Consider the following 72089-nt stretch of genomic DNA (forward strand, 5'->3'; position numbering starts at 1 on the left):
GGTAGTAATCTTTTTGGCCAGTTGGGGTCGCCATCCTCACGTGAGGCTTAACTCCATATTGGACCAAAAAAATAACAAAATTCATTTTCTACAATATTAAAAAATCTTCTCTCTTCTTTTTTAACCATAGACTGAACTTTTTACTCACTTCCCTTTTTTATACTAATTTGATCCTAATTCCTCGAAGAAAATACAAACAAGGAACTCTTCTGGACTATAAAGAATCAATTCACGATTCAACTCTGAACTCGTTTTGGCTACTGTCATGATTCCTGATGTGACTCAGCTGTTCTGATTAGCTCCCTGTCACTATTTGAACCCATTCCTGTTGGTCCCCTTTTGTGAGTCCGTCTGCGAACTTCCGTTTATACTAGGCAAGCTTTCTTTGACCCTGACTCCCGCCTGTCCTGTTTTTGCTCCCGTCTGTCTACGACCTGTTTTTGATCCTGACCACGTCCGTTCTCTCGTCTTGGCTTACAATCTCTTTTTTTGTCCCCCGACTACGTCTACTCTCCCGTCCTGGCTTACGACTCGCTCACGTTTTTGCTCTCCTGTCACGGCGACCGACCCGTTTTTTTCCGTCCCTGACACTGCCGTCACTCGCCACGGAAGATCCACTTCTGCGGCTGGAGCACCGTCTGAGTACGAGAGCGACCGGCTTCCCGCGTCCAGCCAACATCGGATCCTTTTTCCTCCAATAAAACTTAACGATAAAACGCCACGCAATTGGGTCCTGTTTCCGTTCTGGTCCTGACAGCTACGCACGCGAAAAAAATCAAAACGTATATGTGTCATCGTCGTTTAAATGGGTCTTATCCATCTATCTATCTATCTAGACATCTATCTGTCTGTCTATCTATCTATCTATGGTATCTATCTATCTATCTATCTAGACATCTACCTACCTACCTACCTACCTACCTACCTACCTATCTATCTATCTATCTATCTATCTATCTATCTATCTATCTATCTATCTATCTATCTATCTATCTATCTATCTATCTATCTATCTATCTATCTATCTATCTATCTATCTATCTATCTATCTATCTATCTAGACATCTATCTATCTATCTATCTATCTATCTATCTATCTATCTATCTATCTATCTATCTATCTATCTATCTATCTATCTATCTATCTATCTATCTATCTATCTATCTATCTAGACATCTAGACATCTAGACATCTAGACATCTAGACATCTAGACATCTAGACATCTATCTAGACATCTATCTAGACATCTATCTAGACATCTATCTATCTACATTTCCGAGCGTAAAGCATCGGTATCCGACCGGTATCCGTCCATACGACCTCCATCGGGCCGATACCGACGTTTCCGGGATCGACCTTTGGGAAGGTGCCTCTACAGCGGGGTCGAGGGCGCGAGGGCGTTCCGCGTTCCACGGGACACCGTTTTTGTGGGTGGCCGTCCACGCGCACGCCTGCAGAGCGTTTCGCAGCTGCGCGAGTTTCGGAAAAAAAAAAGAAAAAAATCCGGGTCTGGAAGTGTCGAAGCGGAAGACGCAAAAGCGGCCGAGGCAATTTGTGCGATTTTCCGCACGGCCGCTCGCACACAACTCTTGACAGGACAGAACAGGGGGCATGATGGGAATTGTAAAGGGGAGCAGAGGGGCCACAACAGCTTTTGTGCTGAAGAAACACTTCCAAATTGTTCACTTTCACACGTCTTCCAAGTCGGATGACCAGCTCCGCATTAAAGAGACAGTGCGTCATATTTCACCTCCGGAGATCGAGTGCCAAAAAAGCACGAGGACGAACACAAACTACGCAGACTCAAAGAGACCGAACTGAATCGTTTTTTCCCCTTTCTGTGTGAAATCGGGAAGAAAAAAAGGATCAACGATGTCAATGAAAGAAAAGAGAAAAGGGTTAAAAGGGATAAAAAAGGGGGGGAAAAAATCATTAAAAAAGGGTTTAAAATAGAAAAAAAAGAAAGGGAAAAAAGAAAGGAAATATAAGTATTGTGTGTTGTGTTTAACATCGAGTGCCAAAAAAGCACAAGGAAAAATTGAAACGCACTCGAAGCGACCAACCCGAATGTTTTTTTGTTCTGGCTGTGTAAAAAAACAGTCACAAAAAAGGATAAAATATACAAATGAAAGAGAGAAAGGGTTAAAAGGGAAAAAAGAAAAAAAAGAAAAAGAAAAGGAAATGAAAGAAAAAGTAACCAAAAACGAGAAAGGATGAAAGAGAAAAAAGAAAAGAAAAGGGAAAAATGGAAAAAGAAAAGAAAATTAAGTACTGTGCATTGTGATCAACATCCAGTGCCAAAAAAAGCACAGGGAAAAATACAAACTACACAGACTCGATGATAAAAGGTAAAAATAAAAAAGGAAGAAAAGAAAAAGATGGTGAGAGAAAACAAATAAAAACGTTTGAAAGAAGAAAAAGAGAAGAGAGAAAATGAAACCAAATAAAAAGAACATAAGAGAAAAAAAAGGAAGAAAATGTAGAGGAAAAAAAACAAAAGAATGAAAAAAAAGACAAAAGGAAAGCATAAAAAAAGGAAATGGGAAAAAAGAAAACCAAAGGAAGAAAAATGTTGTAAGCCAACGTGGCCCCTTGGCCACTCCGAACAGTTGCCCGCCCACCCCTGCTTTAAAAAGGCAGAAACCATAGAATCACGAATAAATAGGCGCCGACGCGTTGCAATACGACATTATTTGTGATTGAATTCATCACGAAGAAGAAAAAGACTCTCAGTTTGGAGTTACATAAGTTGCTGTTACAATAAGGCTATCATACATACATGCTACCGAGTCATGCTAAGGGCTACATGCTAACAAGTCAACCTAGCAGCTACACGCTAACAACTGAAATGAAATGATCTGCATTTTATATAGCGCTTTTCAAGTCAATGACTTCCCAAAGCGCTTTACAATGTGCTCCACATTTCCCAATAGCGGCCCTGCAGCCATGTAAGGCGCTAACCTGCTTATTGGGGGTATTAGGGGTTCAATGTCTTACCCAAGGACACTTCGACGTGTAACACGGGCGAGACGGGATTCGAACTGGGATCCCTTGATCCAAAGACGAACGCTCTACCACCTGAGCTACTGCCGCCCCAACTACATGCTAATGGGTAGAAACTAACAAATAGATGCCAACTGCTACATGCTAACGAGTCATGCTAATGCCCACATGCTAACAAGTCAAGTTAATAGCTACATGCTAAAGAACTCATGCTAACATGGAAATACTAACAAGTAAATGCTAACGACTACATGCTAATGGGTAGAAACTAACGAATAGATGCCAAATGCCACATGCTATCGTGTCATGCTAAGGGCTACATGCTAACAAGTCAACCTAGCAGCTGCATGCTAACGACTACATGCCAGAAGGTAGATACTAACGAATAGATGCCAAATGCCACATGCTATCGAGTCATGCTAAGGGCTACATGCTAACAAGTCAACCTAGCAGCTACACGCTAACAATTACATGCTAATGGGTAGAAACTAACGAATAGATGCCAACTGCTACATGCTAACGAGTCATGCTAATGCCCACATTTTCATTTCATTTCACATGCTAAAAAGTCAAGCTAATAGCTACATGCTAAAGAACTCATGCTAACATGTAAATACTAACGAGTAAATGCTAACGAGTAAATGCTAACGACTACATGCTAACGACTACATGCTAATGGGTAGAAACTAACAAATAGATGCCAAATGCCACATGCTATCGAGTCATGCTAAGGGCTAGATGCTAACAAGTCAACCTAACAGCTGCATGCTAACGACTACATGCCAGAAGGTAGATACTAACGAATAGATGCCAACTGCTACATGCTAACGAGTCATGCTAATGCCCACATGCTAAAAAGTCAAGCGAATAGCTATATGCTAACAACTACACGCCAACGTCTACATGCTAACAATCACATACTGACTACTAAATCCTAACGACTACATGCTAAAGAACCCATGCTAACATGTAGATACTAACGAGTAGATGCTAATGATTACATGCTAATTGGTAGAAACTAACGAATGGACGCCAACTGCTACATGCTAACAACTACATGCCAACGACTACATGCTAAAGAACTCATGCTTAAATGTAGATACTAATGAGTAGATGCTAACGACTACATGCTAATGGGTAAAAACTAACGAATGGACACCAACTGCTACATGCTAACAAGTCATGCTAATGTATACATACTAACAAGTAATGTTAACAGCTACTACCAACAAGTAGATGCCACTGACTACGTTCCAAAGACTGCACGCTAACGACTACCTCATGCTATTGAGTAGATAATTACGACTCCATGCTAACGACTACATGCTAATGGGTAAAAACTAACGAATGGACACCAACTGCTACATGCTAACAAGTCATGCTAATGTATACATACTAACAAGTAATGTTAACAGCTACTACCAACAAGTAGATGCCACTGACTACGTTCCAAAGACTGCACGCTAACGACTACCTCATGCTATTGAGTAGATAATTACGACTCCATGCTAACGACTACATGCTAATGGGTAAAAACTAACGAATGGACACCAACTGCTACATGCTAACAAGTCATGCTAATGTATACATACTAACAAGTCATGTTAACAGCTACTACCAACAAGTAGATGCTACTAACTAGGTGCCAAAGACTGCACGCTAACGACTACCTCATGCTATTGAGTAGATAATTACGACTACTTGCTAACAACTACATGCTAACACTTTTTAGCTAACTGCCCCAAATGAATGCTACCAGTCCCAAGTATCACAATTATTAAGGCGCCATGCTAACAAGTCACGCTAACAACTACATGCCAACGAGTGAATGCCACCGACGATCGCACGCTAACGAATTCTCGCTAAGGACCTCGTGCTAACAAGTATATGCTTACGACTCAATGCTACGGACGCCACGCTAACGACCACATGCTAACAAACTCATTCCAACTGTCACAATCGGGGCGGGAACTGTCCGGTCTCTCATAAAATTTGCTCAAAGACGATGAAAAACGAGCACTGGCGTTATAAACGTCACCTGAAGACTCCATTTTGAGTGCGGGTTCAAGAGAGGTGAACCCGGAGGGGGAGGCGGGGCTTCAGGCGGGGCTTCGGGCGGGGCTTCGAGCGGGGGCCCGGGCGAAGAGGAGGGGCCGACTCGGACATCTGTCGAAGCTTGAGAGAGTTCATCCGCGGGACAGGAAGCGCCTTAATCCTCCCAGCTGGGCTCCGGGATTTGGACCCGAGCCCATTTTTTCGCGAGCCACAACACAAAGCTAATCGGGCGCCGCTAACCTTCCTCGCCGCTTGCTTTCTTCAGAAGCGGACAGAACTATAAACATTTTAGGGGTCTCTGACACCGTTCGCCGTGAAGGGTTTTTGTACAGTCCTCTTCTGTTCTCCTCCTCCGTTGAAGTCCCTTTAACTATATGCACTTAACATTTGGTCCTTTGAGCCAGATACTGTATATCTAGAGGATCTCTTACAGTCCTCTCCTGTTCTCCTTGCTAGGTCAACGTCCATTGAAGTTCCTTTAACTACATGCACTTAACACAGATACCTCAGCTAAAAGCTAACCGCTAAAGCAACCGCTTCCATGATTTTTGTGGTGTATGAAGTGCATTTGGATTTTCAAGTTTTCCAATTCGGACTGATGCTAGAAGATGCTATTTATCGGGCGCCATCGGTAGCCAAAAGTGTCAAGACCAGAACGGAGACAGGACCCACTTGCGTCATGTTTCTCTCATTTTTATTGGAAAAAGGAAAGGGTTGCACCAACGATCTGGTGATCGCTGGGCGCGGGAAGCAGGTCACTCTGAACTCAAAAGTGGGACTTCTGTGGCGAGCGATGGTGGTGTCGGGAACGGAAAAAACGGGTCGGTAGCTGGGACAGGAGAGCAAAAACATGGTCGGCGTCGGAAATGAGTCGTAAGCCAGGAGAGGAGAGTAGACGTGATCAGGGACAAAAAGAGATCGAAAGCTGGGACGGTAGAGTAGATGTGGTCAGGATCAAAAACAGGTCTAAGCCGGGAAACAGACAGAAGCAAAAGCAGGTGGGAGTCAGGGCTGAAAAAAGCTTGCCTAGCGTGAACTAAGGTTCGCAGACGGACTGACAACCGGTGACAGAAAGACGGGGGTTTAAATAGGGTTAAGGAGCCAATCAGTGTCCGAGGGAGTTGGCGCCAAAAGAGCGGGAACAACTGAGTCACAGCAGTAATCATAACAGAAAGTTTCTTTTAGCAAAAGTGGGCTAAATTGACTCCCAAAAAAACGTTTCCTTTCATGCACTCAACTGAAAACAAAACAAATAACTCTTTCTTTAAGTCATGTAGGATCAAAGAGAAACACACATCGGTGTCACAGACCAGAAACAGAGACGGGACCCAATTGCCTTCGTTTTACTCAGCTTTATTTAGAAGGAAGAAAGGGCTGCTTGCACCCACGAGCGAAGGCAGTGTCGAGAGCGAGAAGAAACAGGTCGACGGCCGGGACGGAGGAGCAAAAACACGAACGGGTCCAGAAAAGAGGTCAGCAACGGGAATCAGACAGAAAACAGGGCAGGATAGAGTCGGAGATTCACAAAAGCTTGCCTTGTCACGAGGGAGACCGGACCAGAACGGAGGCAGGAGGCAGGAAGGGAGAACTCAATTGCGTCGACCATCAAAACTTTTATTTACCAAAATAAAAGTCGTCCAAAACTCAGGGACAAGACAAAACAAACAGGCTTTAACAAAAAAAAACGTGCAAACACAGGTTTCTTCCGACTCAGAAAAAACAGGACAGAGCAAAACAGAACGGGAAATGCAGACAGAAAATGCAATGAGCCAGCACCCGCAAAACCCACAACCCACCCTTAAGTAGCACACACGCAAATGAGCTGATCTACTGCAGCCGTGCCCAGGGGGCGGGGACAGCCGGTCGCCACGGCGACCATGCTGGACGCGACATGCCTAGCGTGTAGCTAAGGTTCGCGGACGATCTGACAAATGTTGACGGCGAGGCTTTTGGCGCCAACGGAGCAGTCTCTGTAATCATGACCGTCGGTTCCTGGTGTATGAAACGATCATCTCTGAAGATCATCTCAGAGGCCGTAGAGCACCTTCTCGCAGGCCACATTTGGCCCGCAGCCTTCGATTTAGACATCGGAGGCTCGCCCGAGGGGCTCAGTCTGCGGTATTTTGCAATGTCGCCAACAAGAACGGAGTGACATTTTTAACGAGGAAAATGCCGGACAATTTGGGGTTTCTCGCTCGTTTTCATGACTTTGCTTGTTGGTAAATGCCGGCAAGGTCAAAGGAGAAAGTGTGGGGTGGGGGGCCCCCGATCGTCCCCCCTCGGCCCCGGGCCTCCATTTCCATCCGTCCGCGATTAAAGCTGCCTCTATTCTTCACGCTCGACCCCCCGGACGGCGGCGAATCGGGGTCACCTCACCTTGAACCCAATTACAAGATAAGCTTACTTAAGCGTGACCCCCCTTTTAATGGCGGACGCGAGGGGGGGGGGCATACCAAAAAACCGATAGGCTCGATTGAAAGAAGAGGGCGACCGTTTCGATGCCTCGACCTCACGATAAGACCGCGGCTTCGATTGGTCGGGGTGACCTCCTCCGCTCTTTATCGATAAAAGCCCACCGTTCGGAACAAAGACCCCGACAAAGACGGGGTCAAGGAGGGATTTCAACAACACCGACACCCATATTCCATCGTCCAAGTTTCCTCAGGACGGTTACTGAACACAACATACTTTCGGGATGTGTCCTCAAAGGTTGCGAGTACTCGGTTTTCTCTGCCTTCCTGAAAACACTCGTCAGATCGTCCGCAAACCTATGCTCCCCGCTAGGCAAGCTTTTGTGACTCTCCGACTCGATCATGCCCCGTGTTCCGTCTGATTCCCGTCGCCGACCTCTTTCCCGGACTCGTTTATGTTTTGCTCCTCCGCCCCAGCCATCGACCCGTTTTTCTCGCCGTCAACGACCACCTTCGCTCGGCGCGGAAGTGCCACCTCCGCGTTCCTGCTTTCTGCTACCCCTGACTGACAATCATCGGATCGTGGGTGCGAGTCCTGTTTTCCTTTTAAAACAATACATAGTAAAACGAACGCAATTGGGTCCCGTCTCCGTTCCTGGTTAGTGACACTTTTCCAGATGTGTTCTCCATTCTTGGCGCAGAGCTAACACTAACGTCCCCACAATTTTACTCCCTTAAATGATTTGAGAAACATCGGGAACCACAATCTTATCGACAACACCAAATTTTATAAATGTTTATGCTAACAGCTACATGCTAATTTAATTGCTAACAACTACATGCTAACGACTAGGTGCTAACGACTACATGCTATTGAGTCCTTTTAACGACTACACGCTAACAAGTAATGCTAAGAGCTACATGCTAACGAGTAATGCTAACACTTACATGCTAACGAGTAGTCGTGTCTCTCAAAGTTTGTCCAGAGTTGACTGTTTTCTCCACAATATTTCCCCTTTTGACTATTTAAACATCATCAAGCCGTCTTACGAGAGTTTCCATTGAATCTTCTGACCGTTCCATGGGATTTCTTAGTCTTTATTGTATTACGGTATCAAAATGCTTTTTTTGTTTTTCAATGATAAATATCAATGACTGCTTCTTGCAAAGTCAACTTGTCACGACCAATACAAGCAGGGGACCCAAATGCGTAACGTTTCACACAATGCTTTATGAAGGGATCGATACTGGAAACAGAATCGGGATACGGGTAGCCGGGACAGGAGAACGGAGCTTGGATCGGGAATTGATACAGGAAACAGAATCAGGATACATGTAGCTGGGACAGGAGAACAGAGCTTGAATCGGGGATGATACGGGAAACAGAATCAAGATACGGATAACTGGGACAGGAAAATGGAGCTCGGATCTGGGATCAATACGGGAAACGAAATCAGGATATGGGTAGCTGGGACAGGAGAACGGAGCTTGGATCAGGGATGATACAGGAAACAGAATCAGGATGCAAGTCGCTGGGAGAGGAGAACGGAGCTTGGATCAAGGATTGATACAGGTAACAGGTCGGGATAAAAAACAGGAGCCAGAGTCAAAAGTGCTTGCCTTGCATGCGCTGAGGTTTGCGGACGTACTGACCAGGAGTGAACAAGAATGACGTGTTTAAATAGGAGGAGAACTAATTAGGGAACGAGTGGCAGCTCGGGGCTGAACGAGTGAGCGCAGGTGAGGACAATGGGCAAATCACGACACAACTGTCTTTTCCCAATAGTCCCGCTTTAGATGATTTACATCTAAATGAATATCGAGGACTCGGTTTTCGAAGAAACGACACCTTTTTCTTTTCATTCCCTCAGGAAAGTTAGACGACAAAACGTTTCCAGAGACGCCCTGTACAGTTCAGGCAGAGTCAACCAGCTTTTCTCCCTTTAATGATATCAAATCATCAGCCAAAGTCTTTCTCGAGCCTCCGTTGTCAAGAACCAGAACCGGATCAGGACCCAAACGCGTGACGTTCTCACACAAGCCTTTTATTTTACGGGAAACGGGATGCCATGCACGCTAGGCAGTAGTCTGGCGTGAAATGATAGGAAGCCGGAGGCCGACGAGATCCATTCCGATCGCCCGAGTGGATATCGGACAGACGGGGTCGATACCGGACACGACGGGACAGGATAGATAATGAATCGGGATATCAAAAATAAAAAGGACAAACTGGACAGAAACGAAAACTGGAGAAAATAATACGCATGACAAAAATAGATGGAAACAAAACTGGAAACTGAAATTAAACAGGGCAACAATAAACGGGAACATTACCGGACAGGAAATACCACCGGGAACAGGACCGAATCTGTTAATGAGCTGCAGTTGGCGCCGGATGGGCGGGGCCAATTGGGCGCCATGGCAACTCTCACAATTTTGTGTCATTTTCAGCATCGCTTTTGTGGTAGAAGGATACCGAAAATGAGCTTTTGAGACATATTTCTCCTTCCTCCGGTCAATGATACAACACACGTCTTTTTGGATCCGGCCTGTAAAGTCATGCGGAGTAGAAGCGTTTTCTCCACAATACTCCCCCATTTGATTTTTTTCAATGATGAATATCAAAGACCGTTTTTTCTCCTGAACGATCGTGTCTATCGTACCGACGAGGAAGAGGGGAACGAAAGGTCGTTTGAACGCAGCGAGCGAGATTCTGCGGCAAAGACGGACAAAAGAGTGCTAAAACGAGACGGGAGGCGGGGCGGCGGGTACGAGGGGGGGGGGCGGCCAATGTCTTTGCGGCTATTCCTGACCACCCGTTGAACCTTCCGCTGAACCGGGAATGAACCTGAAACTTCACCCGCATCCCAGCGTTACGTGGGAGAGCGGGACCCGAGACCGGAAGAGACGGACCCTCGAATCGGGGTCAGAACCAAAACGGCGTCCAAAATCGCTACAAAGTGCGTCCTTTCGCCGGGGTCCTGAAAACGGAGAGCCGACACCATTTTATCTACCCGTGCCGACGGGGGAGGCAAAGTGCGGGGAGGGGTCACGGCCAGGTCATCGTAAATGTCTGGGCTTCTGGATGATGTCGAGCTGACGGACAGATGGATTAAAGGGTAGTAGGGGGGGGGGCACTGCGAGGGAGGTCACAAATAGCCGTTTGACTCTTGACGCTTTACTCCTCACTCTCTCTTTTCATTCGGAATAGAATAAAAGGCCTTATTTTCATGACACGGATACAGATAGCATTTAAAAGAATTTTGAACGAGTCCAATTCCCAAAATGCAAAGAAAAATAGATTTGCATTTTCACCACAAAAAAAACGAAGACAAGATGAAAACCCAGCAGGCATCAGCTGTCATGGCAGCAATCAATGATAAACAGGAGTTATTTATCATTTATTGAAGAAATCGGGATAACGCTTTTCTAATTTTGTCTTCCAAACTAAAGGATTTTATACATTTGACTCAGTTAAATGCACTAAAGAGATTCACTGACTGGGCTTTAGTTCAATGTCAGGGCAGGCTGTTCGAAATTCATCATACCTTGTCCAGGGAATTTTGATAACAGGACTCGTGGATTTGCTGACGCAGGACGACAGGCGTCGTTTTGACAAACGAGACATCAAGGCGCTGTGTTGTGAGAAGGTCGGGCACAAACAACGGCTCGGCACGTCCACGGGAGGAGCCGGGACGCCATCTTGCGGGGAGACGTGGGCCGATAAGAGAAAGCTAAAGGACTACAGAAGAAGGCTTCACACACACTCCAACGTTGCTAATTTGGCCATTTTCGATGGAGCACATTTAGAATTTAAACACCGAAATCAAGAAATCAGCGTGCAAAATTGTTGGATAAATGTAGCTTGTGTTTGGTTAATGCAGTCAGATAACTCATTCAAACAATTTGGTCAACGCTACATTTTGACAGTTTAATTCCCAACAAAACCAAAATAGAAATCGGGACACCAACCTGAACTTGGCCCCAAAATTGCCAATCCGATTGTGAACAACGCCCTTATAAGTAAGGCCGTTACGTAACGGTGCTATTTTCTCAGTAACCGGGTCGTCTCACTCATTTTTTTCCACTGTTAACGACGGTCAGAAGCAATGCATCACTTCGAATGAAGCAGTTTTTGGCAGGACCAGAACGGAAACGGGACCCAATTGCGTTACGTTTCTCACAAGTTTTATTGAAGGAAAGAGGAAGGGCTGCGATCCGGTGTTTGCCGGCCGCGGGAAGCAAGTCGCTCTTGTACTCGGATTGTGTTTCGAACACGGAAGTGGATCCTCTGTAGTGAGCGACGGCGATGTCAGGGACGGAAAAACGGGTCGGTAGCCGGGACTGGGAAGGCGAGGCGTGGTTGGGGTCGGAAACGAGTCAAAAGCCAAAACGGGAGAGTAGATGTCGTCGGGGACAAATAAAGGTCGTACGCCGGGATGGGAGAGCAGACGTGGTCAGGAGCAAAGCAGGTCGTAGTGGCAGACAGACGGGAGCAAAAACGGGACAGGTGGGAGTCAGGGTCGAAAAGCATGCCTAGAGTAAACTGAGGTTCGCAGACGGACTGACAACAGGTGACAGATAGACGTGGGTTTAATCATGACAATTTGGACAAAAAACAGCGGTCCTTGGAATGGCACCGGATAACAAGAATGACCCAGCCAGATGATGCTATTTTCATTGTACTTTAATAAAGACATACATATATATATAAAATATAAAATATATATTCTTTTTGTTATCTATTTACTTTTTTTCTTTTGTTTCTTTCTTTTCTTTTTTTCTGGCTTTTTTTCTGAAATTTTCCTTCTCTTTTCTCTTACTTTTGTTTCTTTTTTTTCAGCTTTTCACTACTTTTTCATTTTGGTATTTTTTTCTTTTTTGTTCTATTTCTCTCTCCCTGCCTTCAAGTCATTTTGTGCACAATTTGACATCATATTTGGTCGTGTAGGGATGAAAGAAGCAAAAACAACCCGAAGTGCCGTTTGGGACCCGAAGAAGCCGGTTCTCGAAAACTCTACTGACTTTACTCGACTTGGTTCTACTTCGACCTTGACTTCAAAATACCGCATTTAGAACACAGCGTCAGGGGAAGCCGTGTATTTTGACCTTCATGCACTGTAACTTTGACTTAAGTGGCTTCTTAATTAGAAATTTGGAGCCCTGATTTTTGTGCACTGGCTAAATTTTCTTGTGCGCTGAGAAACTGCGCGATTGCGCACGCGCGCAGCTTAGAGGGAACATTGCTCATGTTGTTGGTTCTTGTGTGAGACGTTCACCGACATCAGGGAAAAAGGAGCGCCGGGAGCCCTTCTAATCAGCGTGCCTTAGTGGCAATGAGTACCAATTAGCGGCGAGCGCTGACCCGGCAACTTCGGGTCAGGGCCTCGGAGCCGCCGGAACAAAAACCCGATGGTGTGAAAATGGCCGCCGCCGCCCCCCCCCCTCTGACGAGCGCCCGCCGCACAAAAGCGCAGGTGAGAAGTTGGAGCGCTTCGGCCGCCCGGGTTCGAACCCGAACAAGCAACGGACACGCTCCGCCGGGCCGGCTTTACGCTTTCCAAATTGGCGTCCGTCTTGAAAAGCAATTAGGAAAGTAGTTTCATACTTGGAGGATGCCAAAGTACATACAGAGACCGTTTACAAAGTTCCTACGGATCCGGATGGATAAAAGGTGGGCAAACTAGGGTCTGCGGGCCCGTATTGTCGCAATTACCCATTGCCCTCACTTGGCCCCGCCCGTTTGGCGCCAGCTGCGGCTTGTTGACTGATCGGCTTCCTTCCTATTTAAGCTCAGTGCTCTCACTCACCCTTTGTCAGTCCGTCAACGAACCTCTGCACCCGCAAGATGTGTATTTTGACTCTGTCCGGTATTCCGCTTGTGTATCCTGCCCGGTATCCATCCCGTCTGTCCCATGAAATGAAATGATCTGCATTTCTATAGCGCTTTTCAAGTCAAGACTTGCCAAAGCGCTTTACAATGTGCTTCACACTTACCAATAGCGGCCGTGCAGCCATGTAAGGCACTAACCTGCTTATTGGGGGCATTAGGGGTTCAGTGTCTTACCCAAGGACACTATGCATTGGAGAGTTATGTTATGTTCTGACTCCATGACCTAACATACAGTCCTAATGTTCATTTTAAGAAATATTTGCAGGTGGAAAAATTTGGATTTCTCTTACATAGAGGAATCTACACCTAGCAGTCGCTGCCATGTTTTTCAAGAATCTTGCTGCTACGCTGTGCTCCTTTGGCACTGGTTAGACCGGTGCTCCACGAAATAAGATCTTCAAATTAAAAGAGAATCAGGAAGGAATATGAAAATCATTCAACAAGTAATAAAGGAATCTATCACTGGCTGCACTTACATTAAAGGGACAGTGTGTAATATTTGACCATTCGATTTTGCTGTATTGTGTTGTGCAACTGAAAAGGAGCGCTATAAGGGAAGAAGACAAACCACAGAGAGTTGAAACGAAAACAGCGCAATCTTTTTCTTTCTTTCTTTTTTACACAGCCTTTTGCAAAGAATAAAAAAATCTAAAAGAGACAAACAATGAAAAAATTCAAACGAAAAAGGAAAAGAAAAGAAAAAAAGGATGGAAAATAAGACAAAACAAAAAAAGCAACAAATAAAAAAATAGGGAAATAAAGAAAATGAAAAAAAATACAGGCTTTTGTTTTTGGGAGGTACCTGTTACAGCAAGATGGCTGACAATGATGTCAGCTCCCTCTAGGTGGGGGGGGCTAAGGTTATTTCAAATGAATGCAAATTTCTTGACCTATGAGCGTTTAAAAACTTGTAAGTTCATATTATTTAGTTTTTGTCTATTTCTCAAGTGAATATTTTTAAACATTTGTTTTTTTTACCACCAGGAGGCGCTCAGTAATACGCACTGTCCTTTTAAACACTCATATGAAGGCGGGGGCCTTATACGATCATCGCGCCGGCTGAAATTGGCCCCCGGGCCGCAAGTTCGAGACCCCTCCATCAGACAATTTAAGTTTTGTTGAGATTGATCTCGAGAAAAATTTTGTCGATAAAAGTCACTTTTGAGAGTCGGTGTATAAAAAATGTTTTTGGAAACTGAGGACATCCAAATGTGAGGCACGAACAGTGCGAGCAACTCCATTTTATTGCAAATTTTCAGTCAAATGCGACGCTCTCCCGAAAATCACGATCGCTACGTATACGTGTACGCACATAATATGTACGTGTACACACGAATACATACATGTACGTCACATCGAGTGATTTCAAGCTCACAAAAGCACATTTTACAACAGGGGTGGGCGACTATTGGGAATCGGGGTCCTCCTTGGATTTAAAAATGTGGCCCGCCGGCCCAGGTTTGGAGACCCATCCAATATTTAGATTTAGGAGTTAAATATACACGCAAACATGCACATGTGAGTCTCTATCGAAGCTTTTGAAACCATCTAAGGCAAAATAACGGATGATAAGCACTTCGTTTCATATTTACTTTCATAGAATTATTAGAATTGTGTTTTTTTAGTATTTCTGGAGTCTGAAGTTATATACTATTTTATACGCTGCTTTAATTCCACTTATACTCAAGTTACTTGTCCTAAGTTTGACCTCAGCCTTGAGTGGAACTTTTTAGAAGGACGTCGTAAAACACCTGTGCTTTGGAATGTGTTTTGGGGTTTTAGTCTGTACAGATAACAATGACTTATTACCTGGCCTGGGGTGTTGGGAGTAGGTTCCTGCCACGTCCTATCACCCCTCCTCCCATTCTTGAATCACGGTTGGGAAATTTGCAACGACGACGGCGCGGACCAATCAGCCAGAGGCTTGATCACGGGGCGTGAACATTTCATCGCATGTGTCGTAAAAGTAGGCAACCCTGGAAGCCACCGTGGTCTCCTGCACACGATTGTAAAATTGGCACACGCAGAGACCCGATTTGTTCAACGCTTTGATTTGGCTAAATGAAAGAATATGTGGACTTGTCGTTGGGCTAATGAAATGTCCCTGACTTTTGAACAGGCTCCAACTGTAAGGAATTAGACAAGACACGTGAAGTGTCTTCGAGGTCAGATTGCAGTTTAGGAAATGTTAAAACCTTACAAGTCACATTTTTGTATTTTAGTCATATTACTACAGTTGTATTTTTGTAGTATTTCTGCAGTCGTGTTTCCGTAGTAATATATTGTATTATATCTGTAGTATTCTTTTTACTATCTCCATAGTTTTGTTGATTATCAGTAGTATTAGTGGTTTTATTTTTGTAATGTTTTTGTACTATTTCCATAGTAGAAATGTTATAGTTTTTCTGTATTTTTGTTGTAATACTTTTGGTTTTGTATTTTTCTAGTAATATTTCTCTAGGGGTTGTTTTTGTATTCTAGTACTTCTGTAGTGGTATTTTGGGAGTATTTCTGTAGTCATTTATTTCTGTCATATAATCTTTTTGTAATATTACTTTGTCTTTACTTTGTATTTCTGAAGTATTTTGGGGTACTTCTCGGTAGTTGTATTTTAGTTTTATAGTATTGCTGTAGTCGTATTTTATGGTATCTTTTCACAATAAAAGCAAAACTATATCGGAGGTCCCTGTTTTTAAGCACTACATTTGTTATTTTCATCTTCATTTTGTAGTATTTCCGTAGTAGTATTTTTTCATTATGGACACACAAAAGGACAATGCGGACATGTTTGGAAACAAAAACAAAAAACGGGTTTTTATGAGTAGCAATTTCCTTTTTTAATCAGTTTTGTTTCGATTCCAAAAGCAGGCGGGTCACGAGTGGCCCCGCTCGCCTTAGTTTGCCCACCCCTGTTTGACAAAGTCCTTTTAAAAAAAAAATTCCCTGTTATAACAGGTAACGACGGATTATGGCACAGTCATAAGATAAATGGGACAAAAACTTTCTTTTGTTCTAAGGCAAGATAGTTGTAGACCCCCACCCCTCCCACAAAAAGACCCCCTTACCCTAAAAAATGGCATAGAAAAAGGATCGGTTTGAACAAGGCATGTACAAGGAAGTGCTTGCCGGTCGAGTGAATCGTTTAAGTGAGGCAGAGGGCCGCAATGCCTCACCCATTTACACAAAGTGGAATTTTCACTTCAGCATGAGGAACAGCTTCCAGCCTCCAAGAATTGACCGCTCGCCGATGACGAGTGCTCCTTTGCTTGGCTCACGTTAAGCCAAAATATGAAAGTTGTGAGGCGGAGAACCACCGTGCCTCACCCAGGTAGAAAAAATTGAATTTTCCCTTAAGCCTGAGAAACTTTCCAGCGGCTTATCTTTTTACTTGGTTACATAAATGAGTGGTCACCAAAGCAGAGTGCTTTTTTTGTTTCTTGCCACAAGTGAAGCCAAAATGTAAATGTTCTGAGGCAGAGGGCCACTGCGCCTCACCCATTTACACAAAGTGGAATTTTCACTTCGGCATGAGGAACAGCTTCCAGCCACAAATGTTGCTCACTTTCAGAAACGACCGCTCGCTGATGACGAGTGCTCCTTTTTTTGGCTCACGTTAAGCCAAAATATGAAAGTTGTGAGGCGGAGGGCCACTGCGCCTCACCCATTTTGACAAGATGGAATTTTCACTTCGGCATGAGGAACAGCTTCCAGCCACAAATGTTGCTCACTTTCAGAAACGACCGCTCGCTGATGACGAGTGCTCCTTTTCTTGGCTCACGTTAAGCCGAAATTTGAAAGTTGTCCAGGCGGAGAACCACCGTGCCTCACCCAGGTAGAAATGTGAAATTTTCCCTTTAGCCTGAGAAACTTTCCAGCGGCCTATCTTTTTACTTGGTTACAAACATGAGTGGTCACCAAAGCAGAGTGCTTTTTTTGTTTCTTGCCACAAGTGAAGCCAAAATGTAAATGTTCTGAGGCAGAGGGCCACTGCGCCTCACCCATTTACACAAAGTGGAATTTTCACTTCGGCATGAGGAACAGCTTCCAGCCACAAATGTTGCTCACTTTCAGAAACGACCGCTCGCTGATGACGAGTGCTCCTTTTTTTGGCTCACGTTAAGCCAAAATATGAAAGTTGTGAGGCGGAGAACCACCGTGCCTCACCCAGGTAGAAAAATTTGAATTTACTCTTAAGCCTGAGAAACTTTCCAGCGGCTTATCTTTTCACTTGGTTACATAAATGAGTGGTCACCAAAGCAGAGAGCTTTTTTTTTGTTTCTTGCCACAAGTAAGTGAAAATATAAATGTTCTGAGGCAGAGGGCCACTGTGCCTCACCCATTTAGACAAGATGGAACTTTCACATTGGCATGACACGAGTGGCCTATTGTTTCACTCACTTTCCAAAATGAGACAGAATACTGTCGGCGATGCCGAGTGCTTCTTTCGTACCACAAATATAGCAAAATCGTGAAAATTGTGAGGCAGGGGGCCAACGTGCCTCATCAAGATAAAAAAGGTCAAATATTCAGTTTAGCATGAAAAATACTTTCTAGACAGAAATTGTTTTTTTGTTTACTTTGTATTTTTTTTGTAAAAAACAATTAGTGATCAGAGTCCTCCTCTTTTCTTGCTACAAGTGAAGCCAAATCATGAAAGTTGTGAGGCAGACGGCCAATGTGCCTCATCCAAACAAAAAAGGGGAGATTTCCACTTTGCCACAAGAAACAGTTTCCAGACTATAAGTCATGGTTTAGCTTTATATCTGAAATGACCAAGTGAACTTTCTCTGATGCTTACTGATTCTTTTCTTTCTTGCCAAATATGAAGCCGAAACATGAAAGTTGTGAGGCAGAGAGCCACAGTGCCTCACCCAAATAGCATGAATGACATGAGTTGCTTATCGTTTGGATTGCTTTCAGGTCGCCGATGATGAGAACTTATTACTTGCCAATTGTGAAGCCAAAACATGAACACTGTGAGGCAGGGGACCACTGTGCCTCATCCAAGTAGAAATGTTGGAATTTTCACTTTGGCATGAGAAAACCTCTCCAGACTCGGGTCGCTTATTGTTTAGTTTGATTTCTGAAACGAGGAGGAGTACTTTTGCCAATGTGGAGTGCTTTTCTTGCCACGTGTGAAACCAAAACATGAATATTGTGAGGCAGAGGGCCACCGTGCCTCACTCCAATATATATAAAGGTTACATTTTCCCTTTGATATGAAAAGCGTCACATATTGTTTGGATTGCTTTCACAAATGACCGGACGCCTCTTTCTTGCCACACGTGAAGCCAAACATGAAAGGTGTGAGGCAGAGGGCCACCACGCCTCACCCAAATAAAAAAGGTAGAATGAACACTTTTTGCATAAAAATACCTTTCCACACAAGCAGCTTTTCATTTCAGAAATGGCCAAGAATAATGTCGCCGATGCCGAATGCTTTTCTTTCTAGCCACGTGTGAAGTCAAACATGAAAGTAGTGAGGCAGAAAGCCAGCGTGCCTCACCCAAAGGGAAAAGGTGACATTTTCGCTATGGCGTGACACCGGCCGCTTATCGTTTAAATCGCTTTCCCAAAGGAACGGTCGCCGATGACGAGTGCTTCTTACTCGCCGCAAGTGAGGCAGTGGGCCGCTGTGCCTCACCCAAGTAGAAAAGTTGTATTTCAAGACGGGTTTCTTATCGCTTCGCTAGCTTTCGAACGTTACAGAAAATGCCGAGAGATCCAACGTGATTTGAAGTCATTTTTATGTCCTCCGGCTGCAAAAAAGGGGGGAAGTGAGGCGAGAGGGAGGGACGACACCCGGGCCCCCGAAAAAATAATCTTTTTTTTTCGCCGTCGACGTGTAAAATATCGCCCCCCCGTCCGAAGAAGACCGCGAACCTGAGCTGGGCTTGTGGGCGGGGCTTCGTCCCCCTCAGGGCCCGCCCTCGCCGTAGTGCAGGGCCACGGGGCGCTCTCTCTGCACGGGGGCGGGGACGTAGGGCCAATTGTAGGCGGAGCCGGAAAGCAGCATGTCCCGCAGGAGCGTCTCGATGGGCGTTTTCCCCACCAGCCTCACGAAAAAGAGTTGCTCGATGACCGGCGAGGAAACGATGCGGAGGGACGGCAAACGCAGCAGGAGGCGGCCGAAGCGGCTGGGTTGGCCGGGGTACTGGTTGCGGACGTACTCCTCCAGAGCGCACTGGGACTTCTCCTGCACGCTTTCCACGTGTCCCGCGTCCGAAAGCCCCATGGCGTCTGGGGGGAAAAAACAAAAAGACCGCCGTTAGCTCGCGATAACTTCGCCCGACGTCCTCGGGAAAGTATTAGCGAGCTAGCGAACGAAGACGGCCGCCCGTTAGCTCGCGGGAACTTCACCCGACGTCCTTGGAAAGTATTAGCGAGCTAGCGAATGAAGATGGCCGCCCGTTAGTTCAGGAAAACAAGAATGGCCACGCGTTAGCTTGCAAAATACCTGCCTCGTGACGCCTTTTTCAACAAATGAACAAGCTAACGAGCAAAGAGTTACGCACTTGAGCTTTGAAACATCCTTAGAAAAAGATTTAGCAAGCTAGCAAACAAATATCGCCGGGCGTTAGCTCGGGACAACCTTGTCCCGTTTCGTAAAGCCTTGTCCCAAAATGAGTAAGCTAGCAAACAAAGACGGCCGCCCGTTAGTTCAGGAATCTTACCGATATCCTCTGAAAAAAACAGAATGGCCACGCGTTAGCTTGCAAAATACCTGCCTCGTGAAGCCTTTTTCAACAAATGAACAAGCTAGCAAGCGTTTGATTTTGAAAAAAAAAAAAAAAAATCCAAAGAAAAAAAACTTTCGTTTTTTTCAACTTGATGCCGAGCGGCAAAGAGAAAGCCACGGCTGAGCTCGGCCGACAAAACGAAAAGATGAAAATGGCCGAAAGAAGATTGGAAAATTCGTTTAATGAATAAAAATGAGAATATGACCTGAAACTTTTGAACGCTAGCTTTCCCGAAAGCATTTTTGGGCTTCTACGACTCACCTGGTACGAGCGCCCCCACCCCCCCCGCCCTCCCCCCCGTCGAGCCCCCCGACATCCTCCATCTCCCCCCCGGCGCACAGCTGAGCGAGGTGCCGGGCTACACTTTTAACACCCCGGGTGTCGGGGAGATTGGGGATTGGCCGGCCGTGTCCGGTCCAAACACAGTTAAAAAAAAATTCTCGTGACCCCCCCGGCCCCCTCCCCTATACGACGCCCCCCGCCCGCACCGTGACCCCCCCGTGAACCGGCACGTCGAGCGGCAGGGCTCGGTCGGAAGCCGTCACTTTCCATCCAGTCTGGTTTTTGTCACGGCGCGCTTCGATGCGACCCGCAAAATATAGCGTGTCGAGCTAGCTGTTAAGAGGACAGCTGGATTTTGCGAGGGGGGGAGAACAGAGAGGAGGGGGGTGACAAAACGGTCAAGACGAGTCCAGCTCGGGGAACCTTGTCCCGCCTCGTTGCGAGAATTAGCACGCTAGCAAAGAAGATGGCCGCACGTTAGCTCGGGAAAACCGGGTCGAGAAATAGTCCGTTCTTTGATTGCATATTGCCGCGAACGGAGATCAGCAGGCCGTTCGATTGGGCCAAAATCCATTATTCCCAATTGACTATTGCTGAAAGCATGGCTGAGAAATCAGGTTGGAGTTTTTTTCCGTTTTTTCTGTTCTTTCTGCGTAAAACGAAAGAGCACCTGCATGGCCGCAATCCACGGTCCCCGATTGCGCATTGCTGGAAACAGGGACAAGCAAAGAACACTTTTGGTGGAACGCGGGCCATTTTTTTTTTTTGCCGAGATCCATTATTCCCAATTGACTATTGCTGAAAGCATGGCCGAGAAATCAGGCTCGTCTCAATGGCGGCAGGTGCTTTTTCTGTTCTTTTTGCCTAAAACGAAAGAGCACCTGCGTGGCCGCAATCCATTATCCCGGTCGACTATGACTGAGAGCGGAAAACTTGAGAGCAAACTTGTGTCGTGCGTGGCTGCTCTTCTTTTAAATCCATTCTGCCTAAAATGAACAGCACCTTTGCGGCCGTGATCCTTGATTGTGCATTGCTGGGAACAGTGACGAGCAAAGAACACCATTTTTTTGGCTGAGATCCAGTATTCCCAGTCAACTATTGCCGAGAGTGGCGTCCAAAAGGGTAGACTTGTGTCATTAGTGGCAGCTCCATTTTCCTGTCCTTTCTGCCTAAAATGAACAGCACTGGAGAAGCCGCAACCCATCATACTCCAAGGTGACTATTGCTGTGAGCAAGGGCCGGCAGAGTGCATTTTTTTCGATTCGATCCGCTGATACGTACCACGGTGGTTGACAAAACATGATCTGCGCTGTTTTGGCCGAAATCCTTTACCCCCAGTCAATCCATTATCCCCAGTCAATTATTGACGAGAGTAAGGGCCAAGCGAGCGAATTTGTGGCTCTTTCCCCCCGTCCTTTCCACCTGAAATGAATAGCCCCAGTGCAGCCGCGATCCATTATCTCAGGGGCAACAATTGCTAAGAGCGGGGGCCACATAAGTAAATATGTGTCATGAGTTACGGCTCTTTTTTACCATTTATTTCCGTCTAAAATGAACATCACCCGCGCAGCCACGATCCATTATGGCCGGGAGACTATTACTGAGAGCTGGAGCCAAGAAAACAAATTTGTGTCAACCGCGGCAGCTCTTTTTTTTATTCTTTCTGCCCGAAATGAACAGCACTTGTGTGGTCCTGATTCATTATCCCCGGGGCAACTATCGATTAAAGCGGGGGCAAAGAGAGCAAATACGTGCGGAGGCTCTTTATTACCATTTATTTCCGCCTAAAATGAATGTCACCCACGCGGCTGCAATCCATTATCGTCGGGAGACTATTCCTGAGAGCTGGATGCAAGAAAACTAAATTGTGTCATCTGCGGCAGCTCTTATTTTTTGTTCTTTCTGCCTGAAATGAACAGCACTCGTGCGGTCGTGATTCATTATCCCCGGGGCAATTATCGATTAAAGCGGGGGCAAAGAGAGCAAGTACATGCGGAGGCTCTTTATCACCATTTATTTCCGCCTAAAATGGGCATCACCCGTGCGACCGCGATCCATTATCCCCGGGGCAGCACTTGCTGCGAGCAAATGTTAAAAATGGTTTATCGTGAAACTAGATGGGAGCCCGCGATCAATTTCCGAAGCGAGGATTTTGTGGGTGGGTCACATGGTGTGCTCAGAGCTATGGGGGGGTGATTTGGAGAGGGATGAGGGCTCGAATTTGGTGCTAGCATGTAGGTCACAGGCCAATGATGCATAATTTAGCGAGCAAGGCCAACTCACGGAGAAGCCAAAAGATTTGTTTTTCTCCGTTGGTTGGCTCACGTGGAGAAATTTCCCTGAGCCCTCCAAAAACGATTCAGCGTCTGGTTATAACTTCTTCTTTAATCACAGGCGCTAGCGCGATGCTAGCATTAGATCTTGCTGTTATGAAATACATTGGCAATAGTCGGGCCGGTATCATTTTCTTCATCTATTTTGGATTTTTGTTTCAATGGTTTGATATTCTTTGATTGTGACATGATAAGAAAGGATTCGATCGATTTGAAATCAATCCCGTCAAAATAAAAGCTCCACGGTTTCCATTTGAATCCTCCTTTTCAAACCTCCTTATAAATGAAAGCACAGTATTCCTTTCAAAATGTCTTTATTTTATAAGTAAGGATATTGAAGAAAAATATTTCTTGCTATATTATTTTTACTCTTTGAATAAATACGGACAAAAACAAACCGAGGTTAGCAAGCTACGCTAACTCACTCATAAGCCACGAATACAAATATAATAGAAAAAAGTACTTTTTCAAAAATGAAGTAAACTAGCTACCGTTTCTTGGTCCGTCACTGCACACAAATGGTGTTATACCGTAAAACCTGGAGTAGGAACGCACATGAATAAATACCGTATGCATTTCAGATTTCATTCACCAGTTTCTTTGTGGTATATAAGGCCAAACTGGTTATAAGGCATACTTTCAAATTTCTGGCCCTTTTGGGGTTTTTATAGGTATGCCTTTTAAAATACGATTAAAAAGTACGATGACACTCCTACCTGCGGGATTACCGTATTTTCCGCACTATAAGGCGCACCTAAAGGTCTTCATTTTTTTTCAAAAGCTAACCATGCGCCTTATAATACAGTGCGCCTTATATATGGCTCAATATTAAATCGCAAGGTCTGGCAACTAATGCAACAGCCGCTGACTCGATTTTCCCCCGAACGCCAAGTAGTCCGCGGTTTATGCGGGGATTTATATACCGGCGTATCATTGGCTAACCAATGTGTCAATGATGATTTGAATCAATCGCTATTGGCTAAAGTTATTCGGAGCCTCGGATAGGCTAGAGGGCCAAAACAAACCCTGCAATTGGCCGAAAAAGATGACTGAATAGCAAGCTTGCTAAAGTACGCCATAAAGAAACATGTTTCATTAGTCTGTATTTGTAAATATTTGACTCTCCTGGATTGACTACACTCACGGTTGTAAGAAGACCATGGTTGCGTATCATTATTGAACGTGAGAACTAAGGTGAGCTATGCGGCTTTCTATTTTCCCGGTATCTTGTTTTAGAACGATCTTGATGTTGTGTTTATTGTCATATGCACAGGAAAGTTGCGAGCGAAAAAGAAAATAGAAAGTAAGGAATGGTTGGCATTTCTTGAATCCCAAGACTTGAACCTTCCGAATGATGGAAGGATGCATTTGAGTGACATGGTACGGACACCGCATCCGCACGTGTCTACGACACGTATTTGCGTCTTTGCAAGCTTTGGGAATGTTAAGGGGGTAATCAGTTTGCACGATCTGACTGTTTTGTCCACGTTCCCATTGTAGCGCCTTATCATCCGGTGCGCCTTACCTATGGAAGATATAGGACCAAAAACTATTTTTTGGGGGTGCGCCCTATAGTGCGGAAAATACGGTAATTTGTACCCATATCGTGCTCATATTTAGAATTATTCATATCTCGAGTCAATTTTCTCTTTAAAAAGGAACTGAAAACCAATGAATGTGTTCGTGGCCACTCAAAAGACTCCAAGTTCATAGCTTAAAACTGTAAAAAAATTCATGAATGTCCCACACCCGAACCTTTGAGTTCTTTTCTATGTAAAAAAAAAAAAAAAAAGAATAAATAGTGACGGTGTATGATACATACCGGCAGTGAACAGGACGATGGCCTTGAGGCAGGAGTATTCGGCAGTGTCGACTTGGAGGGCTTTGAGTTTTTCCACTTGTTCCTGGAAAACCCGGATGTGGTCCATGAAGGCCACCACGCGCTCGGCGGACATGGGCGAAGCGTGCAAGCCGGCCGCCGCCAAAAGCGGCGCCACGTGAAGCGGCATGGAACACTGCGCCGCGTTCAGCACAAAGAGCTCGCTCCACGACATGCGCAGCAGCGCCACCTGCGGGAGAAAGTTCACGACTGATACCGATCGCAGATTTCAATTTATATTTTGTGATTTATGACTTTGAGATGTATTTTGTTGTGGATTTTGGCGTATTTGTCACCATTGCCCAATAACCCTCAACTGTGCCCCCTCGCTCGGCGCAAGCTTTGCTTGTTGCCTGATTGGTTCCCCTCCTATTTAAACTCAGTACTCTCATTCACTCCTGGTCGGTCCGTCAGCGAACCTCCGCACATGCAACGCAAGCACTATTTGACTCTGGCTCCTGTTTGTCCAGTCCTTACCTGTATCCTGCTCGTCTGCCCCTGGCTTCCTGATTGCCTCCAGTTCTGAGTTTTTCCTTCCTTCGACCACACTCGATCTCCCGCCCCAGGTACTCGACCCGTTTTTGCCCACCGACCACACTCTGGTCTCCCGTCCCGGATACTCAACTTGTTTCTGCCCATAGACCACGCTCCGATCGCATGTCCCGGCTACTCGACCTGTTTTTGCCCACCGACCACGCTCTGATCTCCCGTACCAGCAACTCAACTTGTTTCTGCCCATCAACCACGCTCCGATCGCCCGTCCCAGCTACTCGACTCGTTTTGGCCCACCAACCACGCTCTGCTCTCCCGCCCCAGTTACTTGACCCGTTTTTGCCCACCAACCACACTCTGATCTCCCGTCCCAGATACACAGCTTGTTTCTGTCCATCGACCACGCTCTGATTGCCGGTCCCGGCTACTTGGCCCGTTTTGGCCCACCGACCACGCTCCGATCGCTACTCGACCCGTTTTTGCCACCGACCACGATCTGAGTTCCCGCCCGGCTATTCTAACCGTTTTTGCCAACCGTCCACACTTTGATCTCCCCTCCCGGATACTCAACTTGTTTCTGCCCATCGACCACGTTCCGATTCGACCTGTTTTTGTCCACCGACCACGCTCTGATCTCCTGCCCCGGCTACTCCACCACTTTTTGCCCACCGACCACGCTCTGATCTCCCGTACCAGCAACTCAACTTGTTTCTGCCCATCGACCACGCTCCGATCGCCCGTCCCAGCTACTCGACTCGTTTTGGCCCACCAACCACGCTCTGCTCTCCCGCCCCAGTTACTTGACCCGTTTTTGCCCACCAACCACACTCTGATCTCCCGTCCCAGATACACAGCTTGTTTCTGTCCATCGACCACGCTCTGATTGCCGGTCCCGGCTACTTGGCCCGTTTTGGCCCACCGACCACGCTCCGATCGCTACTCGACCCGTTTTTGCCCACCGACCACGATCTGAGTTCCCGCCCCGGCTACTCTAACCGTTTTTGCCAACCGTCCACACTTTGATCTCCCCTCCCGGATACTCAACTCGTTTCTGCCTTCCGTCCACGCTCCGATCCAGTGAGCTCCCTGCTCATCCTGCCAATCGATCACCTGATTGCTGGCGCTTGCTTTTCCTACCTGACTTCTCAGCTTCCGCAAAAAAGTTTGTTGTGAAACGTTACGCGTTTGGGTCTACCATCTGCTCTGGTCCTGACATTATTAAGGTCGTGAATTTTGTCTTTTATTTTTTTCAATATTGATTTGTCATTTGTTTTGCAGGGTATTTTGCGGTCTATACCGTCTATTTAAAAATACACGACTGGCAGACAAAATACATTACAAATAAAGAACACAACACTCGACAGAATAAACGACAGGAAAATGAGAAAATATGTAACAAAATGACTAGAGGACAAAACGGGCAACCAAAAAGACGACGCGATTGTCATGATGACTGATGCGAGGCACTTGTGCCCGTTCCCTGGGCGCTGATTGGCTCCCTGCTACTTTTTAAACCCCCACCTTCCTGTCAACAATTGTCGGATCGTCTGTAAACCTACGCTACACACTTGGCAAACTTTTGTGACTCCTGACTCTATCTTGCCCTGTTGTTCCGTTTGATACTCGTTGCCAACCTTTTTTCTGGACCCGTTTATGTTTTTGCTCCTCCGTCCCCGCCATCGACCTGTTTTTTCTCCCTCTCGACATTGCCTGCGCTCGACACGGAAGTGCCACTTCCGCGTTCCTGCTATCTGCTACCCGTGACCGGCGATCCCCGGATGGTGGGTGCAAGTCCTTTCCTCCTTCTAAATAAAACGAACGCAATTGGGTCTCCGTTCCTGGTCCGTGACAGCGATAGCGAAACGAACGCCAAAATAAACAAGAATAAAATCTCCGGCCCTTTATTTACGGGTAGCGATTTATTCCTAGGTATGATTGGGCCTAGCATCAAGGCTAACGCTAGCGAAAGAGGCGTTCACCTGGTCCATGAGCTGCAGGTCGGGAAAGAAGGGAATGTTTTTGGCCCATTCCACGGCGCTGAAGAGGAGGCGGGCGGCCAGTTCGCAGATGTTCTCGATGCCCATCAGGTTGTTGCCTTGCATGCACTGAGCGCCGTACCTGGAGGCCGGGTAGGGCTCCGCCCGCAGGAGCAGAGACACGAAACCCGACAGGTAGGGTTGCGCCCCGTAGCCCTCGCCCGCGCCGCCGCCGTTGCTCAAGTATTGGCCCGGGCTGCTCTGGGAATTGGACGTGCGACCGCGTTGCACGGCTGCAAAAAAAGAGGAAAAAGGACGTTAGCCGTGCTAGCGAGCTGAATTGAATCGGAAGCTAGCTAGCGTGCGTGCTAACTAGCGTGCTAGCAATTAGCAACCACACTAAGTTTCTGAATCCGAACAAAAAGCGCAAAAATGTGTTTTGCCTCCAAAAATTCTTATTCTATTTTATAAAGTCAGCATAAAAACAAACTGAGGTGAGCTATGCTAGCTAGCCTGCTATCAGAACCAAAACACAAACTTAAAAAGAAAATCAAATCAAAAAGGAAAAGAGTAGAAAAGAAAAACATGATCAACTTATGAAGAATAAGTAAAAACCTGGGAAAGAAATAAAAATAAAAATAAAAAAATCAATAAGAAAAAGGAAAAAGCTCGCATTAAAGATACCAAAAAAAAGGAAAAAAGGAAAAAGCAAAAAAAAAAATAAACAACAGAGGGGAAAAAATGAAAGGGGAAAATAAGGAACAAAAAGTCAAAGTAAAAAAGAAACAAAAAAAATGACAACAGCAATGAAAATGGAGAAGAACATAAGAAAAAAGGAGGAAAACCCAAAGATGGATAGATGTCCAGATAGATAGATGTCTAGATAGATGTCCAGATAGATGTCCAGATACATGTCTAGATATATAGATGTCTAGATAGATAGATGTCTTGATAGATAGAGATTACCTAAGATAATATAATATTATGCATATAATAAATCATTTTTTAAAAATGTATCATTCTGCCAAATGATAAAAGCATATGTTTTTTTTCACAATCCAGACTTTCAACTAATTAGAATAGAATAGAATAGACCTTTATTGTCATTGTTAAAAAATGGGTTAACATATTGTGACAACAAAATTGGGCATGACACTCCAGTTTCACACATTCACAGTGAGGTGAAAAAAAACAAAGAAGATAAAGACACAGAGAAGATAAGGTGATAAAACAAGGAGGATAAGGTTAGAGTTAGAATTGACACGACATTTACCCAAGAAATGTCGGCATATAGGATGTTACATACAGCTTGGTATAGTAGGGTTTGTGCAATATGCATTTGCTGCAAAAGTAAACATCATAGTGCAAGAAAGATAGTCAACATAGATGTCTAGATAGATGTGTAGTTGATGTCTAGATAGATATAAATAGATATATAGATAGAAAGATACATGTCTAGATAGATGGATAGATGTCTAGATAGATATTGATAGAGATAGATAGATAGATAGATAGATAGATAGATATAGAAAGATAGATACATGTCTAGATAGATGGATAGATGTCTAGATAGATATTGATAGAGATAGATAGATAGATAGATAGATATAGAAAGATAGATACATGTCTAGATAGATAAATAGAAAGATAGATGTCTAGTTAGATGTCTAAATAGATAGATCGAGATAGATAGATATATAGACAGATATATAGATAGATAGATAGATAGATACTTTATTCATCCTTATAGGGAAATTCCCACTTCCAGCAGTAACATTGTGTTGAAAACTAAAACTAAAAATAGAATACAGAAATACCCAATATAACGTGTTGATCCAAAGTGTAGTTGTGAAACGGAAAGGGCAGGAAAAAGACAGTACAGTATATGACCAAAGATAATATAATAGTATGCATATCATGAATTCTTTTTTTGAAATGTATTATTCTGCCAAATGATAATAGCATATGGTTTTTCACAATCCAGACTTTCAACTGATTAGTCACTGAAATCCCTGCGTGACAAAAGAAAGCCGGCGCAACAACGGATAAACTAGAAAATACAAGAAGCTAAAATACTGGAATCTTATAAAAAATATCGATAAATAGCCAAAAAATGGAACCTTTTAAATACTCGACAAACGGAAATGAAAAAAAATGCCGATCGACCGATCACAAGAAAGAAGAGAGTTTTGCCGGGGAGTCGAGGGAACCTGCCACTTTCCGGGAAGTAGACCGGACACCGCCTCGTTTTAGCAAATCGTTCAAAAGTTAGAAAGGTCTCGGTGCACCTACGTCAAAGTCTTGGCCCGCCAGCCAAATCTGGCCCCCGAGAAAACCATCTCGAGACTTTCTTGTATTTGTTTGCACTCTGCGTTATGTCTCTTTCCCCTTATTGTCACGGTTGCCACGGCGCCCCATTGGCCCCGCTCGTGTGGCGCCAGCTGCGGCTCATTAACAGATTGGTTTTTTTGTCAGTCCGTCAAGGAACCTCTGCGTTTGGGTCCTGATCCTGTTCTGGTTCATGACACTTATATTATTGGAGCTTATTTCTATTTCCTTTTTTTTTTGTTCACTTGAATGACCGGCTTTGGAATGCAAGGGACATTTGAGGACGAGGCAGGGGGCGACGATAGCGGCAAGCCGTAGCCTGCAGCCCAGCGGCTAACGTGAATGGCTAGAAAAGGAAAACGTGGAAAAAAGGGAAAGATGCCTGATGACCTGTGGGACTCGGCGGGATTTGCTTGCTTGACCACAGTTAGAAAAGCAAGCTGACAAAGGATTTTGATGTATTTAATAATTATTCACAAAATAGAATCACATCCCGACTCTGATCTATTTTAGGCCAGCAGAGAAGGCCTTGCAGGCCCTGACCTCCCTATTTCGCGGAATCCCCCAAAACCCCCCAGGTGGACTCGGGACCTCAACACGCTAGAAATGTTTGACCTAAATCAGGCCCCGGGTGCAATGTGGGTCAGACGAGCAAATGGGATGGGCAGATTTTATTTTGGCGGGGGGTGGGCTCACCACCCGCTGCGCTCGTCTCTCGCGGGCATCCACCAATCCACACGGTTGCAGAAGTCAACACCCCCCCTAAAAAGCGCAACAATATTGTATTTTACCGTGTATAACGCAACTCTTTTTTAAAAACCCAAAACAAATTCAACGTTTCATGGTTTTACAGTGATAGTGCAAAGGGAATCAAACCCGGGTTGCGGCGGTGAGAGCGCCCAATCCGAAAGCACCAAACCACCGGTGACAGAGATGACGCACGAAAAGGCATTCTATGATCCCACAATCACATATAAAGCTAATAGAAAATGAAAGGTGCCCCGTTATACAAGTATGTGACAGTGAAAGAAATCTACCGTATTTATTCCAAAATAAGGCCCGTTATTTCTTACCTAAATAATTTGTGTGTGCATTATACACGAGGTTTTAAATTATGATATTACTGTATTTGTGCAATGATTATTTAGCAAAACAACAGGAATAGAACCCGGGTCCCGGCAGTGAAAGCTCCATATCCTAAACAATAGACCATCGGTGATATAGATAATATGTGAAAATGCATTAGATTTGATCTCATAATCACATTATTGTTACTCATGGTACCAGAGACACATGTTAGAAAACAGAGAAAACAGAAAGTGGTCCTGAAAGTGTCACGGTTGCCATGGCGCCCAATTGGCACCGCCCGTGTGGCGCCAGCTGCGGCTCATTGACAGATTGGCTTTCCTTCTATTTAAGCTCAGCGCTCTCACTCTTCCTTTGTCAGTCCGTCAACGGACCTCTGCCCCGCAAGACGTGGGTTCTGACTCAGTCCTGTTTCCTGTTTGTATTTCCTGTCCGGTATGGTTCCCATTTATTTTGTCCTGTTTACTATTGGTTTCAAGTTTCTTTCACGTCTATTTTTGTCCTGTTATTGTTCTCTCCAGTTTTCGTTCCCGTCCAGTTTGTCCTGTTTATTTTCGATATCGGGTTTCAATTTCAATCTTGTCTGTCGCGTCCGGTCTGGTGTGCACCCCATCTGTCCGATATCAACTCTGGCAATTGGAATCCGTCTCGTCGGTCTCTGGCTTCCTGTCTTTCCACGCCAGACCGCTGTCTAATATGCATGACTCCCTATTTCCCGTAAAATAAAAGGCTTATGTGAGAACGTCACGCGTTTGGGTCCTGATACTGTTCTGGTTCATGACAGAAAGATATAAATGAAGGGGAAAAACCACGACGAAGGAAACAACTTTTTGGTGTTTGAAAATAAAACGGACTTTGAAAGACATTAAATAAATCCGTTGTACATTTTCTGTTGGTATGATGTTTAAGGCTGCAACACCTCATCGATAAAATCGATTGTTAAAGGCCTTGGCAACTCATGAGATCATAAATTTGTTGTACCAAGTGAATGATCAGCCGCTAAGTACGTGAAATTGCACAAGTCAATTCTGACATTGCGTACATCATGGATGGAGATTTTCGGTGAATTTTACATAAATGTTAATTGGGTTGAATTTAAGTAAACAGTGCCCTCTTCTGGGCAGACTTGTTAGGGTTGCTGTCGATAAATCCTTGAAAAAAAAGCAGTGTCTTGCGATGACACGATCGCACTACGTCGCATCGCGATATCGATTCGATTGTGGAAAATCCTGCAGCCCTACTACCTAGCGTTATATTTTACTAGGGCGATGCTAGGTATCCTCGTTGATGTTTTTAGCCTTGGTTTCGTTTTTAGCCAAAATGGGATTCTCAAAATCCGATTTTTTTTGCGGAACTGCAAATGTCAAGATAGGCTAACCTAATAGAGCTAGCTAGCAGTGGAAATCGTGTATTTTTTGACTCTCTGCAAATGTCAAGACAGGCTAAAAGCATAACTAGCTAGCTAGCAGTGGAAATTGTTTATTTTTTAGCTAATTTGAAGTAACAACATGATTCTTGGACTGCAAATGTCAAGACAGGCTAAAAGCATAACTAGCTAGCTAGCAGTGGAAATTGTGTATTTTTTAGCTAATTTGAAGTAACAACGTGATTCTTAGACTCTGCAAATGTCAAGAGAGGCTAAACTAATACTAGCTAGCTAGCTAGCAGTGGAAATTGTTTATTTTTTAGCTAATTTGAAGTAACAACATGATTCTTGGACTGCAAATGTCAAGACAGGCTTAACTAATACTAGCTAGCTAGCTAACAGTGGAAATTGTGTATTTTTTAGCTAATTTGAAGTAACAACGAGATTCTTCGACTCTCTGCAAATGTCTAGACAGGCTAAACTAATACTAGCTAGCTAGCAAGCATTGGAAATTGTTTATTTTTTAGCTAATTTGAAGTAACAACATGATTCTTAGACTCTGCAAATGTCAAGACAGGCTAAACTAATACTAGCTAGCTAGCAAGCAGTGGGAATTGTGTATTTTTTTAGCTAATTTGAAGTAACAATGTGATTCCTAGACTCTCTGCAAATGTCAAGACAGGCTAAAAGCATAACTAGCTAGCTAGCATTGGAAATTGTGTATTTTTTAGCTAATTTGAAGTAACAACGAGATTCTTCGACTCTCTGCAAATGTCTAGACAGGCTAAACTAATACTAGCTAGCTAGCAAGCATTGGAAATTGTTTATTTTTTAGCTAATTTGAAGTAACAACGTGATTCCTAGACTCTCTGCAAATGTCAAGACAGGCTAAAAGCAAAATTAGCGCTAGCTAGCTGGCAGAGGCAATCCGTCACGCTTTTCAGCTGACAAAATTGTCCTCAAGAAGCCCGGTCGCCTTGGGGGAGGTCGCTTCCCACAAAAACACATTCCTGGAAGTATTCCGTCGGAAAACAAGGACTCCCTTGTCGAAATACTTTGATGCTAGCTCACGATGAGCGTCAAAACATCAGCGATCCCTTTCCTTTTCCTAGTTTTGGTGGAGCCGACGCGACGGAAATCGAACTCGGCGTCATTTCCGCGATCCGGATCCCAGATATGGAAGAGCCGTCCTGCCGCCAGGAAATACAAGTAGAAGTAAACCCAATACAAGGATAATATCGTATGCCGTAGAAATACTTGAAACGCTCGTGTAATACTTGAATGTATGACATACATATGTGTTTTCTTATTGATTTTGTCTTTTTTTTTTTAATAAAGGTTTTTATTTTGTTGTTTATATCATCAGCTTCGTGTTATTTTGCACTTTTTGCGATGTATTGTTTGAAGTGTCTGCTTCTATCTTTGGCGTTTTTGTTTGACAACTACACTTTGGACTACGACTAAACATCAAAGCGTACAGGGAGTGTAGTTTGCCGTGTTTTACGGAAACCTGGCTCAGGTCTAGCATCCAAGACGCTAACGTGGAGCTACCCGGCTTCGGCGCTGTTAGGGCAAACGGAGACACGAAAGCCTGCGGGAAGCGGAGAGGAGGCGGACTCGCTATCGACGTGAACAGGAGGCGGTGTAACCCTGGGCACAAAGATTTCCATCTGCTGCAGGGACGTGGAACTTTTGGCCTAGCGTGTGAGGTCATCCACTCTGCTATGGCTAAACTACAACACAGCACCCTGAGGCCATCCTGTTCATCTTTTAATAATCAACACAATGACACTGCTGGAAGTGTGAATTTCCCTACGTGGATGAATAAAGTATCTATCTATCTATAGTGATATATATTGTCATGTATTTTGTAGTTTTGCTGTGTATTTTCTACTATGTTAAATGTATTTTGCCATTTTCTCAATTTTGTCAGATATTTGGTCATTGATGTATTTTGGTGTTTTTTTTTCTGTATTCATTTTGTCGCATACTTTGTGGTGTATTTTCTAACGTGTACTGTTGTGTATTTGGTCATTTATTTATTCCGTGACATATTCTGTTGTGCGCTTAAACATTTATTTCAGTAATTCAAACGAGGGGGCGGGTCAAACGGCCGGAGGTTTTCGCCCATTGGTCGATCGGCGATGAACAATCGTCACGTGGGTCGATTGACCAATGAGTGAAAAGCTCAGGCGATTCGACCCGCCCCCCTCATTTGAATCACGCTTCGTTTTCATCAAATACACGACTGAAATAAACGAGTGTTATTTCATGCTTGTTTATGTCTATGTCATTCATGTGTAGCTATTTCTCTATTTCTACACTTAATGGAGTAGAAAGTCGTTTCCAAGTTAGCGATCGGCGAGAACCAATCTGGTGACATTGTTGGCACGTTGGCGGAGGCCGCTCGGGAGAGAGAAACGGCAAAGAGGATTCGAGGACGCCCGTTAATCCCGATGACCTTAAACGCCCCGGCCCACAAAAGGGAAGGAAAATCCGAGTTGTTTCTTTCCCGTCTTGCCGCTTTTTCTTTCGCGCCTTAGAGGCAAAATGGCGTCTCTTTACAACACCTACGAGTAGAAGTTGTTTTGTCAAATATTTTGTCGTGTACTTTGTCATTTATATTTTTCTGTCTTGTATTTATTTTTTGTCGCCTATTTCGTCATGAATTTTGTAGCTTACCTGGTCAGGTGTTCTGTGGTGTACTTTGTCGTGTCTTGTGGTTTATTTTATTTTCTATTTTTGGGCATTCCATTTTTTTTCTATATTTTCCTTGTGTATTTCTCGTCTATTTTCTCCCAAAATTGTCCCTTTTTTCGCGGTGTATTTGTCTATTTTGGTCGTTTTTCGTCCTCTATTTTGTCATTTATCGACGTTTTACAACTTTTCACAGTTTTATTTTGAAGGGAATGTTGTGATTTTTTTTAAACATTTGTTTGAGACTTTTGTTTTTATTTTAGTTTACTTTTAGTCTCCAAGTAAGGTTGTTAGTCAACGTTTTACATTTTGCAAGTTTTTTTTTCAGAAATGAAATCCTTTATTTTGAAGGGCTATATTGGATATGACGTTCAAGAATTTGCTCCTTATGGACATTAAAAATGTCATGATGACTGATTTGGATCGCCTGTGCCCGTGTCGCCTGATTGGTTCCCTGTCCTTTTTAAGCCCTGTCCTTTCACTCTCCTGTTGTCAGTCCGTCAGCAAACCTTTGTTTCTACAAGGCAAGCATTTTGACCCTGACTCTCGTCAATCCCGCTTGGTCGTGAAAGTTCCACATTTCACAATTTGATTTTTAGAAACTTAACCCTTTATTTTGAAGGGCAACCTTAAAAAGAGTTTTTGCCTGTTATCGAGCCTCCAAATCATCAATAAAACTCATTTTTGTCTTTTTGAGTGAAAGTTTTACATTTCAAAATAATTTTTAGCAAAAAAATCCTTTATTTTGAAAGGGCCACGAGGAAGGTGGGTATTTCAACATAACGCATAAAGCCGATTGTTAACATTGTTTTGAGTCTGTAAGGAGGGAGTTTTTCTCTCTTTATAAATAAAAGGATTTATTTTGAAAGGCAATGTTGAAAGACATAAGACATGCTCATAATGGACACTGGAAACATTTTATTTTGAGGTTTTGTCTGCAGGAAGGGTTTGAAGTGAAAGTTTTACATTTCACAACATCTTTAATGAATAAAATCCTTTATTTTGAAGGTTCATGTTGAAAGCGATAACATTTGCCCCTAATCAACGCAAAAAATGAATCTGATTCTAAACATTTTATTGATTTAGTTTTAGTCTGAAAATACATTGTTAATGAAAGCTTGATATTTCACAGCATTTTGGAGGATGACATGATCTTATTTTGAAAGGAAAGTGTTACTTAAATGTCCTCTCATTGTTTACACTGAAGAGTATAAAGTAGTGTTTTTATTGTACTTCTTGTTTGCAGTGGATATTTAGCACACGCGGTCCAGTTTTATTTTGAAGGGTAACGTTGAAAGACGTGTCGGAATATAGCTGACTTATTTCGAATTCATATTTTTTTGCACACGCAATCGCATTTATTTTGAAAGGGCGACGTCAAAAAAGGGAGTTGGAGGCGATACACAAAAGGTTTTTCCGTTTTCGACACGACAAGAGTGTGAATTGTTATTGGTGAGCAATTATGAGGGTGTGAGTGGGGGCTCAGAACTCCCCTTCCCCTTTTCATCCCCCAAAATGGACGCGTGACCCCGTTATTAATGCCACAGTCTCCATTTTTGATTTCTGTTTTTTTCCCTTTTTATTACCGCCTTCCAAATATTTGTTCATGCATTCATTATTAGCCCCTCGCTATAACACGGTTGACTTGTCAATGGACTCGACTGGTTGGCATGGTGCATTGTGTTCTGCATTCTGATTGGCTAAACCGGGGGTCTCAAACTCACGGCCCGCGGGTTGATCGTTAGAGGCCCCGGCCTTAATATGAAAGTCTAAAGAGACAGTGTGCATTCTTAAGCGCTTATGCTGGGGAAAAAAACAGAATTCATGAAAAAACAAAAACAAAAAATGCTGGTTTGAAAAATAAGCAAAATCACAATCGTCCATGTTTTGAATACTCAAAATTTAAGAATCACGGGACTACAGATGAGTGGAGCGTGGGCATCTTAGGTCCGGGACCTCAAGTTGGTCTCCGAGTTTAACTTTAGTATTTGGGCATCTCCAAAAGTGCTCCTTTGGAGATTGTAACGACGTTTCTCGACAGCATGAGTGGGATCAAAATATTTCCAAAATAAAAGTTGAAACTTTGTCATTTTCCATCTATGTTGATGGGATTTCAAGGTTCTGTTGTTAGTGTACAGAATCCTGCATGGACTTGCTCCCTCAGATTGAGTTTCCCCCTATGGTCTGTAGCCTTCGTTCTGAAAACGCTGGACTACTCGTGATCCCAAGAGCCAAGAAGAAATCCGCAGGTTGGAGAGCGTTCTCCATTGGGGCCCCGGTGCTGTGGAACGCTCTTCCCCCTGAGATCCGATCTGCAACCTCAGTGGAAATGTTTCAATCTAGGCTTAAAACACACTTCTATTCTATAGCATATGAATACCTCATGTGCAGTTCCTTCTCAAAGTTTCTTTATTTTTCTCATGTTGGGGTTTTTGAGTTTTTCCTTGCCCTCATGTAGGTTTTAGATCAGGGGATGCTGTCATAATAGTCAGTAGTTTAAAATAGTCTGAGGTTCTTGCAGCCCATTGAGACTCTTTGTGATGAAGGGACAAACAAATAAACAGGACTTGACTTGAGGTTTTTGAGTTTTTCCTTGCCCTCATGTCGGTTTTAGATCAGGGGATTGTTTCATATCAGTCTGTAGTCTGTGGAGCCCTTTGAGACTCCCTGTGATTAAGGGTGTCACAGATAAACATGACTTGACTTGCCATTAGTATTTCGATTTTTTTCGACCCCACTCGCAGAAGAGTCGATGTACTGGTGGGTCGTGCGTTACTCACGAAAATCCAAAACTAGTACAGAAAATGCCATTTTTGATTCAAATGGAAAAGCCGCATCGCAATCAAAATACCGGTCGAAAAAAAAAAAATCGCAATTACATTTTTTCCCCAAACGGTGCCGCTCTATCCAATAAAAGACTATTGTCATTTTCAAGCAGAAACAAAAAAATACGTTTTGAAACGAGAACAGTATTTTGAGATTTTTGGGGCGATTTAAGGACGAGGCAACCAAATATGAGCATTTCATTTGTATGGACGCCAAAACCGATACAGTCAAAAACAAAAAGGCCCAAGCATTAAGGACAATATACTGTATAATACGAAATATAGCACTACTAATCATTTTTTGTGTGTCCGCAACCAAAATACTACACGTTATTACCGCGAAAATTTCAACCAAATGAATAAAAAAATAAATTTCAGATTTAGTGCTTAGAAACAAGGAACCATGTATTATTTTGCTGAAAAGAGAAAACATACTACTGAAATACTACAAAAGAATATGACTGAAGTAATACAACAATACAAAAATACTACAACAGAAATACTACAAAAAAACTACAGATCTATAAACATAATTCCACTATGGAAATACAAAAAAAGCGACAAAAATACTATTATGGAAATGCTACAGAATATTACTACGAAAACTGAAATACAAAAATAATACTACAGAAAAATTACAGCGGAAATACTACAAAAACTGCTACAGAAATATTACAACAGATATACTACAAAAATACGATTATGGAAATACTACGGACATGCGGCGTTGGAACGACTGCAAAAGTACTTGAAAAATTCCACCAAAATACTAAAAAAATATACTACATTGAAAATGTAAAAAAACATACTAATGTGACAATACTACAAAAAAAATACAATAATATTATAACATGAAAATACTAGCAGAGAAATATTACGACAGAAACACTACAGAAATACAACATTTGCACTACAAAAATACTACTATGGAAATATTACAGACATACTGCGTTGGAATAACTGCAAAAGCACTGCAAAATTCTTCAAAAATACGAAAAAAAATACTACTACGAAAATGTAAAAAAAGATACGAATGTGGCAATACTACAAAAAAAACAAGACAATAATATTATAAAACAAAAATACTAGCATGGAAATATTATGACAGAAACACTAAAAAATACAAAATGTACACGACAAAAATACTACTATGGAAATACTACAGACATACTGCGTTAGAATGACGCAAAAGTACTACAAGAAATTCTACAGAAATACTAAAATAAATATTACTATGCAACAATACTACAAAAAACAATCCAATATTACTCGAATACATAAATACGAAAACAGAAATATTACGACGGAAATACTACAAAAAGTACTACCAAATGTCACAACCAAATAATACAAAAACACAAGTATAATAATACTACGAAAATATTACTGCAGAATTACCACAAATAAACTACAAAAATAAAACTAAAGTAATACGACAGAAATATATCAAAATTCAGAACGCAGAAATACTACAAAAATACATATGTAAAAATACTACACAACTCAATACAAAAGTAAGTGCTTCGATAGATAGATGTCTGGATAGTGCTTAAAACAGGGATCTAAAATATGAGTTTCCTTCAATTGCGAGTGTTTTCAAAACCAAGACTCGGGGGTCTCCACCCTGTGGACCTGTACTGAAATGTCTCATTGGTGCCGGGTCATTGTGATTTTCTAGGATTTTTTGGTTGTGTGGCTGACCGAGTCTATTTAACTTTGCTTCCTATAATTAACTTAGCTACTGCCGGCCGAGTTAACTCCCGGGATTAACGTCGAATCAGTCATCGGCGCCGAATTCAAAATCGGTCTTTGATGTCTCTTTACCATTATTGGTAGTTAATTAGATAAGGAAGTTATTAACTAATAAAAAATAGAGGACCGTTGTCTAGACGTGTTCAAATGGATCACCATAGGAAGTGGTGAATGAGTTCACCTGGTCATACCTAGTGTGTTCCCTTCGCGTTAACATACCTGTCAAGCTGTAGGTTTTTGCTGTACAAAGTAGGTTTATTATGCATTTTAAGACGTGTACGGCGTACAAGAAAATCTGTACGGAAAAAGGCAAATTTGTCAGTGATGGATATACACCAACTATCACGAAACGGCAAATCAATCAAGTCAAACCAGTTCGCCGCGGTAGCCTCTATCTCAGTATCGTTTTTTTCATTGCAAACCAAGCGAGCGGTTTGATGTCGTGAAAGGAAGTCCGTCTCTTTTTAGAGAACCGGCTTTTTCGGCTCAACTTATTAAAGAGAGCAGGCTCTGGTCTTAAAAAACATTGGATTTCATGTGGTAGTTGTGTAGTGAAAGGAAGTCCGTCTCTTTTTAGAGACCTGGCTTTTTCAGCTCAACTCATTAGAGAGCCTAAAAAACACAGGAATACTACAACAGAAATATTTCGACAGAAACACTACAGAAATGTCTTAAAAAAACATCGGATTTCATGTGGTAGTTGTGTAGTGAAAGGAAGTCCGTCTCTTTTTAGAGACCTGGCTTTTTCAGCTCAACTCATTAGAGAGCCTAAAAAACACAGGAATACTACAACAGAAATATTTCGACAGAAACACTACAGAAACGTCTTAAAAAAACATCGGATTTCATGTGGTCGTTGTGTAGTGAAAGGAAGTCCGTCTCTTTTTAGAGAACCGGCTTTTTCGGCTCATTTCATTCAAGAGAGCCGGCTCTCCGACGGCTCACTCGCTTTGATGCGTTCTATTACAAATGATGACGTTGTATAAAGAAGTTAAGAAACAAAGGAAGTATAAAAGGAGAAAATGTAAAAAGACAGGTTGGTGGTTATCCCTTGAATCGGTATTTTAGCAACACTCATTGAATGCAGAAAATGAATTCATCATTTGAATAAGAAAATTCGACTTCATTCTATTTGCGTGTATTTTTTTCCTTCTACGGTGAACGTCCAAGCCACTTTATTTTTATAATAAAGCTCATTCATGTTGAGCAACAAAATGTTCATTCACAATATAAATATAAATATGGTCTTGGAGTTGATTTTTATCAGTGAATCGAATTGTTTACCACTGCATTGTGGGATATTTGCAGCGAGCTCTGGTCCAACATTTACAAAATAACGATTGAAATTCTCCACAACTTGATTGAAATGATCATTTTCACCGTTCTTATCAATAAAATAGTTTGGAGATGCATTGCTTACATTCTTTCCTTTTATTATACGATTTAATATATCCCAAATACCTTTGATATTACTTTTGTCATAAATTGGTATAGTATCATTTCTCGCTCGCTCTTAATATTCCCGTCAATTTGTTTTTATACGTTTCATATTGGGATTGGGCTTCCTCGATTTTTAGTTTAATCAATGTTCTATATATGGTGTTTTTTTTTCTTACAAGCATGATGTAAACCCTTCGTTATCCATGGATGGTTTACAGATGTATTCTTAATATTAGTTTGTCTCATTGGGCAATTTTTGTTAGACTTGTTGGTGAATATTTCCAAAAACGATCCACATCATCTGTACCCTATATAGCGTTCCAGTTTTGTTTAACGAAGTCATCATAGAATGATATAATAGTCTCTTCAGTTCCAACTCGTTTGTAAACATAATCCTGAATTGATTCTTGTCTAGTAACCTTTTCATCATACACTGTAATGATATATATATATATGTATATAGGATATAACGAAAGACAGTTACAATCTAACATGTTAAACGACATAAATAGTAAAAATATGGTGTAAGATGATTTTGTATTTTGTAAGGGCAAATAGGACATGGAGCGTTAACGCGACACGGGCGTTAACTCTTAACGAATTGCAGCTCCGATGTCGCTCATTTCAAGAGAAAAGTCGAAGGAGAAAAACGGCGTTTTGGAAAGCATTCAAAAGGAAGAGTTGGGAGGATTAAGCGCGCGCGCTGGCGGCGCCTCACCTTCCCGCCGCATGCCGACTTTCAGGCACTTTTTCAGGCGACAGTATTGGCACTGGTTCCGGTGGTGCTGGTCGACGGGGCAGTCTCGGTTCCCGCGGCAGGCGTAGGACAAGTTCCGGCGCACGGAGCGTTTAAAGAAGCTTTTGCAGCCTTCGCAGGTGAACTGGCCGTAATGCTTGCCGCTCGACTTGTCGCCGCACACTTGGCAGTCCACGTTGGCCAACTTGTCCCCGGAGGAGAGCGCTTCGCTTCCGGGGGTCCCGGCCGCCCCGCCGCCGCCGTTCGGCTCCTGGCCACCGCACAGTTCGGCGGAAATGCTCTCGGCCCACCCGCTCGCTACCATCGCCATAGTCGGACTGCGAGGACCGCCGCTCTTTAGAGTCGAGGCCGAGGGGAGCGCGGGAGGTCCCGGGCGCCGTCCATCATCTCCGGGGCCGAGTCAGAGCCGTGCTTCCCGGTGGTCCGCGTTCCTCCGGCGGGCCGAATGTCCCGCTCGCGTCCGCCCAATCAGTCCGCGGGATTTGCAGGGCGCGTGGGGGGGAAAAGCAGGGGGCGTGGCCGGGGGAGGGGCTGCCGGGCGCGGAGCCCCGCCCATTGACACCATAGGGAGAGGTCGGAGGTGAGCCCCGCCCCCAGGTAGGGGAAAAAAGCCCACTCGTAGAGTTGTCTTGTCCTCCTCCTCTCTCTCTCTTTCTCGTTTTCTCCTTCTCCATTTTCTTCTTTTTCTATTTCTTCCTTTTCTTACATTTTCTTTATCCCTTCCATTCTTTTATTTCGCCTTCTTTCTATCATCCCACCTCTTTTTATATACCCTTTTCTTCTTCTTCTATTCCTTCATTTTCTTGGTCTTCCAATCCTCCTTCTTTCATTTCTTTTACTTCCGATAATTCTTCTTCTTTTAGTCCTTCTACTTCTATTCCTTCTTCCATTCCTTCCTTCTCCTTTTCTATACCTTCTTCTGAATTTTACTCATTTATTCTCTTTCTTCTAATACTTTTTCTTCTGATTTTCATCCTTCCATTCCCTTTTTCTTCTTCTTCTCTCTCTTTCTCGTTTTTTCCTTCTCCCATCCCTTTCTTTTTGTTCTTTTTCTATTTATTCCCTTTCTTTCATTTTCTTTATCCCTTCCATTCTTTTATTTCGCCTTCTTTCTATCATTTCATTATCATCCCACTTCTTTTTATATACCCTTTTCTTCTTCTTCTATTCCTTAATTTTCTTGGTCTTCCAATCCTCCTTCTTTCCTTTCTTCTACTTCCGATAATTCTTCTTCTTTTAGTCCTTCTACTTCTATTCCTCCTTCCATTCCTTCCTTCTCCTTATTATTCCTCATTTATTCTCTTTCTTCTACTCCTTTTTCTTCTGTTTTTTATCCATCCATTCCCCTTTTCTCCTGCTCCTACTTCCTCTATTCATTTCTTCTATTCCCTCTTCATTTATTCTACAACTTCTTTTTCTTCTGTGCATTCTACCCTTTATTCTTCTATCCCTTCTACTTTTTCTATCCCTTCTACTTCTTTTTCCTCATGTATTCTCTTTCTTCTAATCCTTTTTCTTCTTTTTCTCATCCTTTCATTCCTTTTTTCTTCTGTCCCTACTTCATCTTCCTCTATTTTTTCCTTCTATTCCCTCTTCATCTATTCTATAACTTATTTTTCTTCTGTGAGTTCTACCCCTTATTCTTCTATTTCTTATACTTTTTCTATCCCTTCTTCTTATTTTTCCTCATTTATTCTCTTTCTTCTTCTGCTTTTTCTTCTGTTTTTCATCCATCCATTCCCTTTTTTCTCCTGCTCCTACTTCTTCTTCCTCTATTTATTGCTCCGATTCCCTCTTCATCTATTCTACAACTTCTTTTTCTTCTGTGCTTTCTCCCCCTTATTCTTCTATTCCTTCTACTTTTTCTATCCCTTCTACTTACTTTTCCTCATGTATTCTCTTTCTTATTATCCTTTTTCTTCTTTTTCTCATCCTTTCATTCCTTTTTTTTCCTTCTGTTCCTACTTCTTCTTCCTCTATTTTTTCTTCTATTTCCTCTTCATCCATTCTATAACTCATTTTTCTTCTGTGAATTCTACCCCTTATTCTTCTATTCTTTCCACTTTTTATTTCTGCTTCCTATTTCATAATTTCTTCTTCTATTCTTTCTTTTTCTTCTGTCTCTCCTCCTTCTAATATATCTTCTTCCTCTATTCCTCCTTGTATTTTGTCTTTTATTCCCTCTTCTTCTCTCCATCTTTACCTGCTTCTATTTCTTTTTCTTTTATGCCTTTATTAAACAATTCAAGTTTTTTTCCTCTTTTTTCTCAAACGTTTGTCTTTTACCAAAAGATTTTCCGCTAGAAATGGATTTGGGGGACCTTTCTTTTCAATTTTCTCCAAGAATTTGGGAAGAATGTGTAAAGCTAGCAATTTTATTTTGAAGGTTTTTTTTTTGTTTGGCAGCAACTTTAGCACCTCATTTAGTCCTCCAGGTCACTTTGGGGAGGGGGTGGTGGGGGGGGTCAGCAGTGAAGCGGCCCCGGGGGCCAAAAAGTTGGCCCTTAATGGCTGTCACATGTAACCTCACCTACCCGCCAATTAGCAATTAGCAATTAGCCCCCCCCGAGACCCCCGAGGGTCCGACCGGCTCGTCGTTAAAGCGAAACTCAATCCGCAAAAGGCTCGGTGACGGAGGGGGCGGGGTCAGGCCCTAAAGGGGGAGGGGCTTGCCGGCCCCATGTCATAGCCGATTCATCGCTGTTATGCTAACGTTAGCCAAATCGCTCTAGCGAGCTCGCTGTATGAATGCTAGCTTAGCAATTAAAATCATTTTCACCGATACAAAAAGTTTTGTTTTGGGACATGGTTAAGATAGCTAACTCGAGTTATTAGCTTGTTAGCTAGCGCTGTTTGGGATTTGAACGTTTGCATCGCACTGGAAAAAACGGAGTTAGAAAACATTATGTTTTCAAGCATTATTGAGGTAGCAAACTCGCTGGCTTTGCATCTTAGCTAGTACTGCGTCGACATTGAATGCTAGCTTAGCAATAAAAACAATTGTCTTTATTTCAACTAATAGAACACATTTTGTTTTGGGACATTATCAAGATAGCTATCTCGAGTTATTGGCTTGTTAGCTAGCTCTGTATCGAATTTGAACGATAGCTTGGTACTTGAAATTTTTACCTTGCTTCATCGATTTCAAGTTTTGCATCTTAGCGAGTACTGCGTCGACTTTGAATGCTAGCTTAGCAATAAAAAAAACATTTATTTCACAGATAGAAAGAGTTTTGTTTTCGGGCGTTGTTAAAATAGCTAGCTCGAGTTATTGTGTCAAATTTGAGAGCTAGCTTGGCACTAAAAAATAAACCTGTCTTTATTTTACAGATAAAGTTTTGTGTTCAAGCTAGCTAGCTCGAATAATGAGCATCTTAGTTAGCGCTACTTGGGCTTTGAGGGCTCCCTTAGCTCAAAACAGATTGTCTTTATTTTACCAAAGTTTTATTCAGAAAGGATTTCTGCCATTGCGTATTGTTTTTTTGAAGCACTAAACTTGAAATTGAGTGTTGTGGCAATTTTGTAGGAGTATTTTTGTAGTAGACTCACAAACAGACAATGCTTGAATACAAAAAACACGTTTTATAGTAGTACTTTATTTACTATTAAAGATATTGTCTTTATACTCTGACCATTTTGGTTTGCAGGCCGTATTAAAAAGCCTGCTGGCCCACCGTTGTATCCGCCTCCTTCTGCATCCACCCGTTACTCCACTGAGCCAGCTTTACGTCACACCAAATGTAAATCCAATTTCCTTTTCCTTTTGCATGTATGTATGTTAAAGGCATTTAATCCTATGAACATATACTCCGTATAAGGTAGTATTTTATGATTGGAATGATATTGGGGATTCATTAGCTAATTAGCATCGGGGGACTTTACCCCGCTATACGGCAATTTCACTCTGTGAATCCCGCCTCACAACCGATTCATGTTGTATCCCGAGGCTTTACTCCAAGGGTGTCATACATGCGGCCCGCGGACCAGATCAGGGTTTTGAATGTGGCCCGTGAGACAACACCTAGAGTAGCACAAGAGAAAAATCAGCTGCAGTTTGAAATATGATGTGAACAAAGCCTTTGCCTTCTTTTTCTCACTATCTTTCTCTCTTTTCTTATTCTTGTCCCTTTTCTATTTCCTCTATTCTCTAACTATCCCTCTCCTTTCATTCATTTTCCCTCTCCTCTCTATCTTTTTCTCTTTTTATTTTCTTTCTTTCACTCCCGCTCTTTCTTTCTTTCTCTCTTCTTTTGCTCTCTTTCTTACTCTGTTGTTTCTCCCTTTCTTTCCTCATGATTCTCCCGTTTTTCATTCTATTTTTCTCTCTCTTTTGCACTCTCTTTTTTGTCTTCCCCCTCTCTTTTGTTCTGTCTTTTCCTTCTCTCTGTTGTCACTTTTTTTCCTCTTTTTTATTTTCTCTCCGTTTTCTCACTATCTTGTTTCTTTTGTTTTTTCTTTCCCTTTCTTTTTTGTTCTCTCTTTCGTTCTTTTTCTTTGTTTCTCTCTCTCGTCTACTACACAGAGATGTGCCAAAACAAAAAAAAGTTTTGTTTGCAGGAAACATCTTCCTCCCGACGCTTTTATTTTGGCGAGGCGCCGGCGTTTCCTCCCGGCCAATCGGGGTCGATTAAAAGGTGAGCGGTAGCCGAGATTTATCTGTTCCTGCCCTGACCCTTGCGGGGTCTTTTTGGGAGGCGGGGGGGCCGAGGGGGGCGAGAGGGGGCCGAGGGGGGGCCGAGGGGGCCCCTTCCCCAGGATTTATTTGCTTATTTGTTTATTTGCCTCATCTGCCGAGTCAGCGGCCGAGACGAGGGCCCCGGCCAGTCTCTGACCTCTGACTCTTGGAATAACACTCTTTTTTTTTTTTCGGTCAGGAGGTTTCACAAGAAGATCCGCAAAAGTGCCATTTGCCGGGATTTTCATTCGTATCGCAGATTTGTTTTATCATTTTATCAAACAAAAACGGCATTGTATTTGAGTCGGAACCTTAAAGGGACAGTGTGTAATACTTTAAAGAAACATTGATTTAAATACGATACAAAAATACATGGACTATCATGCCAATGTTCATTTTTATGTCAAAAAGTATATCGGAGAACAATTTGTATTTCTTTGACACGGTGAAATCCCTTCCATCTTGCTGCTACGCTGTGCCTTTGGCACTGGTTTTCCTTGGCATTAGACCAGGAGTGTCAAAGGGATTTTAGCTGGGGGCTAAACGCTAGAAGAAAAATTCACAGAGGCCGGACAAGTAGGTTTAACAGAAAGGCGGAGAGAAAGAGAGAGAAGGAAAGAGAGAGAGAAAAAAAATGAAGAGAGAGAAAACAAGGTGGACACATTAGGAGAGAGAGAGAGAGAGAATATAGAAAAGGGGAGAATGAGTGAGAGAAATAGAGAAAGCACAATAGAGAGGGAAAGAAAGTGAGGAGGCACCATAGCACGAGAAAGGGAGAAAAAAAGGAGAAAGGAAGAAAGAGTGAGAAAGAAATAAGATCAAAAGAGTAAGAGAAGAGAAAAAGGGTGAGCATGAGAAAGAAAAATTGAGAAAAAAGAAGGGAAGAGCAAAAGAGAAATTGAGAAAAAAGAAGGGAAGAGCAAAAGTGTTTTTCGGAATTTCCACCAGCAACAAGACGAGAAATCTGGTGAGCTAAGCAAGGTAGCCAGATACACCCGGAGCGGCAGAAAAGAGCCAGCAGCCAGAGTTGGTCAGAGCTCCTGTATGAGGCTAACTTTACCGCCTAGCAGAAGAAGCTACTAAGGACGAAGCAAGCACTATTAACACAGAGCATCTAACGATAACAGCAGCTAGCCGTGAGCAACAACCTCCAACCATGTGGCTAACATGAGTGACTAGAGAAGGAAACAGTGAAACTAAGCGTCAAAAACTGAAATATGAAGCAAGCTTTATTCACACAAACTCGCCAATAATAATAAAAGTGGCTAGCGTGGAGACATAGCCTACACACAAGAGGCTAACCTGAGTGGCCAGAAAAGGAAGCAGTGGGAAAAAATGTTCCTTTCAAAAACCTGAAAGACGAAGCAAACTTTATTATCAGGTTGGGTAAGAATAATAATGGCTAACTTGAGTGACTAGAGAAGGAAACAGGAGAGAAAAGTAAAAGAAAACCTGAAATACGAAGAAAACGGTATTCCCTCGGAGCAGCTAAGAATAATAATGGCTAACCCGAGTGACTAGAAAAGGAAGCAGTGGAGAAAAGTAAAAAAGTAAATTGAAAAAGAGAGCTAACTTAATTCCCATGGAGCAGCTTTGAATAATAATAGTGGCTAGTAGTGAGCCATAGCCTGGAGCCAACTCGTTAATATAAGCGGCCAGAGAAGGAAGTAGTAGTATTTTTGTAGTTTGTAGTACTTCTGAAGTATTACTGTATCTTATTTTGTCGTATTTCTGTAGTATTTTGTTAGTATTTGAGTCGTAATATTTTCGTAAAGTACTCGTGTATTCTAGTATCCCTGTAGTGGTATTTTGTAATACATCTTTCGAAGCATTTTTGAAGTATTTCTACAATAGTATATCTGTCATATTTTTTCCACAATTTCCATTACAGTATTTTTGTACTATTTCTTTAGCATTTTTATAATATTACTGTACTTGTATATTTGTTGTATTTATGTTGAAATGTTTCAGTTTTTTGGTATTATTGTATTACTCAAGTAGTATTTCTAGAATATACTTTCCATTGCAGAATGAAAGCAACATCGTATGATAGTGTCAGAACCAGAACAGAAACAGGACCCAATCGTGTGACGTTCTCACACAAGCCTTTTATTTTATGGGAAATGGGGAGTCATGCACGTTAGGCAGCCGATCTGGCGTGGAAAGGCGGGAATCCAGAGACCGACGAGATCGATAGCGAATCAGGATAACAAAAATTAACAGGAGAAACTAGACGGGAACAAACACTGGAGAAACTAACAACCAGGACAAAAACAGACAGAAACGAAACCGGAACCCGGAATTAAACGGGACAGAAATTAACGGGAACAATACCGGACTGAAGATATCAACAGGAAAACAGGACCGAGTCAGAACCCACGTCTTGCGGTGCAGAGGTCTGTAGACGGACTGACCAAGGAAAAATGAGAGCACTGAGCTTAAATAAAGGGAAAGCCAATCTGTCAACAGGCCGCAGCTGGCACCACAGGGGCGTGGCCAATTGGGCACCATGACAACAATGGCATACACGGGTGGGGCCAATTGGGCGCCATGGCAACCGTGACAGAGAGGTCCTCCTTTTTAATCACTACATATTTTGATAATTAGTAATGCGGTCATTTTGTAGCAGTATTTTTGTGTAGACGCACAAAAGGACGACCGGGACAAAGTTGGCACTTAAAAACATGCTTTTAATTTGTAGTACTTCATCTACTATTACATGTAATAGTCAGGGTTGGGTAGAGTTACTTTACCTGGATTACTTTCAATGACTTTTGGATGACTCCGATACCAAATATGCTAATAAAAGACAAAAGAAAGGAAATATGAATCAAATGATGACTCACAACACGCGGTAAGCTTTCTCTCCTGGCTTTGATCTCTTTGATCTCCGGCAAAACGAACATCAAATGCCACAGAAACAAAATGAAAATCAATCCAAACATCATTTTTGCCGTTCCATGTATTCCGTTACTCCCCAAGCCTGCACAAAATGGAGTCATTTTCTTCCCATTTACTTTCTTTTGTCTCATCTTAGCATATTTGGTATTGGAGTAATCCAAAAGTAATTGAGAGTAATCTAGTTAAAGTAACCCTACCCAACCCTGACTATTACATGTACCATATTTTCCGCACTATAAGGCGCACCTAAAAGCCTTTCTTTTTTTCAAAAGCTGACCATGCGCCTTATAATACAGTGCGCCTTATTTATGGATCAACATTAAGTTTTCCAACTAACTTGCAGCCGCCGACTCGATTTTCCCCCGAACGCCAAGTAGTCCGCGGTGTATGCTGGGATTTATTTACCGGCGTTTCATTGGCTAACCAATGTGTCAATCATTATTTGAATCGATCGCTATCGGCTAAAGTTATTCGGAGGTCAAGGGGCGGATCCTTTTTATCATTTACAGGCTGGCATAGGCTTGAACGGCAAAACAAAGCCTGCAATTGGCCGAAAAAGATGAATGCGTATAGCACGTGGTTGACGGCATAGAGAAAGCATTTTTTTCTATTCTGTATTTGTAAGTATTGTATTCTCCTGGATTTACTAACCTCACGGATATAAGAGGACATTGGCTGCACATTATTATGAACACAACAACTTTGGTGAGCTACTCCGGCTATATATTATCCCTGTATCTTGTTTCAGACTGAACTCGATGTTTCTGTGATAAGTGGTGCAGATAATGGATGGAATGGAGTGTCTATTTTTAAATTCAACTCAATTCCAAGTGTTTATTGTCATATGCACAGTAAAGTTGCGAGCAAAAAAGAAAATAGAAACTAAGGAATGGTTGGCATTTCTTGAATCCCAAGACTTTAACCTTCCGAATGATGGAAGGATGCATTTGAGTGACATCGTACGGACACCGCATCCGCGCGTGTTCTCGACACGTATTTGCGTCTTTGCAAGCTTTGGGAATGTTAAGGGGGTAAGAAGTTGGACTCAACTATCTGACTGTTTTGTCCACGTTCCCATTGTAGCGCCTTATAATCCGGTGCGTCTTATATATGTCAAAAATAGGACCAGAAACTATTTTTTCGGGGTGCGCCCTATAACCCGGTGCGCCTTATAGTGCGGAAAATACGGTATATATTATAGTTGTATTTTGATGGTTTTTGTTTGGCGATCCGCAGGCGGCCCGCGGGCCTCAGTTTGGCCACCACGACCGATAAAGTCGAATTAACGTGGGGGTCATTGGGTCCGATGATGTATCCGTTTGATTTATGGTCAGCGCTTGGGCGTAGGGAGGACGTGGCTCCTAATTGCTCGCCGACATTTTGGATTTATGTGCTTCGGCTTCCCGTCTCGTCCCCGGTTAAATCAGCGGCCATGTTGTTTTTGTTTTGGGGGGGGGGGGGGGGGGGGCGTCGCTATCGACGGAATCGGAGCGCCGTCGTCTATCTTGTTATCGCCGGGCTAATTCGGGCTTGGGAATCCTTCTCGGGAGTTCTGCTCTTTTGCACTTTTCCGGCCGGAGATTGACGTTCGGCGCCCGTTGGATAGGGAAAAGAAAATGGCCTCCACTGGGAAATTGGCAAAAGATTTTGAAAATAATGAAGGAAATGGAAACAAGGACAAAAAAGAAGCCCTCGACTGTCACGATTACTGTTACGAGGCACCCGAGCCTGCCCCTTTGGCGCCAACTGCCTCGGACCCCGGATTGGCCCCCTGTCACTTACCAGTCTTCCTGTCACCCGTTGTCAGTCCGTCTGCAAACCTCAGCTCACGCTAGGCAAGCCTTTTCGACCCTGAGTTTCTCCTGTCCGGATTCCTGTTTGAACTCGATTACGTTTTTTGCTCCCCGGTCCCGGCCATCGATCGTTTTTTCCCCGCTCTCGACACTGCCTTCGCTCGCCACCGAAATACGACTCGCGCCTCTGAGTAACCTGCTTTCAACAATCTACAGATGACCCTTTCCCTTCTTCCTAATAAAACTCAGAGAAACTCACGCGAGTGGGTCCTGTCTTCGTTCTGGTCCTGACATTGAGGTTCTGACGCACTGACAAACGAATAGGTGTCTTCCAGATGTCCCCGCTCACAGAAATCCGTCATAAGAAGAAAATATACTCATCGGCATCAGTTTGAAACAAAATCCCCCAAAACTAGATAAGCGGCGTAACTCAGCTATCGTGTCTCCTGGGAGTCAGCCGAAGATCTGATTCCCCGCAAACATATCAATATTGACTCGGAAGCACACCATCATGCCCACAGATGAATAAAAATGCGCCTAAAAGCATTTCTGCATTCTTGGAAGTCTCTTGTAGTAATCTGTTTGTGACACGATGACTGACGCGGGGCACCTGAGTTTGCTCCTTTGGTGCCAACTGCTTCGGACGCTGATTGGCTGCTTGTCACTATTTAAACCCTGCGCCTTTCTGTCACCCGTGGTCAGTCCGTCCGCGAACCTCAGTTCGCGCTAGGCAGGCTTTTTGACCCTGACTCACTCCTGTTTTGGCTCCCGTCTGTTTCCCAGCTTCGACCCGTTTTTGATCCTGACCACGTCTGCTCTCCCGTCCCGGCTTTCGACCTCTTTTGTCCCCGACCGCGTCGACTCTCCTTTCCTGGCCTACGACTCGCTACCGACCCTGACCAGGTTCTAGCTCTCCTGTCCCAGCGACTGACCCGTTTTTCCGTCGCCGACACCGCCATCGCTCACCACGGAAGTGCCACGTCCGCGTTCAGAGCGACCTGCTTCCAGCATCCAGCAATCCCCGGATCGTGGGCGCAATCCTTTCCCTTTCTTCCAATAAATCTTGTGAGAAACGCAACGCAAGTGGGTCCTGTCTCCGTTTTGGTCATGACAAGGGTGTGTCCCAACTTTGGTGAAAGCGGGCCAGATCTGGTGCGAGGGCCGACAATCCAGAACAGCCTCGAATAAATGGAATTTCTGTCAAAGCTTTGCGGTGCTTGCTGATCAGACCTCGTAGCTCCCATCTGTTGCGTTTTCATTGGACCCGCAGGGATTTGTGAAGAAAACAGCTTCCGGTTGCTTCACCTTTTCACTGCATTCCTTTCCAGTCAGCATATTTGGTCTTTTGATGTTCTATTCATTGAAAACAGGAACAGTGTCTTGGCATTGGCAAAATGGGAAGATGCAGTTGTTTTGGATTTTGGATGAAAAATGACTCTCATTTCCACTTGTCCTTGAACCGGTGGCCCTCACAGTCAACTTTCCTTTTTTTTTTAAATTTACAGTAGCCATGTCATAATTAGGGTGGGCTGAGATTTCTCACAGAAAGACAAGGGCTAGTGCCAACATCTGGTGGAATTGGGATTTTTTTTTTCTACAAATGGATTTTATACCGCGCTCAACATTACTGGCAGGCCACATACGATTCATTTGATGACAGAGGCCAGGAAAAATGGGATCGCGGGCCGCCACCGGCCCCCGGGCCGGACCTCGGACATGTCGGATATGAGCTCTCTGCGGAACTTCTCGGTTTGAATTATTTTCTAAATTGATAGACGAGATAAAAAAAGGTGCAATTTGACGTCTCAATGGTTTTAAGACAATTGGAGTCCCAAATTCCCAGCGTCCTTGAAGGTGTCGCTGACTGGACTGTGCATGCTCTCGCACCTCATGCGCAAAAGCAGAGAAAAAAAATGGCGGCGTGGGGGCTTTTGCAGAGGTTCTATAGAGGGAAAGCTATGCGCCTGGCCTGACCTGACATGTCTCTGAAGCTGGAGGGGGCGCCACCTTTAACCTCCGCAACCAGCGAGATGAAAAAAAAGAAGGGGAGCGGGGGCGTTCCACTTTCAACAAAGGCTCCTGTTTCTACACACTCCAAAAATCTCACTTCTGTGAAAAAATCTCAGAGTGATGGACAAATGCCATTGACTTTTTTGGAGCATTTCTAGCAAGATTCCAGATCCAGAATCAGAATCCCTCGAGTTGTCATCATATTTCTATTTCCGGATTCAAATTGCCACCCAGTTAGACCATTGGTGTCAAAGAGGCGGCCCGCGGGCCAAGTCAGGCCCGCTAAGGGATTGAATCCGGCCCGCAAGACAACACTTAGAGAAGCGCAAGGGAAAAACAAGCTGCAGGTTGAAATATGTCCAGTTGATGTTGCCAAAGCCAGCTGCCTCGAACAAAGACACTGTACTTGTATTTCTCTCTCTTTCTCTCTCTCTCTCTTTCCCACCCCTTTTCTCCCACTCTGTCCCTTTCATTCTCTGTGTCTCTCTTTTTCTCTTCCTTTGTTGCTCTTTGTCTCTTTCTCTCTCTGTGGCTTTTAAACTCTTTTGCTCTAACTTCCTTTTTTCCTTTTCTCCTTCTCTCTTCATACCCTTTGCAATTTATTTTCTCTTTTCCCTCCTTCTGTCTTTCTATTTCTTTTTGGATTTCATACTTCCTCTCCCTTTCTTTTACCCCTCTCTCACAACATTTTATCTTTTGTTTCTCACGCTCTCTCCCTTTCTCTTTCTTTGTCCCGCCCTCTCTCCTTTTCCCTCCCTCTTTCTTTTATTTTTTTTAATCTCTTTTTCTTCTTCTTTTTAATCTACTAGTCCAGCCCCTGACAGAATGTTTGTTCTATCGTGTGGCCCCTGAGTTAAAATGAGTTTGACACCCCTGAGTTAGACAAAGAAAATCTAAATGATAGAGAAAAACAATATATATACCGGTTCACCTCGAATATAAAGTATTTACAGCTGAAATACGATAGATAGATAGATAGATATATAGAGAGAAAAATAAATAAAATAAAGGATATAGAATAAAAAGTACCCAATATAACGTGTTGATATGGAGTATTTGAATAGTGCTACAGAAAATACACACTGTCATAAAAATTGGGAAATATGCAAATGTGGGGGTGGGGTTTCATGTGGGCTTTGACTCCCCCGGATGGAGTTAAAGAGCCTCATGGCATGAGGAAGAAATGATCTCCTCAGTCTGTCCGTGGTACAAGACTGTGACAGCAAGACTGTGACAGAACTTAAGGCAAGAAATACATAAAATACCAAAAACCGAGTCTGATTCCGATTCCGGTTCCGAAGAACGTGGAAGAGTTAGGCCGAGCTGGGTGGGCGTGACAGGGGGCGTGGCCATGGTGGGAGTGGAGTCTCCTTGCTAAACTTTTTGGCACACCGGTCATCGGTTGGAAAAACGACAGAACGAAACATGAAAGGTAGAGGCCCTAAACGACATAAGCAAAGGACAAGAGTGCCTGAACACGAGCCAGCTCTGACAGAACAAAACATGAAAAGTAGAGTCCCTCAAAACGACATGAGCAAAGGACAAGAGTGCCGTGAAAGATAATGCTGGGACGCGAGCTAACTCTAACAGAACACAACATGAAAAGTAGCGGCCCTCAAAACGACATGAGCAAAGGACAAGAGTGCCGTGAAAGATAATATTGGGACGCTCGCTAGCTCTAACAGAACACAACATGAAAGGTAGAGGCCCTAAACGACATAAGCAAAGGACAAGAGTGCCTGAACACGAGCTAGCTCTGACAGAACAAAACATGAAAAGTAGAGTCCCTCAAAACGACATGAGCAAAGGACAAGAGTGCCGTGAAAGATAATGCTGGGACGCGAGCTAACTCTAACAGAACAAAACATGAAAAGTAGCGGCCCTCAAAACGACATGAGCAAAGGACAAGAGTGCTGTGAAAGATAATATTGGGACGCTCGCCAGCTCTAACAGAACACAACATGAAAGGTAGAGGCCCTAAAAACGACATGAGCAAAGGAGAAGGATGCCGTGAAAGATAATGCTGGGACACTAGCAAGCTCTAACAGAACAAAACATGAAAGTGAGGTGTAGTAGGACATGTTAAAAACGAGGACCACGCGCATTCTCAAGCCGGGGGAGGAGGCCGACTCTCTCCACTTAACTCCTCGGCACTCGGACCTTCGCGCCGCCGGCCCCCAGGTGGAACAGGGGCCACGTAGGGGCCGCATTCCCCCCCGCCCCATAGTTAAAAACTCAACGGTGGTCTTTAACACGTTGAAGGCCCCCCCCATCTCATAAAAACCTCTGACCAAGCCTTGACCTTTTTTTTTTCCGCCATCTTTTTCCGTACTTTCAGCGAACGCAGCTGCCGGGTCTCGGGTTGGGTGGTGGGGGCGAATTCGGAGGGGGCGGGGTCGGTGGAATTGGGGGTCACGGGGGTCAAAGGGGGTCACGGCGCTGGTAAAGTCATCGCGGCGGCCCGGCATGCCTTCCACTTCTTCAAAGGGTGTGCCGTGCCGCCCGGCCATTTTTGGGGGGTGGACCCCTCCCCTTAAGCCCCCCTCCTGCCTGAGGTCACAACAGTTGAGGGTTAATAAAGTGATACCAGGTGTGGACCCCCCGCCATACACTCAAGCCCCCCAACCCCATCCCACCCTCCCTCCATATTTCTTCTTCTGGCCCCGTGTCACACCTCTCAATCCCAGGGAACACGTACTATATTATATATACTATTCCAATTCTCATTTTCTTTTCATCAGGCCAAAAATTCACAATTTGACTTAAAATATTGGGGATTGCATAGTGCACAGGAACAGAACAAGAAAGTTTACGAGGAGCTTCAAAATTCACAGACATCAAACCTTACTCGTAAACACAGGCTCAATGACACATGTAACAAGGAAAGCCGAGATCTAAGTGAACAAAACATGAAAGGGAAAGACACAGGATTGGTTGATGGAAAAGGCTCAACTATTTAATGTTGACTCACTAGATTTAATGGAAAAAAAGATGAAAGGCAGAAGCTTTGTTAATAGAAAAATAACGGGTATTGCATAGTGTTCAGGAACAGAACAAGAAAGTTTACGAGAAGCCTCAGAATACAAAGACATCAAAGCTGTAGTAACAAAAGCTCGATAACTCCTTCTTGCTCCATCATGTTGAAACGCAAATCATATTTAAGGCAAAAAAAAAACATGAAAGGCAGAAGTTGAGACGTTTGTTAGCAAAAATAGAATTGGTACTGGATAGTGCACAGGAACAGAACAAGAAAGTTTACGAGGAGCTTCAAAATTCACAGACATCAAACCTTACGCTCAAACACAGGCTCAACGACACATCGTCGCCACATCGTGTAACAAGGAAAACCGAGATCCGAGTGAACAAAACATGAAAGGGGAAAACACAGGATTGGTTGATGGAAAAGGAACCGGCACAGGCTCCGCTATTTCATGTTGAAAGACTCGTAAGATTTAAAGGAAAAAAACATGAAAGGCAGAACCTGCAAGATTTGTTAATCGCAAAAAAAATTGGTATTGAATAGTGTTCAGGAACAGAACAAGAAAGTTTACGAGGAGCTTCAGAATTCAAAGACCTGAAAGCTAAAACAACACAGGCTGAAAAACGTGAATAATGACAAAAGACGAAATCAATTTAAAGGAAAACAACATGAAAAGAATAAGCTGAGAACAAGAGTGCCAAAAAATAGAATGCAGGAAGCATCAGGCTTCGGTGACCTGCTATGTGAAAATAAAGCTTTCCCAATACTTCCCTTTTGGACTTTTTCCCCCTCACTGTTTCCTTCTCTAGCCAGTCACGTTAGACATTCGAATAGAGGCTGTGGCTATTGTGTAAACGAGGCGTGCAAAAACACTTTGAGCGTGAAAGCCCGGCCTCTTCATTAATGCTAATTAACGTACATACAATTGGGGGCGGGGCTAAGTGGCTCATGCCTGCTGTAGGTTTTCCACTCGGGCCCCCCCTGCTGGTCGTTTCTCGCCCGCCGCAGAAAGGCGCCTTTGTTGGCATCAAAGAGGCCGGCAAATGAGTGGACACTATTATGCCAGGATTTCCACACTACAGACAGCCTCCAAAGAGGTGGGGGTGAAAGGGGGGAGGGGGGGATGTGGGCACGGGTTCGAGTCCCATGTTCGAGGGCCGTCTCGTTGGGGCTCTTGTACATGAAGTGCCGTATGACAAATGACTGTGTCAAGAAGGGGGATTCATAAACTTTCAAATCACACAAAAGAAAAAATCACAAGATTTTCAACTGCATCTTGGATACCTGGCACATATGACAAAGAGGTAGAGAGGAGACATGACCGAGTTAGAAAAATAAAGCAAAACTTACTAAGGTTCAGTAGCAAGTACAATCGGTCGACACATCCCGAGTCAGGTAACTGATTTTGGCTGAGTTCTCCAGTGCCTCGCAGAGATTACGGAAAGGTAGAGAGGGGACACGACCACCAAGTGAATAAAAGTAAGCAAAACACAATCTACTGAATAAAGTTAAGAAACTTGTCCAATCACGACAGTCTGAGCCACGCGACCGATCGTGACGGAGCTCTCCAGTGCCTCGTGCACGTTAGGGAGAGCTAAAGAGGAGACACGAGCAGGTTTTAAAAGAAAGCAAAACGCAATCTACCCGCTAAAGTTCAGAAACCCGTCCAATCACGACAGTTTTAGCCATGCAACCAAACACGACGGAGCTCTCCAGTGCCTCGTGCACGATAGGGAGAGCTAAAGAGAGACACAGCCAGGTTCTAAAAGAAAGCAAAACTCAATGTACCAGCTAAAGTTGAGAAACTCGTTGGATCACAACAGTCTAAGCCATGCACCCAATCATGACGGAGCTCTCCAGTGCCTCGTGCACAATAGGGAGAGCTAAAGAGGAGACACAAGTAGGTTTTAAAAGAAAGCAAAACGCAATCTACCGGCTAAAGTTGAGAAACCTGTCCAGTCTCGAAAGTCAGAGCCATGCAACCAATCGTGACGGAGCTCTCCAGTACCTCGTGCATGATAGGGAGAGGTCAAGAGGAGACAGATTATAAATAAAGCAAAACGCAACCTACCGGCTAAAGTTGAGAAACCTGTCCAATCACGACAGTCTGAGCCACGCAACCAATCGTGACGGAGCTCTCCAGTGCCTTGTGCACGTTAGGGAGAGCTAAAGAGGAGACACGGGTAAAGAGGAAGCAGGTTCTAAAAGAAAGCAAAACGCAATCTACCGGCTAAAGTTGAGAAACCTGTCCAATCCCGACAGTCTGAGCCATGCGACCAATCGGGACAGAGCTCTCCAGTGCCTCGTGCACGTTAGGGACAGGTGAAGAGGGGACACAGGTAAAGAGGAGACAGGTTCTAAAAGAAAGCAAAACGCAATCTACCGGCTAAAGTCGGGAAGCCCGTTGTATCACAATAGCCTGAACTAACCGATGATCAATTTCTCCGGTGCCTCACGCACATCATGAAGAGGCCGAGAGGCGACGCGACCGAGTGGTACAGAAAATGGCAATGTCTTCAAATATGGAAAAAAACCCTCGGAATCCGTTCTCACGAGCGGCGTCGGCCTCTCCCGATTCGATTCCCGTGCGGGAATGGGACGCGTGCGTGGGCGTTCACCACAATGCTCCTTTATCGAGCCGGCTGAAGAGGCAGACCCCCCTCTTGCCTCCCCTGCCACAAAAAGCCCTTTTGTGGTCCCATGCTAAGCCGGGCTTTGGCTTCCACGGAAACGGGACGATCCGTGCTAAAATGGACAGCGTTTTCTCTCATGTCACGGGAGATCTCCCGGAGCGCTTTACGACCCGTTCGTACACACGCTCGCACGCCGATAGCGGCGTCAGCCAGAAGCGTTTTCCTTTCCTTTTCTCGGATTAGGATTTGATTTTCTCTACGCCGGAGGTGGGAAAACTACGGCCCGTGAGCTACGCCGGGCCCTTTGTCCTTTTTATCGGCCTGCCAAACCAAAATGCTCCATACGAAATGACGTAATATATAAATATATGATCATAAAAAAGAAATCTTTTTGGGTCTTTTTGTGGGTCCACGACAAAAATCTGTGTACTTCATGAAATATCAAATTGAGTGCACCTCAAGTTTTCCTTGCTTTCATTCTGAAAAGAAAAAAATACTGTGGCTATAGGAAAAAAATACGACTACAGTAATCGTAAAATACTAAAGAAATGCTACAAAAATACTACTTCGGAGATAATGCAACAGTAGTACAGAATATTATAGTCATTGTACAAAAAAAACTTTCATTAAAGTAATTCAGAAAAAAATCTACAGAAATACTACAAAAAATCAATGATGGAAATATTACAAAAATACTAAAATCTCACTTTGGAAAAACGACAAAATACGACTGCAGAAACACCAAAATAAAACCACTGCAGTAATGTCGTACCCAAAACATACTACTAAAGGAATATTATTGACAGATATACTACAAAAATACTCCAGATATACTTCAAAAATCCTACAATGGAACTACTACATAAATTCAATTTCAGGAATACTAAAAAAGGTAAACACATATTAAATTCATTTGAAAACTGAAATTCTGAATATCAAATGTAATGTAGTGGTGTAGTGGTTAACGCGTGTGCGGCACTGTTCTGAGGTTAGGGTTGAAATCTAGCGACTGGAGTTTGCATGTTCTCGCTGTGCTTGCATGGGTTTCCTCCAAGCACTCTGGTTTCCTCCCACATTCCAAAAACATGCATTTCAGGTGACTTGGCCGCTCCAAATTATCACTAGCTGGGAATGAGTGAGTTGAGGGTGTCCCCTGCCCACTGCCTGAGGATGGCTGGGATGGGCTCCAGCACCCTCGCAACCCTAATGAGGATAAACGGTGCAGATCATGGATGGATGTGAACGTTTCCAAACCAATCCGACGAAACCAAAACCGATACGAAAACGTCTGCGCGTAGATTTGGGGATCAGTATCCAGGATGGGACCCGACCGGCTGAAACCCACGTGGCCCCCGACTCTCTCATGACAGTCGGTCGGGCCCGTCCTACGTACTTCCTTTTCGCACGGGGAACGGGAACGGATCGGTAAAGTGCAAAACTGTGGAACGGGACGAGACGAGCGAGCGTCAGGGAACAAAATCCCGAAAGAATAAGAATGGAAAAGGAAGAGGAGGAGGAGGAGGAGGAGGAGGAGGAGGAGGTCCCCCCCCCCTGCCCAGGAAAGCCGATCTGTCGGCATGCGGCCCCCCCATCCTCCACGCGGCCCCGACTTTTCACCTCTGACCTTTTCGCCGCGCGGAAGATGAAGCGGCCCGCCGGCCCGAGCGAACCAGCGCTTCTCCTTTTCCGAACGGAAAAAGGAAAAGTGGCGGTCTCGGCAAAAAAAAACAAAAAAAAGGGGGTTCGGCTGGGGGAGTGGAGGTGATAAATTGGTAAGTAATTAAGCAAGCGGTGCTCCCAAATATCTTAAATCCTGCACTCTATTGTCCTCCTACCTTTATTAGTATTCTTTCCCCTTGGTTCCTTGCTAGTTCAGTGTCTTTTTTGTCCCATCCCAAGCATCCTTCATTTGACCGGATGACTATATTACACAGCAGGTTGTGTGTGGGATTTCCCGTGTAGGATTTAAAAGCGCCATTTTATTTACTTATATTGATAAGGTTTATTTATTTATGAATCTTATTCATTTATCTTATTTAAAAAAAAAATATATAGATTGTTTCATTATACGTATTTTTCCCACTTTTTTAACTGCAAATATTTATTTATATGTATAAATTTAATTAATTAATTTTTATTCCTATCATTTTTTTCCCTTTTTTCTCTTTTTTGAATAAGGGCGAGACAAATTAACATGAATTGACCCCTGTTTTTTTCCCTTTTTTTCTTCCTCCCTATTCTCTTTTTTCTCTCCTTTCTTTTCATTTTCTTGGTCCGTTTTTTGTTTATTCTCTACTTTTTTTGTCTTTTACTCTTTTATCCTTTTTTTTGCTCTTACTTTCTCTGCAAAAAATAAGAATCATCTCTCATTACGATCACTTCGAGTCTCCCGAGCTTGTGTTCTTCCCTTGCGCTTTGTAGCACTTGTTTAGGGTGGCATGACACAATACAGCCACATCTAGTGGTCAAATCAGACACACTGGCCCTTTAACATGATGAAATGCGGCATGTGAGAAAAGACTCAAAAGAGAAAAATCAAACAATATTATTCGGATCGATAGGAAATATTTAAAAAGCGTGTTGTGTCGCCTGTAGCGAATGGTAGGCAGCGCGTGGAGAGGGGGGCGTGGCTTATACAGGAACAAGAAACCGACGGAAAAGGGCAAATAGGGCCGTCTTTCAGGAAGTTCCCGTCATCTGACAGGAAGTTGGGTACTTTCCATCCCTGATTGTCGTACTGACCCCTGCAGGCCTGAAGATGTGTTGTCGCCTGTAGTGAGCCACACACCAATGATCCATTATCTGCATTGCTTATCCTCAATAGGGTCGTGGGGGTGCTGGAGCCCATCCCAGCTGTCAGTGGGCAGGGGACACCCTGAACTGGTAGCCAGCCAGTCGCAGGGCACACATGGACAGACAATTCACTCGCTCATTCACACCTAGGGACAATTTGGACCGGCCAATTCACCTGACGTGCCCGGAATAAACCTACGGCACAGGGAGAACATGCAAACTCCGCACAGGGAGGCTGTGGTAGCTGGACATGAACCCTGGACCTCCGCACTGTGAGGCTGTGCACTAACCACCCAGCTGCCATGCTGCCCTCCAATACATAATCCACATCCATCCATCCATGATCTGCACCGCTTATCCTCAGTAGGGTCGCGGGGTTGCTGGAGCCCATCCGGGCAGTGGGCAAGGGACACCCTGAACTGCTTGCCGGCCAATCGCGGGGCACACAGAGACAGACAACTCACTCGCTCATTCACACCTAGGGACAATTTGGACCGGCCAATAAAACCTGATATTCGTGTTTTTCGGAATGTGGGTGGAAACCAGAGTGCCTGGAGGAAACCCTTGCAAGCACGGGGAGAACATGCAAACTCCACAGAGGAGGTTCGATATCGCAGAACGTAATACAGCGCCTGATGACGTAACAGCGTTCCCCCCCGGCGCGGTCGATCCTACGGCGGCCCTGAAATCGCGTACGGCGCCCCCCCCGCCCGGCCTTTGATTGCGCGGTCACAAAGGGCGCAGTGTTCCGACGGCGTGAAAAGCGGCGTTATGCGTCACGGAGAAAGCGTCCGAAAGCGGGCGTCCGCCGCCATTGAGGTCTTTGACAAACGGCCGACTGTCCCCGGACGGACTCCTTTGTGGGTCCGGCCTGAGAACGTCACCTCGGGCGGCGCGAACGCGTAATTGCCGCGGGCGCAAGCTTGAAATCCGAAGGTTCCGACTCCGGCGAAGAATGCCGCCACTGTGCGTCCGCAACAATAAGCCGATTCAGACGGATTTTTGGGTCGGAGCGTCCGGATTCCCTCTCTGGGACCGGAGTCCCGGGAATTTTCTCCCCCCCCCTGAAATGACCATCGGACAGCCAAAAGGCGCTCTTCTTTCAAGCTAATAATTCATCTTGTCACCCTTCTACTGTAAATGCGGCAAGGCGAAGAGCAGATTTTGGCCATAACGGTTGGACCTGGGCGACCATCTTGTCTACTAAATACCGTATTTTCCGCACTATAAGGCGCACCGGGTTATAGGGCCCACCCCGAAAAAATAGTTTTTGGTCCTATATTTGACATACATAAGACGCACCGGATTATAAGGCGCGACAATGGAAACGTCGACAAAACAGTCAGATGGTTCAGTCCAACTGATTACCCCCTTAACATTCCCAAAGCTTGAAAAGACGCAAATACGTGTCGAGAACACGTGCGGATGCGGTGTCCGTACCATGTCACTCAAATGCATCCTTCCATCATTCAGAAGGTTAAAGTCTTGGGATTCAAGAAATGCCAACCATTCCTTAGTTTCTATTTTCTTTTTCGCTCGCAACTTTACTGTGCATATGACAATAAACACTCGGAATTGAGTTGAATTTAAAAATAGACACTCCATTCCATCCATGATCTGCACCGCTTATCACAGAAACATCGAGTTCAGTCTGAAACAAGATACAGGGATAATATATAGCCAGAGTAGCTCACCAAAGTCGTTGTGTTCATAATAATGTGCAGCCATGGTCCTCTTATATCCGTGAGTTTAGTAAATCCAGGAGAATAAAATATTTACAAATACAGAATAGAAAAAAATGCTTTCTCTATGCCGTCAACCACGTGCTATACGCATTCATCTTTTTCGGCCAATTGCAGGCTTTGTTTTGCCGTTCAAGCCTATGCCAGCCTGTAAATGATAAAAAGGATCCGCCCCTTGACCTCCGAATAACTTTAGCCGATAGCGATCGATTCAAATAATGATTGACACATTGGTTAGCCAATGAAACGCCGGTAAATAAATCCCAGCATACACCGCAAACTACTTGGCGTTCGAGGGAAAATCGAGTCGGCGGCTGCTTGCAATAGTTGGAAGACTTTGCGACTTCATGTTGATCCATATTATAAGGCGCACTGTATTATAAGGCGCATGGTCAGCTTTTGAAAAAAAGAAAGGCTTTTAGGTGCGCCTTATAGTGCGGAAAATACGGTAAGTGGGCAGCCGTGATGAAGTGCCGTGACATTTGCGGCTGCCCACGAGGAAAAGAAGAAGCCTGGACCTTTCATCCTCTTTTTCTCTTCTTCTTCTTTTTTTCCCCTCACGATAACTGAAGGTCAAACGGTCCAACGTCAGCTTCATGTCCGAATCAGCGCGCAGGACAAAGAACAAAACACTGCCGAGATGTTTGTTTGGAATAAAAACAAATCGACTCGATTTCTGGATCATTTCTAGAGAATCCTTTTTGCCTTGTCGTGAAATACTTAAAGGGACCTTGAGCGATTGATAGCTTGTTCGTTTGAGTTGTCCAATTTTTGTATGTTTTTGTTTGTTTTTGTTTTATCCTGTTTTTCCAGCAAGCATTCCTTGGAGGAGAGAAAGATTTTTTTTCCTTTTTTGAAGTTTTTTTGCCTCTCGGTGTGATTACCAATCTATTTTTTTTAAACAACAGGGGGGAAAATGTCAGGTTTTCAATGTAAATCTCTTGAATTTCTGTCTCAAGGTAATTAGCTTGTTTTTATATTAATAAATATAAAAACAATCTTTCACACACACACACACACATGAAGTAACGTTTCAATAATCAGTCGAATTGCATCTCTTGTACGTTTATCAATCTTATATTCTTTTATTGTGAAATGCTCATATGTGCTGTTTCTCCCTGAAGAATAATAACAACATCACATGGAGGACGTGAGTCAAATCTGCTCTTGGGTATGATTAGATTTTAACAATCTATAAGTATTTTATTTGGGTAAATATGGCCACAAAATAGTCTTAATAATGATTGACTTTAACAACGATTCACCACTGGCAGTCGTCGCTTGGAATGGACCTGGAGCGAAGAAACGCCAAGGTTGCTGCTAACACACCGACACCTACTACAAAAGACTGAGCTGAAAACACCCGCGGCAGCTGAAGAGAGCCAACGGCAGGAGTTGGTCAGAGCGAGCCGTAGCCTGCGGCCGAATGGTTAACATTCGTTGCTAGAGGAGGAAACAGTGGATAAGAGCAGAGGATGCTTGAATGTCCGGATTCAGTGCGGTGGAAAGCGAGTGACATTGAAGCTTTATTTACAAGAAGCAGCTAACAATATCGAAAGCAGCTAGCTGTAGCCTGTAGCCAATTGACTAACGCGAGTGGCTAAAGGAGGAAAGAGTGGGGCAAAAAGCACAAGATGCCTGAATCCCCTAACTTGGTAATGTTTGCTTGAACGAACAGCAGTGGAAGGCAAATGACAGACAAAAATAACAACAGCTGTTCATAGCATCAAGCGAGGTGGCCAACATTTGTGGCTAGAGAAGGAAACAGTGGAGAAAAGGGAAAAAAACTGAAGAATGAGGCATGTTTTATTTACACCCTACTAGCGGTGAGCCATTGCTTGCAGCCAAGTGGCTAACATGAGTGGCTAGAGAAGGGAACAGAAGAAATAAGTAAAAAAATGGAAGGATTAAGCAAGCATTCATGAACACAGAGCAACAGAATATTAGCTAGTGGTGCGCCGTACCCTGCTGCCAAGTGCTTAACATTTGAGGCTGGAGAAGGAAACAGTGGAGTTTTATTTACACCGAGCATCTAACGGTAAGAATAGCGACTAGCAGTGAGCCATTGCTTGCAGCCAAGTGGCTAACATGAGTGGCTAGAGAAGGGAACAGTAAAAAGAAACTGAAGGATTAAGCAAGCATTCATGAACACAGAGCAACTCACAGTTTGAATATTGGCTAGCGGTGCGCCATAACCTGCTGCCAAGTGCTTAACATTTGTGGCTAGAGAAGGAAACAGTGGAGAAAAAGTCAAAAACTTCATTTCCACACAGAATGTAACGGAAACAATAGCTGCTAGCGATGAGCCATTGTCTGCAGCCATGAGTGGCTAGAGAAAGAAACAGTCAAATAAGCGCCTGGTGTCTAAACGGTAGTGTCTGTCACATTTAAGGCTGAGCTGCAGAACTGGGAGATGTCGGGTTCACAAAATCATTCCGGCTTCCGTAGTAGCAAGACGGCTGGCGAACATATCATCTTAAGTTGCATAACACCATGGCACATTTCTACACCCCAAATTATGTTTATGATCTAGTGCATGTGTTTTAGCTTGGGATTTGAATACTTTGTATAAACGAAATACTTTGACACCGCTAGGGGTCGCTACGTCATACACACTGTACCTTTAAGGCAAGGGTGCCCCCCCCCCAAGGACAGATGAGGTTCCTGTGGACCTGCCAATAAGCTTTGCTTTTGACCCTTTTTAGCTATTTAGCAAGCTATCTAGCCAGCTTTTATGTTGTTTGCATGCTAGCCAGTTAACATTGTAGCTTTTTAGCTAGTTATCAAGTAAAATGTTGGCCTCGTTTGACGCAAGCTATCTAGCTTTTCTATCTGGCTATTCACGTGACTTTTACTCATTTAGCTAGCTCCTTTTTTGCCACAGTTGCCATGGCACCCAATTGGCCCCGCCCGTGTGGCGCCAGCTGCGGCTTGTTGACAGATTGGCTTCCCTACTTAAGCTCAGTGCTCTCACTCTTCCTTTGTCAGCCCATCAACAAACCTGTGCCTCGCAAGACGTGGGTTTCGACTCGGTCCCGTTTTCCTGTTGGTATTTCTAGTCTGGTATTGTTCCCGTGTATTTTTGTCCTGTTTAATATCGGATTCCAGTTTCCTTCCCGTCTATTTTTGTCTTGTTCATTATTCTCTCCAGTTTTTGTTCCCGTCTTGTTTGTCCTGTTTGATGTCGGTTTCCACAGTTTCATTCCCGTCTATTTTTGTCCTGTTCATTATTCTCTCCAGATTTTGTTCCCGTCTTGTTTGTCCTGTTTAATATTGGTTTCCAGTTTCCTTCCCGTCTATTTTTGTCCTGTTTATTATTCTCTCCAGTTTTTGTTCCCGTCTTGTTTGTCCTGTTTAATATTGGTTTCCAGTTTCATTCCCATCTATTTTCGTCCTGTTTATTATTCTCTCCAGTTTTTGTTCCCGTCTTGTTTGTCCTGTTTAATATTGGTTTCCAGTTTCATTCCCGTCTATTTTTGTCCTGTTTATTATTCTCTCCAGTTTTCGTTCCCGTCATGATGTTCCTGTTTATTTTCGATATCCTGTTTCATTATCTATCCTGTCTGTCTGTCCCGTCCTGTCCGATATCAACTCGGACATTTGGAATCGGTCTGGTCGGCCTCTGGCTTCCTGTCTTTCCACGCCAGAATGCTGCCTATCGTGCACGATTCCCCATTTCCCGTAGAATAAAAGGCTTGTGTGAGAAACGTCACGCGTTTGGGTCCTGATCCTGTTCTGGTTCTTGACACTTTTAGTGTTTACCTTTCTAGCTAACGATCAGGAAACGTATTTTCGAGTGCGTGCCCTTTGCGCTTATCAGGACCCAAACGTAGCTCTCAATTTGAAAAAGCTTGCTCACGACCCATAGCTTTCCCATAAAAGCTCATTATTTTGCTAACCAAGTGAAATATTTACATCGTATGCAAATCAAATTCATCCTGAATAGTCTTTCGTCTCATTTTTCTTCAGAGTCTTTCTGGGACGTATTTTCCATGGAGTTTCATGTCTCATCTCCCAGCATGCAATGTTTCATGACATAGAATATAAAGACAAATTCTAACACGAACGTGCAATAATGTAGCCAACTGGCCTTTTTTTTTGTCCACCAAAAAAAAAAAAAAAAAAGATTGGAGACAAAACCACAAAATTGCTTTCTGCATGAGTTTGTTACTGCCTCCCGGGGGTGCGGGCCCCCCTCCCCAGGGAATGCTGGGAAAGGAAGACTTCTGCATGTGTCTTGTCCCTCGGGGACCCTTGCACGAGGGGACATTCCTGTGCTGACGGACGCCAAGAAAGCAGAAACCAAAACAAAAGGACAAAAGCAAAATGGATACCTAAAAAGAAAACCCACAAAAGTAAAGAGACAAAAACAAAAAGGTAAAAAGACCATCACTTCTGAATGCATACATATTAAAGTAGTTCAATTGATTGTTTCCCTCATCTGTGATATTATCATGCTGCAAAGCACCCTGGGACTTGCGGTACGATAATAAATGCAAACTCCAGTTGAATTGCTGAAAAATCCTCATCTCAAGTCAAGTCTTGTTTATTTGTTTGGCCCTTCATCAAAGAGTCTCAAAGGGCTGCACAGACCACAGATTATTGCAAACCACAGACTATAATGACGCCATCCCCTGATCTGAAACCGACATAAGGGCAAGGAAAAACTCAAAAACCTCAACATGAGGAAAATGAAAAACAGTCAAGTCCTGTTTATTTGTTTGGCTCTTAATCACAAAGAGTCTCAAAGGGCTGCACAGACCACAGACTATTGCAAACCACAGACTATTATGACACCATCCCCCTATTTAAAACCTACATGAGGGCAAGGAAAAACTCAAAAACCTCGACATGAGGAAAATGAAGACACCTTGAGAAGGGACAGTCTCAAAGGGCTGCACAGACTATTGCAAACCACAAACTATGATGACAGCATCCCCTGATCTAAAACCGACATGAGGGTAAGGAACAACTCAAAAACCTCGACACGAGGAAAATGAAGAAACCTATAGTTTTTTTGGGGATCAAGGAACTATATCACAGTAAGGGGACAGACAGGATGGATAATGAGACAGAGAGCATGACAGAATGACAGAGAAAAAGACAGAGAGACAGAGACAGACAGAAAGTGAGATCGAGAGAAAGACTGGGCAGAGACACAGAGGGATAGACAAAGACAAAGATGGATAATGAAACTAAGACAGAGATGGAGAAGGAGACAGAGAAACAGATGGAGAATGAGACACAGGGAAAGACAGACGGACGGACGGACAGACAGACAGAGACGAATGAACACATGGAAATCAAATGAGGTCATTGTTTTGAAGTTACAATATATATCCATGCATCTTCTTCTCTTATCCGAAGTCAGATGTGAAAGAAAAGAAATCGTCATGGGGATTCATATATTTCACTTTTATTTTCTAAACCCACAGCTAAAATGCCACAATTATATCCATCCATATATAGGGTAAGTCTATGCTTTTAGCAAGCCTCATAACATTTTGTCTCTGGTTTGAAAGTCATTTTCCTATTTATCAAATGTAGAACTACTCTTTGAATGTGTTTTAGTGATCAAGAAGATGTGTTTTAGAGTTCATTCGGATTCACTTTGATGCTTTTGGGAAGCCGAGAACGGATTCGTCGGTTTTCGGTTATTTCTTACGGGGAAAACCCACTCGAGATACGAGCAATTTTACAAACGAGGACGGTCCGGGAATGACGAGGTATCGCTGTCCTTATTTACCGTATTTTCCGGACTATATGACAACAAAGAACTCACGTTTGCCAGAAATTGAAAATGATACTGTATACGGTAACTGTTCTGCCTTTGAGAAACAGAGCGGTCACGGAATTCCCTCTTGCGATAACATGTTTATTTTTTGTTTCTTGAATTCATTTTAGTGGCAAATGTTCAATTATGGGATATGGTATATAAGTCACTGGCGACTTCTCGAAGCGCTTTACAAAGAGCTTCACATTTACCCATTTGCACACACACTCACACACCGCCTATCGGGGGCATTGGGGCTTCGGTGTCTTCTGTGTTCTATGAAATCAATTCTTTTGATTTAAGTGTATTTTTCTATTTCGACGCAACTCCTTTTCTTAATGTACCCTTAATTAATATGATGAATGAATCAATGTCTTGCGACAGTCTGGGGTTTATTGTCACGGTTGCCATGGCGCCCAATTGGCCGCGCCGGTGTGTGTCACGGTTGCCATGTCGCCCAATTAACCCTGCCCATGTGGCACCAGCTGCAGCTTGTTGACAGATTGACTCCCTGTCGGTCCCCTTTTGTCGGTCTGTCTGCGAATCTCTGTTTTTACACAGCAAGCCCTTTTTTGCCTGCCCTGTTTTTTGCTCCTGTGTGTCTCCCGTTACTGTTTTGATCTCGACCACATCCGTTCTCCCGTCCCGAATAACGATCCGTTTTGGATCTCTACCACGTCTACTCTCCTCTCCTGGCTTTCGACTTGTTTCCGATCCCGATCACATTCTTGCTCTTCTATCCCGGCTAATGACCCACTTCTGCGTTCAGAGCAACCTGCTCCCCGCGACCAACGGATCGTGTGTGCAATCCTTTCCCTTCCTCCCAATAAAACTTGTGAGAAACGCTATGCGAGTGGGTCCTGTTTCTGTTCTGGTCCTGACATTTATTCCTCTTTTTTTGTCTTTGCCAAATAAAACGATTGTACGCAACTGTAAAAAACCTTGTGAATTATTTTTAATGAATTGCTGCTGGTAAATATCTTTGCACTGATTTTCGTTCAACTATTGTAACAACGCACTTTTCTTCTTCATTGTATTATTACTATTATAATTCGGGCTCACGTTGTTGTGATAAGTATTTTTGGGGCCTATTTACCCTGATAGTCTTTTATCTATTTTTTGAAAGTCTCTATAGGATACGATAACCCCCGGAGTGCCACGTCTAATCTCACGGGAAACAACGTTTCACAAGGTTGATATGAATGAAAATGGAGACAATTCTAATTCTAACTCTCTTATAGTCCAGTGCGCCTTATGTATGGAGAATATTTTAGAGAAGCCTCTTTTCAGATGATTCGTTTGTTTCTCGGCATGCAAACAATTCTTTTGGGCGGTTGCAGAAATCCATTATTCCCTTTGGAATCCAAACATCAGAAAAGTGGTCAATGACGTCTTAAATTGTTTGTTTTTGGATGAATTTTGTACTTTTTGTTTTCTCGCGGAGACCATTTTGCCGGTAGGCACCTTTAGTTTGGACTCCAGGAATTCTCCATTGTTGGTAAATGCCCGAGTTGTTTTTCTTCACCTTGTCATCTTCTTCTTTGTCCTCCTTTTTTTGGTGATCCATCGGGCGTGAAAAAGCCTCCTGAGGGCGGGGGGCAAATGGAGGCAATTTTGGGGGCCCCCCTGGGCTGTTTGTCCAAAGAGGAGGAGATGAAGATCCCCCCATCTTCAGCAGTGAAAGTCATTGAAGTTTTTCCTCCTCTTGGCTGCCATTTGAACATCCACTTGTGGCGCTCGTTGAGCCAAACGCGAGTCCTTCGGGACGGACGTCCTTCAAAAATGGACGACTTCAGCGTCCTCTCGAGACGGCCATCGCAAAGAAAATGCCAATGAGGGCTTCACACGCGAGCTCTATATTTCCAGACGACAGCGAAAGTGCATACTGTGGAGAGTAGTGCCAGATTGCAACACATGTCTCAAGTCGAGTCATTTGTGACGCCCTAAATCACAAGAAGTCTCCACTATGACGCCATCCCCTGATCTAAAGCCTACATGAGAGCAAGGGAAATCTCAGCATCATGAGAATAAATAGAGAGTATGCGGACATCATCAACATGAACTATAGGGAACAGCGAAATGTCGGTTGACAGCTTTCTGGGGTCAACATCATTCATAAACTGCAGAGATTTAAGTATTTCTGCTGAGGTTGCAGGTCCAATCACAGAGAGCAGAGCATTCCACAACACCGGGGCCCCAACGGAGAAAGCTCTTAAACCTGCGGATTTCTTCTCGGCTCTTGGGATCGCTCGAAGACCAGCGTTGTCTCTTTGTGTCGTTGTCGTTGGCGATTGCCACGGTGATGGACAAAATTGCATTGGCTCGTCATCGTTCCCCGAGGATTTAAGGAAAGTTCTGTGACCTGACAATGACGATGCGTAAAAAAGTGAATTTGTGGGTGAAGAAGTTCAAATGTAATGAGTTTGTTGTAAAAATGAAATCAAGTTCTGTCAAACGCCCTGTTTTGCTTCCGTCATGTATTATAGGAATACTGTTGGCAAAAATATGGACTCATTCCTCCAGCAGGACGTCATAAATGTTTTCAGACATCACTGTGCTGCTCGCCATTTTTCTTAGTACTGCTACATAACAAGGGACGATGCCGCATCGTATTTAAAGATGCAGAGTTTGAAATGTAGCAAAAAAGGAGCAGGTTTAAGGGTGGAATTGACGGTAAATCGACTTTTTTTAAAGAAGTCGTGAGAGAGGGGAAAAGAAAGGGAGCGGGAGAAAGAAATCCAAAGAGAAATAGAAAGACAGAAGGAGAGAAAAGAGAAAAGAAAGCGCAAAGGGTAGAAAGAGAGAAAGAGAAAAGGAAAAAAGGAAGTTAGAGCAAAGGAAGTTAAAAAGACACAGAGAGCGAAAGAGACAAAGAGGAACAAAGGAAGAGAAAAAGAGAGACACAAAGAGTGAAAGAAACAGAGAATGGGAGAAAAGGGGGCGAGAGACAGAGAGAAAAATAAATACAAGTACAGTGTCTTTGTTGGAGGCACCTGGCTTTGGCAACATCAAGTGGACCTATTTCAACCTGCAGCTTGTTTTTCTCTTGCGCTTCTCTGAGTGTTGTCCGGCGCGGGCCGGATTCAATCCCTTAGCGGGCCTGATCTGGCCCACGGGCCGCTTGTTTGACACCTGTGCTCTACAGCACAGTTTGAACCTGAGCCTGGAACAGGGGAGGGTCCACCATCTGTGGAAAACATCCTGCATCATCCCAGTCCCAAAGAAACCACGACCTGAGGAGCTCAACAACTTCAGGCCGGTCGCCCTGACATCACATGTGATGAAGACCACAGCACCCCCCCCCCCCCCCCCCCCCTTCATGGGAAATCTTTATGGGCCCCGTAAAGTCATCAGGGCTCCTCCTCCTTCTAATGGACTCCATAATTGGTCCTGCCGAGTGAGGACTGGGTAAAAGCAGCTTGAGCGGCCGGCTAATGCTAACGCTAACTCATCGAATTCAAATCCCAAAAGA

The 72089-nt window shown here is 43.8% G+C and overlaps 1 protein-coding gene across 1 annotated transcript; it reads right to left on the bottom strand.

Moving 5' to 3' along the window:
• Nucleotides 1-14431: 14431 nt before the first annotated feature.
• nr2f5 (nuclear receptor subfamily 2, group F, member 5) lies at nt 14432-41785 on the bottom strand. The gene is made up of 4 exons (XM_088327634.1): nt 41279-41785; nt 27070-27359; nt 24542-24788; nt 14432-19604 (listed from the first exon to the last, which is right to left on the bottom strand). The coding sequence occupies exons 1-4, from the start codon at nt 41625-41627 to the stop codon at nt 19282-19284; spliced, it is 1209 nt and encodes a 402-aa protein (XP_088183760.1). The 5' UTR covers nt 41628-41785; the 3' UTR covers nt 14432-19281.
• Between the last annotated feature and the right edge of the window lie 30304 nt (nt 41786-72089).

This window comes from Urocampus carinirostris, chromosome 2, assembly GCF_059441175.1.
Source record: "Urocampus carinirostris isolate Australia breed hairy pipefish chromosome 2, RoL_Ucar_1.0, whole genome shotgun sequence".
In the NCBI taxonomy this organism is placed as follows: Eukaryota; Metazoa; Chordata; class Actinopteri; order Syngnathiformes; family Syngnathidae; genus Urocampus; species Urocampus carinirostris.

Bases quoted from the DNA above. Each gene is read 5' to 3' on its own strand.
- nr2f5 (XM_088327634.1), bottom strand. From the start codon at position 41,627: ATGGCGATGGTAGCGAGCGGGTGGGCCGAGAGCATTTCCGCCGAACTG. The intron at 24,789-27,069 runs GTGAACGCCTCT...TTTCTCCCGCAG, and splicing joins ACCTGCAGCTCATGGACCAG to GTGGCGCTGCTGCGCATGTC. The intron at 19,605-24,541 runs GTATGTATCATA...TTTTCCCCCCAG, and splicing joins CATCGTCCTGTTCACTGCCG to ACGCCATGGGGCTTTCGGAC.